This window comes from Lathyrus oleraceus, chromosome 4 (genome assembly GCF_024323335.1).
Source record: "Lathyrus oleraceus cultivar Zhongwan6 chromosome 4, CAAS_Psat_ZW6_1.0, whole genome shotgun sequence".
Taxonomy (NCBI): Eukaryota; Viridiplantae; Streptophyta; class Magnoliopsida; order Fabales; family Fabaceae; genus Lathyrus; species Lathyrus oleraceus.
Genome location: NC_066582.1, coordinates 97,172,677 through 97,244,765, shown reverse-complemented (window position 1 = coordinate 97,244,765; position 72,089 = coordinate 97,172,677). Strand labels below are relative to the sequence as shown.

General features: G+C 36.5%; 1 protein-coding gene across 1 annotated transcript; it reads left to right on the top strand.

Annotated features, from left to right (window-relative positions):
- Positions 1-26,931: 26,931 nt before the first annotated feature.
- Positions 26,932-44,812, top strand: LOC127073634 (dnaJ homolog subfamily C GRV2). The gene is made up of 22 exons (XM_051014807.1): positions 26,932-27,831; positions 28,188-28,424; positions 28,610-28,697; positions 28,799-29,007; positions 29,599-29,700; positions 29,777-29,839; positions 30,048-32,273; positions 32,609-32,971; positions 33,390-33,530; positions 34,058-34,450; positions 34,583-35,080; positions 35,594-35,817; positions 35,921-36,265; positions 38,118-38,412; positions 39,692-40,144; positions 40,227-40,572; positions 40,672-41,015; positions 41,122-41,586; positions 41,757-41,881; positions 43,605-43,728; positions 44,193-44,261; positions 44,367-44,812. The coding sequence occupies exons 1-22, from the start codon at positions 27,403-27,405 to the stop codon at positions 44,565-44,567; spliced, it is 7,740 nt and encodes a 2,579-aa protein (XP_050870764.1). The 5' UTR covers positions 26,932-27,402; the 3' UTR covers positions 44,568-44,812.
- Positions 44,813-72,089: the final 27,277 nt, after the last annotated feature.

The following is a 72,089-nucleotide window of genomic DNA, read 5'->3' as shown; positions in this document are numbered from 1 at the left end:
AAGACACTTTTCTCATTTGAAGCTCCTGCAAAAAGTTAAGCAAGGTGGAATATTGAGACATATGGCTTGACACTTAGAAATTTTTGATATGTCAAAATTTTCCAAACTTTCACCTCAAATTTATCCAAGTTCTAAGCTCCAAATGAAAATTTGTTCAACATCAAACTTTTTCCTCTCGATCTCACCTTTCCAAAGAGCTCAAACTTACTCATTTTGGACTTGAAATGCATAGGCTGCACATGGCTTAAACAGGCTGATATCATTTGGCATGGATCAATCTTCAAGCATCAATGTACATGTGCCTTGTAATCTAAGCTGACTTCAAACCATCTGATATGCAATTTTGGACCTCAAGCTATCATTTCATGGGCCTATGCGCGCCCGTGCACCATTGCATCATCATTTGCCACTTTTGGAAAGTGGAAGTAAGTGCAAATAACACTTGATTTATCTATAAATAGAGCTTCAATTGCTCAGAATTCACAACACCATTGCACTAACTTTGATTCCCCATTGAAAACCCTTCATTCTCAAAGGATAAACCTGATAAATTCATTTGAATTTGAGCTTGAATCTCCACTATTTTGGAATTCAATTCTCCAGGAATCCATTGCTTCTAAATCTTTCCATTCTCTTCCCGCAAGCAAGTAGAGTGAGTCCAAGCACAAGCCAGATCAAGATCCATCGTGTTCAGACCTCCATTGAAGGTAATTTGCAAAAAATTTAAACTCTTCGATTCTCTTAAATTCTTGCTCAATTCCATTGATTCTTTGGTTGTCTGAAGTCCTACCAATGTAAGCAAGAAGATTGAGTTGCTTTGAGGTCAAATCGAAGCAACTCAGTTCATGTACCTCAAATTTCAATTCCACACATCTCTCAATATATTTGGAATTGGAGTGAATGAAGGTCAGATTCGAGCTCAGTGCCATTTTTTCTTCAATATCATGTCCTTGTTTTTATTTTTGGTAATGGTTCATCTTGACCAGTCCAGTGAGGTCCATCGGAGAAGATGACCGGAGCTCTGGCTCTGGTGGTGACTTGGTAAGGCTGTGAACCATAGGATCCATGTATTACGTTTTAATCCCGAGCGTTTGTTTTAATTACCATTGGTACAACGCAGTTGACTAAGGTGCATGTGGAACGGGCATTTTGGATCATCAGATCTGCCACCTCAATTAATGAGGGAGATATGATGGTCCACGTAATTTAGAATTTCTGAATTTTTGTTTTATTTGCATTTTCTTCAATAATTCATATTAAATTCAATATTGGTCCAAAAAATATGAGACTTTCACCAAAAAAATTCAAATATTTTTCATTTTCATATTCTGAATTAAAATTATTTTGTGGATCATTATTAATATTTTTCATGAATTAATTGATTTTTCATTTGTTTTTAATTGTTTAAAAATATTTTTAAATGTCCAAAAATTATGAAATTTTTTCTCCAAGATCCTTTGACCTTGTTTGACCTATGATAAATCTCATGGCCATTTGTTTGGTGTTTTGATGAGATTTTAGGAATTGGACAAAACATATTTGAATTAAATGCACTATTTTATTATTTTTAATTGAATAAATGTCATTTAAATTTTGTTGACCATTTGTATTGACTTAATTGAGTTTGCTTGCTTGTTGTTGGGCCTTGGTCAAAGTTGATTTGACTTTGTCAAGTTAATATCATTGGATTTAGGGGATTGATGGAATGTACATTCCATCTTCCAAAATGAATGAATGATATTAATTTAATAAAAGTCCTCATTTGACCAATTTGTGATCTCACTCATCCCCTTCCCACTTCATCTCATTCCTCTTCTTAATTCATTCATTCCATTTGGCCTATGACATCTCAAAGTCCTAATGCTGGTTGATTGAAAAATTGACATGAGTATGGATGAGATTAGGCCATACCTTTTGCATATTCTTTTTTGTGTGTGGTATGTTTCTTGAGCATAGTCCATTATAATATCTCTCTAACATGCATTAACACCAAAATTCTATTGCCCGACCTCAAATAGTTGTGACTTCTACATAAGTCCAATTATGATTGCTTAACATAGCGCTAAATTTTTGACACAAAAGGCATAAGCATTCTAGTTAGTGAGATTGTAAGTCTCCCCTCTTTCATGGTATTGTGTGGAAACTTGGCCTTCTTTCCTTCCTTTGGAAGATGTTTTGGTTCAAGGATCCATGCTTGTGATAAGTGGGTTGAGTATTCTACAAAGAATGTCTTGAAAAGCAAAGCAAAACAAAACTAACCTCTAACTTACTAACTATTGACTTTTAATTTCAAGTTTTTATCTTAATGCAATTTATTTTTTAGCATTTTATTTCATTTGCCATTGTACATATCATTCTAATTATTTATGTTAATGCAACTTTCACTTTGTCCACTTGGACCATATTGTGTGATATATTTTGTTTGTATATACTTTGTTTGTTGTGTGGTCTTTGACAATTAATGTACATAATAATCATAAGAACCATAAAAAACTTTTGAGTGGACTGTTGGTTTGATCTTGAGCAAAGGACTTAGAATTTAGGCAACCTTCCTAAGCTAAAGGACTTGGCCAATGCCAATTTGTGAAGAACCAAATGCTAGCAATATGAAATTCATCTGATACATCAATCAAAATCTCTCTAAGTTCATCTACAACATGATCATTGTGAAGCTGTTATTTTGAACCTGTGACTTGTAGAATTCATCTGTTACATGGGCTATTTCTGAAGAAAATCATGGAATGGATAAGCTTGGATGAGGCCATCTTTATTTGATGTCTTTGCTCTTCAAGATAATATAATTATGCATTTGTGTGTTGCTTGATTCTAAAAGTCCAAGGGAATTCTGGGTTTCTATTGACATTTTTGTCTATTGGATTGCTACCCATTCGGTCAGATCTTTTCAACTCTAAACTTTTTAATTTTGTGCATAGGATAGTCTCTTTATCTTCTCCCTATTTCTTTAATTTCAAAATCTCTCCCTCCATTTTCAAAATCTTCTTCGTGTGAACTATTTTTGTTCTAAACTTTGACCACTTTTGCAAAAGATAGAAACTTTGGTCTTATGCCATTGCATTTTCAAACTTATTTTCTTAAATCAAACTTGTAAATAAAATTAACTATACTTGACTTAAACTTTTAAAAAAATCCAAAAAGAACTAACTCATTCAAACCATTTTAGGCCTTTGTGCCTTTCAAACTTAATTTTGTTAAAATCAACGCATCCATTTTGAAATTTGTATCATGAACTACGAGGTTTTGATCCCTCATTTTTATGTTGGTACGTAGGCACAAGTCTGAAGGTCTTGTCAAACACAAAAAATATAATTAACTAATTCTTTTCTCACCCACCCCCCATTCTATTTGTTTGTAAACATCACTTTGTACAAAATACATATGCACACAAAAAGGGCTCCATAGGAGTACCTATGACACTTTGGGTGCTAACACCTTCCCTCTGTGTAACCAACCCCCTTGCCTGTGATCTCTGACTTTTATTAGTTTTTATTTGAAAACTTCTTACCTTTTGGGTTTTGTTCGTACTTTTTCCCTTTTCCCTTGGAAACAATAAAAGCGCGGTAGCGACTCTTGTTATGTGATCTCTAGCTTGTCAATAGCTTGATGATCATGAATTTCCCGCTACAGAAATTAAGTGGCGACTCTGTTGGGGAGTAGTTTCCAGTGGGTTTAGCCTACTTTTTGTGTGAATATATTTGTATATATGTGATGTTTGTATATATGTATGTATGATATAATCTGCTTGTTATGTTTGGTGATCTCTGAGTGGTGAGATAAGTTCTAACCTGAACTTGAGTGCAATTAAGATAGGAGGATGGTATAGTCATGTTCAACTTGTGTGGAGTAGTCCTTAACAAGTTGCCTTGAGATCCATCTGCTCAGTGGAGACTCATTTGGATTTGGAAATGTCACACAACTATTTATGGTTAGGCATTACTATTTCTAATTGGGCCTGAGAAGTTGGGGACCTTAGAACATTTAACCCATCTTGTCCTATTTAGGGCGTAGTGCGGAAATTGTTCAAGTGTAGACTTGATAACAGTTGTTACGTGATACTACACTCAAACGAGTTTCTCTTGAGAATATTATGGATCGATAAGTCAATCGTCTTAACCTGTAATATCTGATAGATGGAATTAAGACTCTGGAAACTTTTTAGAACATGATCTACAGGTTTTTATCCTTAGTTCACTCCTTTGGGATGGTTCTTATCCAGACTCCATGCTCGTGACTTGCAACAAACCCTTGATTCTTGATTGATCCAATCGGGTCTTGTCAATATCAATGGAACTTGGGTGTTGATAAGGTGAAAACCATAGTTCACAAAAATGGATGATTGATCTTGACAAAGACTTTATTCATCCCTTGACCTTTGTTTGCCTTGTGTGTGATCCTTCATCTGTGATTGTTGCATTCATGCATTCATGCGCATCATAACATTCATCACACAAAAATTTCAAGGAACTAAGGTATCATTTGTAAATATTTTCAGACCATGGATTGTGGACGAAGGAACACTAAGAAGTACAGTTTTAGATGTCCCAACTTGAAAGAGTTAAGGAAGCTAACATCTTTTGTATTAGATCCCTTGGACTTCAAACAACGTCATGGGAAGCTTCTGTCCATCTTGTCTATTGATGTGGTTGAAGGACTTTTGAGTGTATTGGTGCAGTTATATGATCCTCTCTACCATTGTTTCACTTTCCCAGATTTTCAGCTTGTGCCTACCTTGGAGGAGTATTCTCATCTTTTGAGGATACCTGTTTCTAGTAGAGTGCCTTTTAGTGGATTGGAGGAGATTCCCTGATCTAGTATTATTGTTGAAGCTCTTCACTTGAAGAAGTCTGAGATAGAGGGTCATTAGGTGAAGAAAGGAGGGTTATTTGGATTGTCATCTGATTTCCTCATCAAGGAAGCTACTACTTTTGCTTAAGTTGGTAGTGTGGACGCTTTTGAAGCTATATTCGTGTTGCTCATCTATGGGTTAACTTTGTTCCCTAACATTGACGGTTTTGTTGATGTTAACACCATTAGACTTTTCTTGATTGGGAATCCTGTGCCTACTTTATTGGGTGACATGTATTTCTCTTTGCATCTAAGGAATTCTAAGGGTGGTGGAACGATTGTCTATTGCATTCCTCTTCTGTACAAGTGGTTTATTTCGCACTTGCTTCAGACACCTACTTTTGTGGAGAACAAATAATGTCTAAGGTGGTCTTATAGACTTATGTCTCTCACTAATGATGATATAGTTTGGTATGATCCATCCTTAAGCAGTTTGGAGATTATTGATGGTTGTGGTGAATTCTCTAATGTACCTCTCATTGGTACACAAGGAGGAATTAACTACAACCCTGCTTTGGCTCGTCGTCAACTTGGGTTCCCCTTGAGAGACAAACCTAATAACATGTTGTTAGAAGGTCTTTTCTATCAAGAGGGTAAAGATCCCCAACATTTGAAGCAGAAGATTGTGCATGCTTGGCACAATGTGCATAGGAAAGAAAGATCCGAGCTTGGTCCTTGCAATTGTGTAGCTTTGGGAGCCTACACTCTTTGGATGAAGAAGAGAGCTTTGGAGTTGAAGATGCCTTATCCTTGTGAAAGACCTATGTCTATGGTTGTGGTTTAGCCATTAACTCTCCCTAACCAAGATGTAGAGGAGTTCGAAGACGCGCTCGTCAAGATGAAGCAAGAAAGGGATATGTGGGAAGAGCGCTTCCATGCTTTGAGCAAGAAGCATGAAGAGTTGCAATTGGAGTCTAAGGACAAACATGCACTTATTGAGCTACTTGAAGACCGAGTGACGAAGAGACAGAGAGAGCCATAGGTTTCATCTTCTAGCATGTCTCAACCTTCCGTTGCTTGGAAGAAGATTGTTGACCAGCTTGTCCTTGAGAAGACTCAGATGAAAGCTTCTTTTGAGACCGAAATCTGTCGCATTCGAAGGAAGTACGCACCTTCAGCCCGATCTTATGACATTGTTGTTAGGGATCCTTAGGATGACTAGTATCCTTTTCTCCTGTATCATTTTATTTTTGGTTTCTGAAATTGTACTCAGTGTAATCCTTCCAATTTATATAAATAAAAAGAAAATTTTGTTTATATCAAATTATTGCCATTTGTAAATGATATAGTAAGTTCCTTGAAAATAAAAATAATCAAGCATTGCATTTCACGCATCATTTGCATAAGCAGGTTTTTGCCAGGTGTCTGATTGGTGTTTCTTCTATGCTTTAGCCAAGATGACTCACCAGTACAATACCAGAGCTAATCATCCAAGAATTATGGAGCATCTAGAGCAAGAGAACCGAGATTTGAAAGAGGAAATTACCCGGCTAACTTCCATGATTGAGTTAGTTCTTGCTGCTCAAAGCCAAGCTTCTCCAACGCCTGCAACTCCTTCCGCAAGGACAGTTACTTCAGAAGTGGTTACCTCTACCCTGCCTGCTGCTACCGCCCACTTTGCACCAAATCTGCCTGCCGGATTCCCGTGGGGAATGTCACCTAACTTTGTGCCAGAAAGCTTTGCGCCTACCTTTGCTTCCATGCCGGCATCTAGCCCGGTCATGTCTGTGCCACCTCCCGTTGTGCATACTTTGCCTCGCGTAGAGGATACCATCTATCATTCTGAGCCGTCTGAGGGTCCAGATGTCTATGAAAAGATGGACAAAATGAAAGATCAATTTCTTGAGATGCGTAAGGAATTGAAGACGCTGAGAGGTAAAGATCTGTTTGGGAAGAGTGCTACTGAATTGTGCTTGATACCCAATGTGAAAATCCTAATGAAATTCAAAGTGCCTGACTTTGAAAAATACAAGAGGAACTCTTGTCCGCTCAGTCATCTTGCGATGTATGCTCGCAAGATGTCAACTCAAACAGATAATGACCAATTGCTTATTCACTACTTCCAGGATAGCTTGACTGGTGTTGTACTCCGTTGGTATATGGGGTTGGACAGTGCAAACATCCGCACTTTCAATGACCTAGGTGAGGCTTTTGTGAAGCAATATAAATACAATATGGATATGGCTCCGGATAGAGACCAGTTGAGGTCTATGTCTCAAAAAGATAAGGAGACATTCAAAGAATATGCGCAGAGATGAAGGGAGTTGGCTACCCAGATCACTCATCCTTTGGAGGAGAAAGAGATGACAAAGATCTTTCTAAAAACCCTGAGTTCATTTTATTATGAACGCATGATCGCCAGTGCCCCCAGTGATTTTACCAAAATGGTAAGCATGGGGATGAGACTTGAAGAAGGGGTCCGTGAAGGACGTTTGTCAAGAGATGAGGCGTCGACGAGTAAGAAGTATGGCAGTAGTTTCAGCAAGAGGAAGGACAATAAAACCAATGCAATTTCTAGTGGGAGGCAGAGGAGGCCTCAAGCAAGAAGAAATCCACCACCCCGTCAACATCATCATCATCAAGTGTCTTTCGTTATTCCAATATTTTCTAATTAGCAAACAACACCAATTCAACAACAACCACAAAATCAACGTCAACAACAACAACCGCAACAAAGAGCGAACACCTACAACAATAACAATATCAATAACCAGCACCAGCAGAATTTTGAGAGGAAGAAGGTCTCTTTCGACCTGATTCCTATATCGTATGCAGAGTTGTATCCATCCTTGGTCCTTAAAAACTTGATTCAACCGAGAAACCAATCGCAGATCCCATAACCACTTCCCTGGTGGTATAAACCTAAGCTTCGTTGTGCTTTTCACCAAGGTGCACTTGGGCATGACATTGAAAACTGTTATCCATTGAAGTATGAGGTTCAAAAGCTCATGAAGAGTGGTATGGTGTCCTTTGAGGACCGCGCACCAAATGTAAAAGCTAACCCTTTGCCCGTTCATGGGAACTCTTAAGTGAATATGGTAGATGGCTGTCCCGGTGAATTCAAAGTTTTTGATGTGTGTTTCATCCGTGGAGCCTTGGTGCAGATACACAAGGACATTTGTATGGTGAGCGACTGTGAACACGACCATGATGGTTGTGTTGTTTGTAGTGTGAACCCAAAAAGGTGTGTTGTAGTGAAAAGGGACATCCAGCATTTGATGGTTGAATGCATGATCCAAATCTGTCAATCTCGTCATGTAGATGACGATGTCAATGTCATAGTACCCGTTTTCAACCAACCAGAGCGGTTGGTAATTCAGTATGATAGCAACAATAGTAAGAGTGGTAGTCAAAGATCAGTACCGCCGTTGGTAATACGGTTAGCGGGCCCAATCCCGTATGCATCTGATAAGGCTATACCGTACCAATATAATGTTATACTGTTGAAGAATGGTCAAGAGGTCTCGTTACCTACGACTAGTTCAGTGGTGAGCATTGCTGATGTTACGAAGGTGACCCGCAGTGGTCAAGTGTTCGGGTCGGTGGTCCCAGAGGAAACAGTTATTGGTAAGAAGATGGAGATACCTAATGTAGATCCATTTGGCTGTTCAAAGGATAAGTCTGGTGAATCCAACAACTTGAAAGCCAATGATGATGATGAGGTACTCCGACTGATCAAAAGAGTGAATTCAATGTGGTTGAGCAATTGCTCCAGACCCCCTCGAAGATTTTAGTGTTGTATTTGCTTTTGAATTCTGAAGCACATAGAGAAGCACTATAGAAAGTTCTTGAACAAGCGTTTGTAGAGCAAGATGTTACTGTGGATCAATTTGATCACATTGTGGCTAACATCACTTCATGCAATAATTTGAGCTTTTGTGACGAAGAACTCCCTGAAGAGGGAAGAAATTATAACCTGGCTTTACATATTTCAACGAACTGTAAGGAAGATGCTTTGTCAAATGTTCTAGTTGACATCAGTTCGTCACTCAATGTGCTCCCGAAGTCAACATTGTCAAAGTTATCTTACCAAGGAGCTCCCATGAGGTATAGTGGGGTAATTGTCAAAGCCTTCGATGGCTCGCACAAAACACTAATTGGTGAAGTGGACCTTTCAGTCAAGATAGGTCTGAGCAATTTTCAGATTACTTTTCAAGTAATGGATATCCACCCGGCCTACAGTTGCTTATTGGGAAGGCCATGGATCCATGAGGCAGGGGCTGTTACCTCCACTATGCACCAAAAGCTCAAATTTGTCAAGAATGGCAAGCTAGTGATTGTGGGAGGAGAGAAGGCGTTGTTGGTTAACCATCTGTCATCTTTCTCGTATGTGGAAGCTAAGGATGAGGTTGGAACTCTGTTCCAAGCCTTATCTATTGTTGTTGAGAAGAGAATTGGGGCACCTATGTCCTCATTGAAGGATGCTCAAAAGATTGTTGAAGAAGGTCTTGTTGATTAGTGGGGGCGCATGGTAGAGGTCTCCGACAACAAAGGCAGAACTGGTTTAGGGTTCAAGAAGGGCTCGTCAGTTGTTAGATTTGAAGAAATGAAACTTAGCTTCCATAGCGGAGGGTTCATTCATGGCAATGAACAACACTTAGTTGCTGTGCTAGAGGATAGTGAAGAGGAAGACTGCACCAACTTTGTAACGCATGGAGGGACATGCAACAATTGGACTGCCGTTGATATTCTTGTTATTTTGCATCGATCTAAGTAAATTGCTTTTATATTTTAAAATCCTTCTCCTATGCCTAAGGGAGGAGTGTACATTGTTTGGGCATTTTAAATTGATCATCAATAAAATTAATTCTATTCATCCACATCTTTGATGTTTATTTTTACTTTTTGCTTTATTCTGAAAATGTTAATCACAAAAAACATAAATAAACAATATAATTGTCCATCTGCATAATATTTGATCACGAATTCACTTCTCTAAAATCAAAATATCAAATCACTATGCAGGTTGGTTCCTAACCCCATTGAATACAATGATCCTTCTCCTTCTCCAAATTTTGAATTCCCTGTGTTTGAGGCCGATGAGGAAAGTGATGTAGAAGTAAGTGAGGAATTGTCCCGTCTTCTTGAGCAAGATGAAAAGATTATTCAGTCGTTTGAAGAACAGATTGAGCTAGTCAACCTGGGTTCCGAAGAGGATGTGAAGGAAGTCAAGATTGGGTCTCGACTGTGTCCAGATGCTAAGAAGGGGTTGATTGATCTTCTTAGAGAGTATTCATATGTGTTTGCTTGGTCCTATTAAGACATGCCTGGTTTAGATTATGAGATTGTGGAGCATAGATTGTCGTTGAAGCCAGAATGCCCGCCAGTCAAGCAGAAGTTGAGAATAACGCATCCTGATATGGCTGTAAAGATCAAAGAGGAAGTTCAGAAGCAGATTGATGCCGGTTTTCTTGAAACTGCTGAGTATCCGCAATGGGTGTCCAATATTGTGCTTGTGCCGAAGAAAGATGGAAAAGTCCGCATGTGTGTCGACTACAGAGATTTGAATAAAGCCAGTTGTTGGTTCTAAGTGTTGGCAGCTATTTTGGTAAAACAAAGAGTGTTCACAAGATGTTGCATGTGATGTCTTAACTTAAGATATCTATGTACCTGCTGGAGTTTAAAAACATAATGATGCAGGATTGTTTCAGAATGTCATACACCATGTCATGGCATCTGATATTGTGTACCTGCTGGAGCTTAAATGGAAAACATAATTATGCAGGATTGTTTCAGGATGTCATACACAATGTCATGGCATCTGATATGTTTGTACCTGCTGGAAATTATAAATGGAATTATGGAATTATGTAGGATTGTTCCAGGATCTCAGACCCGATGTCATGACATCCTGTACACAGAACATTCAGGGTGAATGTTATGTGTTATGTGATTGGGCATTTAATGGCAATCTATGTATGATTGAAGATCTGATTTGCAGGCGCATTCAATCATTGATTACAACCTGATTTACTTATTTTTCAAGGAGATCTAACCAGCTGTCATGAGAAGATTTAATTGGAAAATAGTTTAGGGTTTTCAAGATGTCCAAGCCCAGCTGAAAGCTTCTATAAAAAGGGACTTGGAAAACCTAATTTAACATACAACCAATACTGAGCGAAATACTAAGAGAGAGCAAGGGTTTGTGTCTTGTTTAGTCTTGAGACTTGTAAGCCATTCAATTCATCTATAGATGATTGAATTGGTCTGATTTATGGGTTGTAATTTGTCACTTAAAGCTTTTAAGCAAAAGCGTGTGTCTACTTGATCAAAGTTGTTAAGCAAGATCAAGTGTGTGTCTACTTGGTCAAAGCTATTAAGCAAGATCAAGTGTGTGTCTACTTGATTGAAACTGTGAAGTAAAATCAAGTGTGTGTTATTGAAAAATGTTTTCTTTTCACAAGGAATTGTTGTTTAAAATCACAGGTGTGATTAAAGGGAAGTGAGTGGGTTCTCATATCTAAGAGTGCTTAGGTAGAAATTGCACGGGTAGAGATTAGGTGAGAAAGATTGTAACTTGTTGAAGTGTACGGAGAGTCTTTGAACTGATTCTATTTTAGTGAATTTCCTTCATGGCTTGGTAGCCCCCAGATGTAGGTGAGTTGGACTGAACTGGGTTAACAATTGCTTGTGTCTCTTGCATTTCTATTCTTTATCTTTATCCTATTTGTTTCACTCAGATATTAGTGTCGTGACATTACCTTCGACATCTCATATCTGATACCAAAATTTCACCAGTCCGAAAGATGATTTCCCTCTGCCACACATCGATATGTTGGTAGACAATACTGCTAAATTCAAAGTCTTATCGTTTATGGATGGATTTTTCGGATATAATTAGATCAAGATGGCACCGGAAGATATGGAGAAAACCACATTCATTACACCCTGGGGAACATTCTGTTATAGAGTGATGCCTTTCGGTCTCAAGAATGCTGGTGCAACTTACCAGAGAGCAATGACTACTCTTTTTCATGATATGATGCATAAAGAGATTGAAGTATATGTCGATGACATGATCGTTAAATCGATTGATAAAGAGGAACATGTTGAGCATTTGTTGAAGTTATTCCAAAGTTTGAGGAAGTATAAACTCCGCTTGAATCCCAATAAGTGTACTTTTGGTGTTTGTTTTGGTAAGTTGTTGGGCTTTATTGTCAGTGAGAAGGGTATTGAAGTTGATCCCGCCAAGGTCAAAGCAATACAAGAAATGCCTGCGCCCAAAACTGAGAAGCAAGTCAGAGGTTTCCTCGGCCGCTTGAATTATATTTCCAGATTCATTTCCCACATGACTGCCACATGTGTGCCTATATTCAAGCTTCTTTGGAAAGATCAGTCTTGTGATTGGACCGAAGATTGCCAGAAAGCTTTTGATAGTATCAAGGAATATTTGCTTGAACCTCCAATTTTGTCTCCACCTGTTGAAGGAAGACCGTTGATCATATATTTGACTGTGCTAGAAGATAGTGTGAGTTGTGTTCTTGGTCAGCAAGATGAGGCCGGGAAGAAAGAATTTGCAATTTACTACCTCAGTAAGAAGTTCACCGACTGTGAGACTCGGTATTATATGCTTGAGAAGACTTGTTGCGCATTGGCTTGGGCTGCTAAGCGTATGCGTCCGTATATGTTGAATCATACCACTTGGTTAATATCCAAAATGGATCCAATCAAGTATATATTTGAGAAGCCTGCTTTAACTGGGAGAATAACCTGTTGGTATATGTTGTTATCAGAGTATGATATAGAATACCGATCTCAGAAAGTGATCAAAGGTAGTATCTTGGATGACCATTTGGCTCACCAACCAATTGAAGATTATCAGTCAGTGCAGTATGATTTTCCTGATGAAGAGATTTTGTACTTGAAAATGAAAGATTGTGATGAACCATTGCTTGAAAAAGGGCCAAAACCTGGTTCCCGTTGGGGCATGGTATTTGATGGAGCTGTTAATCAATATGGAAATGGCATTGGGGCAGTGATTATTACTCCTCAAGGCACGCATCTACCATTTACAGCTAGATTGACTTTCAAGTGTACAAACAACATGGCAGAATATGAAGCTTGCATTATGGGGCTTGAAGAGGCCATGAATCTCAGAATCAAGTATTTGGATGTCTTCGGTGATTCGACTTTGGTGGTGAATCAAATCAAAGGTGAATGGGAGACAAATCAACCCGGTTTGATACCATATAGGGATTATGCGAGGAGGATTTCAACTTTCTTTACAAAGGTTGAGTTTCATCATATCCCTTGAGATGAAAACCGGATGGCAGATGCTCTTGCAACATTGGCATCAATGATTGTAGTGAAATATTGGAATGAAGTTCCCAATTTATCTATGATGCATCTTGATAGGCCAGCTCATGTGTTTGCGGTTGAAGAGATCAAAGACGAGAAGCCATGGTATTACGACGTCAAATGTTTCCTCCAAAGTCAGATTTACCCGCCTGGGGCATCTTTGAAAGATAAGAAGACTTTGAGAAGATTAGCCGGTAATTTCTACTTGAATGGTGATATACTGTACAAGAGAAACTTCGACATGGTTTTGCTCAGATGCATGGATAGACACGAAGCAGACTTGTTGATGACCGAAGTGCACGAAGGCTCCTTTGCTACTCATTCCAATGGATATGCAATGGCGAAGAAGTTGTTGCGAGCAGGTTACTATTGGCTGACAATGGAATCTGACTGTTGCGAGTTTGTGAAGAAATGCCATAAGTGTCAAATTTATGTTGATAAGATTCATGTTCCTCCGACACTTTTGAATGTTATCTCTTCCACATGGCCCTTCTCCATGTGGGGAATTGATATGATTGGGATGATTGAGCCCAAAGCTTCGAATGGACATCGTTTCATTTTAGTGGCAATTGACTACTTCACGAAATGGGTTGAAGCGGCATCGTATGCGAATGTAACCAAGCAAGTTGTTGTAAGGTTTATCAAGAATCAAATTATATGTCGTTATGGTGTGCCAAGTAAGATCATTACTGACAATGGATCGAACTTGAATAACAATATGGTGGAAGCTCTTTGCAAAGACTTCAAGATTGCACATCATAATTCTTCTCCCTACAGACCCAATATGAATGGGGTTGTTGAAGCTGCGAATAAGAACATCAAGAAGATGGTTGTCACATATAAGGATTGGCATGAGATGGTCCCATTTGCTTTACATGGGTATCGTACATCCGTTCGCACTTCAACAAGGGCAACCTTTTTCTCTCTTGTATATGGTATGGAAACAGTGCTCCCCGTAGAGGTTGAGATTCCTTCATTACGTGTGCTCATGGAAGCCAAGTTGACTGAAGCTAAATGGTGCCAAACCAGGTTTGACCAGTTGAATTTGATCGAAGAGAAAAGATTGACCGCCATGTGTCATGGTCAGTTATATCAGCAGAGGATGAAGAAAGCTTTTGATAAGAAGGTCAAACCTCGAGTGTTCAGAGAAGGAGACCTTGTGCTCAAGAAGATTTTATCGTTCAATCCAGATTCCAGAGGAAAATGGACTCCCAATTATGAAGGCCCATATGTTGTCAAGAGAGCCTTTTCAGGTGGTGCATTGATTCTTACAACTATGGATGGTGAAGAGTTCACTCGTCCTGTGAACGCAGATGCAGTCAAGAAATACTTCGCCTAAAAAGAAAAGAACAACTCGCTAAGTTGAAAACCCAAAAGGGCGGCTTAGGCAAAAATGAGCATCTCGGTGGATTGAAAACCCGAAAGGGAGATCCAAGCACAAATTAGAGACATAAAACAGAAAGAATTTCCCGATAAGTTGAGTACCTCACTTTGGGGCAACTTATGCAAAAATTAGGGATTATGGCAAGTAACTGCATTCCACTGATCTTCAGATTTTGAAGACTTGTTTGAGCACAAGGGTTGACATCCGTTCATCATCCCAACAATGGTCAAGAGCACAATGGACATCAAAAGTTGGTGGAAGGATTAAGGACCATTTGTATTCAATGTAACCCTTTTCCATGTAAATTACCATTTTCAAATTTTGTAAAATTTATGGAGTCTTGTCATTTACAGACTACCATCCTATTAAATAAAGTTGAGCCTTTATCCAAAAATTTTCTGCTCTTATTTACTTCAGCCAATAGTTTTAAATTTTATTATGATCATTTTGAAATTAAAATTTTAAAATCAAAACCAAGTTTTCTTTAAAATACAAAAGCAAGGACTTTTCCAAAGCAAGTAACAGTAATATCAACAACATTTCAATGGATAACAAGTCCTTAAATGCGAAGCATCTGTGGTTCCCCAAGCAGTAACTCTTCGGGTATCCCTAAACGTCACTGTTGATTCATTTCCTCAATGGAATGTTGTTATCCTCAACTGATAGATTCAGTTCCCCGGTGGAGTGTTTAATCCCCAGTGAAACTTCTTTATCCCCAGCCAAGTTGGATGATACCTTATGGCTTCCTTGCCCCTAACAGAGTTTCGGCCTTCCCCAACGGAGTTTGTGCATCTCTAGCGAAGTTCGTATCTCCTCAGCAGGATTGATCTTCAGAGAATTGGTTGATCTTCCCTAGTAGATTGCATTTGCTCCCAGTCAGAGTTTCCTTCTGGTTTTTGAGAAACTTTTGTTGATTGTTTTCTATGTAGGGTTGTCTCCCATTCTTATGGTGTTGACCTAAAATTCCCACAGATTTGGATGCTCTATCCTCAACATATATCCTTCATCCTCAGCTAAGGTTGAGCTCTTGGGATGTTGATCTCTCTGTTCTCCGACAGTAGTCTCCATGTTTTGTGGATTGACCGAGGATTGTATCGGTGGTTCAATTTCTTTGTGACACCTTTGTATCCTTTGTGATTGTTTTGTCAGCATAATCATCATATATACATATACATATACATTTATGTAATGTAATGATTTTCATATCCTGCATCTTCATATTTGATTTGTTTGAGATTCTCATTCTCTGTTATGGCGGTACTTTATCCCTACACCAAATCTAGTGTCTGTCCTCCTTCAATTGTAGAGTGTTAGCCTCTTAAGCAAAAAGACTTTAACCTTTCTCCGTTTCCACACTGAGTTTGTTTCCTCGTGGATGATTGTTATTTCAGTTTCCTCCCCAATAAATTTGCTAGATGGAATTACTCCCCTTGAGTTATATCCTCATTATGTTGAGTCTTGATTGACCATTTTCTCTCTAGCTCTTACCTAGATAAATATTTTGGTCCCCTAAGAGTCTATTACCCAGTAACTGGTAATATTCTTCGTAGTTTGCAGTTTGTTACTTCTTGCCCAATACCCGACAAAAGTATCCTTTTTTTCTCCTCACTAGAGTCCCCTGGAAGTATATCCTTGATATGTTCATCCTAACCGATGACGGATATCTTTCCTTCCCCCGTAGGAGTCTATCCTTGATATATTCACTTTAACCAGTGACAAATATTCTCATCTTTGGTATTCTACCCAGTAAAAAGGTAGTTGTAATCCCTATTTTGTTCCTCAGAGAGTTAATCCTTGATATGTTCATCTTAACCGATGACGGATTTTCTTCTCCTTGTGATCTTCTACCCAGTACCCGGTAGTTGTAAATCCTACTTTTCCCCTGAGCGGAGTCTATCCTTGATATGTTCACTTTAACCAGTGACAGATTTTCTCTTCTTTGGTATTCTATCCAGTAACTGATAGATGTAATCCCTATTTTTACTCCCCTTTTCAGAGCCTATCCTTGATATGTTCATCTTAACCGATGACGGATTTTCTCTTTGTTTGGTCTTCTAGCCGGTAACAGGTAGTTGTAAATCCTACTTGGTCCCCTCGCATAAATAATCCTTGATATGTTCATCCTAACCGGTGATGGATTTTCTCTCCGACGGTTTTCTATCTAGTTTTCGATAGATGTAATTCCCCTCTTTTGTTCAGTTGGTATATCCTTGATATGTTCATCCTAACCAATGACAGGTATCCTCCTTAACATTTCCAGGTAAGTCTATCCTTGATATGTTCATCCTAACCGATGAAGGATTTTCTTCCCTGTTGAGTTTATCCTTGATATGTTCATCCTAACCGATGACGGATATTCTCACCTTTGGTCTTCTGCCCAGTAACTGGTAGTTGTAAATCCTATTTTCTGCATTTTCCCCCGGCAAGGTTATTCTTACCCAATAACCGCTAACGAATACTCCCTCTTGGTGGTTCTCAACGAGTCATCCTTGATATGTTCATCCTAACCGATGACGGATGTTCTCTCTGTCAGATCTTTATTATCTCCTTACCCAGTAACAGGTAGTAGATAATAAATTTCTGCTCCTCCTACGTTGAAGTTTATTTCTTCCCTAGTTGAGTTGAGTGCGCATTTCCTTAGCGAAATTATTGTTCCCCTACACTGGTCGAGTACCTCAATTTTATCCTGACGTATTTGTATTCCCTGTAGATGTTTTTGTTTCCCCGACTGAGTCTTTCCATTTTGTATGGAATTCCTCTAGTCCCTCAATAGTTTTGAGTCGTAGCTTGGCCTACGCATAAGTCTTTTTTATCCCCTCAAAGTATTTGTCCCCCCAACGAGTTTTCCTTATGGAATGCATTATGCTCATGTGGACTTTCGGTCTCTCTGATTTTCTTTTCCTTTATGGCAATATTTCCCCACAGAGCATCAACTTTTACATTCATGTCATATACATCATAAGGTCTCTTAGGGACCAAAGTTTGTTTCTATATGTTGTTATTTAAGCCCATTCTACTGAGTCGACATGAATATTTTAACCTTCGCCTCCTCAGTTAGAATGTCCTTAAATAGGGGCAGCTGTAAGACCCCAATTTTGACCCTAAGATCCCTCATGCAATTTCATCATAAGCATTAGCATTGGGATCATATCTTGCCATCCTCCTTACCCTTTTTTTCATTGGGTTTGTTTTGGGAGAGATCACCAAGCACTTTGTGATTATATCATACTTGTATATTATCATTTACTAACCAAAATACCAAAAATATGTCTTTGCATTTGCCTAACTCTTTTGTAGGAAGGGCATGATTTCATTGATTCATTGATCACATCTAGGGTTTGAGACCCTCATGAACAAATAGAACAACCAAGAATTGATTCAAGAATGGTTATAAGCATCATATATGAGTCCCAATGATCTTTACATGTTATATTGGTCAAGTTTTCTTCAAGAGTTTGAAGGTGATTTGCCTTGGAAACCCTAGTTTGACTGGGTATCTTGAGTAACTTCTCCAATAAGCTATCTCACCAATTGATCAAATTTATCAAGGGATACTTCAAATTCCATCATATTATGCATATATGATCTACCATGAGCCAAGAAAGTCAAGAGAATTGGAAATTAGCAAGTTGGTTGATGGTGGTTGGCCAGATGAATTCATCTGATCAAAACTGGGTCTCCATAGACCCTATCTCCTACAATTTTCACCATATGAAAATGATTCCAAGAGAAAACTTACTCTAAATTACATTATAAACAACTTTCATGTTGAGAACTAGAGCTAGTTTTGCTTGGAAAATCATTTTCTATGTTGAAACATTATAGGCCATTTCGTCTAAACCCTAATTTGAAAGTCAACTTCCCAAGGTCATAACTTGCTCAATTTTTATGATATGAAAGATTTCCAAGTTGCAAAATCAAATTCAATGTGTCTACTTCAACTTTTATGTTTGGAGTGGGAGCTAATTCAACTTTTTTGAGCATGTGATATGAGGCTACATTATAGGTCACTTTTAACCTATACCATTGATCAAGTGATTTTTCCAAACTTCAGAAATGCACAACTCTATCATTTCAAATCCAAATGACATGAAATTGGTTGCCATTTTGAAGTTCTTTGAGAGAGCTACAACTTTTATGAAGACACATTTCTTATTTGAAGCTCCTATAAAAAGTTAAGCAAGGTGGAATATTGAGACATATGGCTTGACACTTAGAAATGTTTTGATATGTCAACATTTTTCCAAACTTTCACCTCAAATTTCTCCAAGTTCTAAGCTCCAAATGAAAAAGTGTTCAACATAAAACGTGTTCCTCTTGATCTCACGTTTCCAAAGAGCTCAAACTCACTCATTTTGGACTTGAAATGCATAGGTTGCGCATGGCTTAAACAGGCTGATATCATTTGGCATGGATCAATCTTCAAGCATCAATGTACATGTGCCTTGCAATCTAAGCTGACTTCAAACCATCTGATATGCAATTTTGGACCTCAAGCTATCATTTCATGGGCCTATGCACGCCCATGCACCATTGCATCATCATTTGCCAATTTTGGAAAGTGGAAGTGAGTGTGTAAATATCACTTGATTTATCTATAAATAGAGCTTCAATTGCTCAGAATTCACAACACCATTGCGCCAACTTTGATTCCCCATTTAAAACCCTTCATTCTCAAAGGATAAACTTGATAAATTCATTTGAATTTGAGCTTGAATCTCCACTATTTTGGAATGTAATTCTCCAGGAATCCATTGCTTCTAAACCTTTCCATTCTCTTACTGCAAGCAAGTAGAGTGAGTCCAAGCACAAGCCAGATCAAGATCCATCGTGTTCAGACCTCCATTAAAGGTAATTTGTAGAAATTTTAAACTCATCGATTCTCTTAAATTCTTGCTCAATTTCATTGATTCTTTGGTTGTGTGAAGTCCTACCAATGTAGGCAAGAAGATTGAGTTACTTTGAGGTCAAATCGAAGCAACTCAGTTCATGTACCTCAAATTTCAATTCCATATATCTCTCAATATATTTGGAATTGGAGTGAATGGAGGTCAAATTCGAGCTCATTGCCATTTTTTCTTCAAGATCATATCCTTGTTTTTCTTTTTGGTGATGGTTCATCTTGACCAGTCCGGTGAGGTCCACCGGAGAAGATAACCGGAGCTCTGGCTCCGGTGGTGACTTGGCAAGGCTGTGAACCATAGGATCCATGTGTCACGTTTTAATCCCAAGCGTTTGTTTTAATTACCATTGGTACAACATAGCTGACTAAGGTGCATGTGGAACGTGCGTTTTGGATCATCAGATCTGCCACCTCAATTAATGAGGGGGATCTGATGGTCCCCGTAATTTTGAATTTCTGAATTTTTGTTTTATTTGCATTTTCTTCAATAATTCATATTAAATTTAATATTGATCCAAAAAATATGAGACTTTCACCAAAAAATTTCAAATATTTTTCTCTTTCATATTCTGAATTAAAAATATTTTTTGGATCATTATTAATATTTTTCATGAATTAATTGATTTTGCATTTGTTTTTAATTGTTTAAAAATATTTTTAAAAGTCCAAAAATTATGATTTTTTTCTCCAAGGTCCTTTGACCTTGTTTGACCTATGATAAATCTCATGGCCATTTCTTTGGTGTTTTGATGAGATTTTAGGAATTGGACAAAATATATTTGAATTAAATGCACTATTTTATTATTTTTAATTGAATAAATGTCATTTAAATTTTGTTGACCATTTGTATTGACTTAATTGAGTTTGCTTGTTTATTGTTGGGCCTTGGTCAAGGTTGATTTGACTTTGTCAAGTTAATATCATTGGAGTTAGGGGATTGATGAAATGTACATTCCATCTTCCAAAATGAATGAATGATATTAATTTAATAAAAGTCCTCCTTTGAACAATTTGTGATCTCATTCATCCCCTTCCCACTTCATCTCATTCCTCTTCTTAATTTATTCATTCCATTTGGCCTATGACATCTCAAAGTCCTAATGTTAGTTGATTGAAAAATTGACATGAGTATGGATGAGATTAGGCCATACCTTTTGCATATTCTTTTTTGTGTGTTGTATGTTTCTTGAGCATAGTCCATTATACTATGTCTCTAACATGCATTAATACCAAAATTTTATTGCCCGGCCTCAAATAGTTGTGACTTCTATATAAGTCCAATTACGATTGCTTAACATAGCGCTAAATTTTTGACACAAAAGGCATAAGCATTCTAGTTAGTGAGATTATAAGTCTCCCCTCTTTCATGGTATTGTGTGGAAACTGTGCCTTCTTTCCTTCCTTTGGAAGATGTTTTGGTTCAAGGATCCATGCTTGTGATAAGTGGGTTGAGTGTTCTCCAAAGAATGTCTTGAAAAGCAAAGCAAAACAAAACTAACCTCTAACTTACTAACTATTGACTTTTAATTTCAAGTTTTTATCTTAATGCAATTTATTTTTTAGCACTTTATTTCATTTGCCATTGTATATATATTATTCTAATTGTTTATGTTAATGCAACTTTCACTTTGTCCACTTGGACCATATTGTGTGATATATTTTGTTTGTATATACTTTGTTTGTTGTGTGGTCTTTGACCATTAATGTACATAATAATCATAAAAACCATAAAAACTTTTGAGTGGACTGTTGGTTTGATCTTGAGCAAAGGACTTAGAATTTAGGCAACCTTCTTAAGCTAAAGGACTTGGCGAATGCCAATTTATGAAGAACCAAATGCTAGCAATTTGAAATTCATCTGATACATCATTCAAAATCTCTCTAAGTTCATCTGCAACATGATCATTGTGAAGCTGTTATGTTGAACCTGTGACTTGTAGAATTCATCTGTTACATGGGCTATTTCTGAAGAAAATCATGGAATGGATAAGCTTGGATGATGCCATTTTTATTTGATGCCTTTGCTCTTCAAGATAATATAATTGTGCATTTGTATGTTGCTTGATTCTAAAAGTCCAAGGGAATTCTGGGTTTGTATTAACATTTTTGTCTATTGGATTGCTACCCATTCGGTCAGATCTTTTCAACTCTAAACTTTTAAATTTTGTGCATAGGGTAGTCTCTTCATCTTCTCCCCATTTCTTTAGTTTCAAAATCTCTCCCTCCATTTTCAAAATCTTCTTTGTGTGAACTATTTTTGTTCTAAACTTTGACCACTTTTGTAAAAGATAGAAACTTTGGCCTTATGCCATCGCATTTTCAAACTTATTTTCTTAAATCAAACTTGTAAATAAACTTAACTATACTTGACTTAAACTTTCAAAAAAATCCAAAAATAACTAACTCATTCAAACCATTTTAGGCCTTGGGCCTTTCAAACTTAATTTTGTTAAAATCAATGCATCCATTTTGAAATTTGTATCATGAACTACGAGGTTTTGATCCCTCATTTTTATGTTGGTACGTAGGCACAAGTTCAAAGGTCTTGTCAAACACAAAAAATATAATTAATGAATTCTTTTCTCACCCCCCATTCTATTTGTTTGTAAACATCACTTTGTACAAAATACACATGCACACAAAAAGGGCTCCCTAGGAGTACCTATGACACTTTGGATGCTAACACATTCCCTCTATGTAACCAACCCCCTTACATGTGATCTCTGACTTTTATTAGTTTTTATTTGAAAACTTCTTACCTTTTGGGTTTTGTTCGTACTTTTTCCCTTTTCCCTTGGAAACAATAAAAGCGCGGTGGCGACTCTTTTTATTTGATCTCTAGCTTGTCAATAGCTTAATGATCATGAATTTCCCGCTACAACAAGGTATAATGTTCTTGATTGAATTGCTTAGCCGTGCAGGAAACACAATTAGATGCATACGCCACAATAATGGGTGACATACAAATTTATGTTATTTTCTATAAAAATGGCTTAGAACTTCTTGTAATTCTAGCACGAATAATCTTAGGGGTAAATCTAGATGGACGATCATAATTTTTAGTTCTGCTTTTTATTAACTGTTAAAATCTATATTTTAATATGCAATCAAACAAACCCTTTTCGATCACTTTAGATAAACACATTTAAAGTAAGAATGGTAATCACATATCTCTATGTGGGATCAATATTTTTTACTACTTGACACAACCGTGTACTTGCAGTTCACACACATCACCCTACAAGATAATACATTGTTGGACTTCCACTAGAAGATCATTGTCGCCCTATATGGTAATACATTCATGGAAAAAGAAGACCCTTGTTGCCATACATGATAATATGTTGTTGGACTTCCATAGGATTATCCTTTATGCCATACGGGGTAATCCATTGCTTAACTTCCATAGGAAGATCCTTGTCGCCTTACGGAATAATACATTGTTAAACTTCCACTAGAAGATATTTGTCGCCCTACATGATAATACATTGTTGGACTTCCAATAGAAGATCATTACCTCTCTACGGAGTAATACATTGCTAGACTTTCACATGAAGATCCTTGTCATCTTATGAGGTAACTATATTCTCGGACTTCCATTAGAAGATTTCTGTCGCCCTACGGGGTAATACATCACTGGACTTCAACTAAAGATCCTTGCCATCCTACAAGGTAATTACATCATTGGACCTTTACTAAAAATATTCCGGACCTCAATAGGTTACCCAGTTAACACTAAACGAGGAAGCCACCATGGCAGGAGACCTCACCTAAGCCATAAATAACAAAAAAAGTCATATCACAAAGAATTTCGTAAACGAATTGCAAAAGGCATGCATATATTCATTAAATAGAAACCTCTATGGGTGTGGTTACAACCGACCTACAGAGGGAAAATATATGAATAAACGTACATAATACAAAAGACAAGATTAAACTTTCCCCAAGCAACGCTTGAGGAACTTTCCCTCTGAGGGAATCAACTTAAAGTCTCATTAGAGAGACTCAACAAAGTCTCGCCATAAGGACTTTTCAATCTTCTCGTCAGTGGGATGCAACAAAGTTTCTCTTGAGGGAATCAACAAAGTCTCATTAGAGAGACTATAAAAAGTCATGTTAGAGGGACAATACAAAGTCTCGTCAAATGGGCTCACCAAAGTCTCGCCTTAGGCACTCAACAAAGTCTATCTTGAGGGTCTCAACAAAGTCTCGCCTGAGGGACTAAAAAATGTCTCGCTCGAAAGACTCGATTAAAACTTGTTAGAGGAGTCGTGGCAATCCTTTCCTAAAAGCATGTGTAATCACCTCAACCAGGCTCCTCAATCAGGCTTGAAAGGGAAATGTAAAACACTTCATCCTCTATGAGCCCTCGTGCTCGAGGGACTGTGCAGTGGAATAATTTAGGGAAACCTTGAGGCGTAGGTGAGAGGCATACAATTTAGCCTTCTCGAGTCACCCATGTATTAGTTCGAGCATATTTCTTCTGGTTCGACCGCCCCTTGCTTGAATTTGTAGTTCGACTTCCTATTTCTCTATCCATAACGCACAATCGTGGGAGGAGCGTGTACTGGGTCAATAGTCGATCCATAGGAAGTCACGAAGAGTAATTGAATCTCATAAACTTTTGGGTATCAACCACCCACTCTCATGAAGGTTAATATAAATACATGGATGTTATCATACATATAGATCAGTCTCTGACGACGATAAATAAACCACCCATGACGTGGAACAATTTTTAAAGGACTTCTATGAAGAAGCCACACAAAAAAATAGAAATTGTTTTGTTAAATAGGTGGAAAAAAATCTTTTAAACTTTGAAGCACTAAAAATCCCAACTTAAAAAGCTGAAGAGAAAAATAAATAAATTACAATTTTGTTGTCTTCAAAGAAATGTAAAGAGCATAAATAACTCGAGAATCACCATTCTCAAGTAAAAATTTCATCTTGATCATATTCAAGTGCTGCATTCAAGATTTATTTCATATTTATGACAATATACAACATAAATTATTTGAAATTCAACTTCGAATTGTAAAATATTGGTCATATGGGCACTACAACCCAATTTACTAAGGGATAAAAACATTCCAATATTTATTAAGAAGTTGTTATCTTCGGGGGGGGGGGGGGGGGGGGTGGATATTGTAATATTGAATAAAGTACACCTTTCAATCCAAATGTAATTTTGTTACAATTGGAAAAATTCTACATAAAATTTAAAATACTAACAAAAAGTTATCATTGGACATGCCTATTGCACTACCTTATAGTTGGTTCTAAAATACTTGGGAGACTTACTATGATGGATTAAGACAAATTACATTTTAAAATTGTAAAATTGATTACAAAAATGACATAATTTTTTTTCTCACACTACTATAAAATACACATTTCACAATAGTTAGGAGAAGGATTCTACCATGGATGGTGGCTCGTGGTAATGAAGGGTGTGGTTGTATGTGTCATCTTTACCACAACAAGCTACTAACCGTGGTAAAAACACAATAACGCGTAACATACTATTAAAGTTGTATAAAATAAAGGTTGATGTTAGGTGTTCGATATCCAACTTCTGAATTTTTACAGATTTCAATATATTTCACCACAGTTCTAGATTCTAACTGTAGTGAAAGGTTTAACATAACATTTCACTACAGTCATATATTCTAACCATGGTGATATGCTTAATTGAATTTGTTATAATTTATGTGGAATACTTATTTTACCAATTGCTCGCTAAATATATAACCTTTTAATATGATTTAAAAATCAATTATATGACAAATTAAGTTATATTAGAAGAACAAGTTACACTGATAAATGTTGTACAAGATTTATACAACCTATTATCCATATTTTGCTCTTTAAGGATTAAAACTTATTTCAATGTTTCTAATTCTTCTCACAAACAATTCCTTCACCTCTAGTTCATTTTGAAAAATATTATTACTCTGTAGATAAATTTAGAGGTGAAGGAAGTGATATCAGAAGAACAAGAAGAATTGAATCAAGTTCTAACGGTTAAATAGCAAGATACGAAAACATAGTGCAAAAGCTCGTAAAACATTGGTAAGTGTAACTTATTTTCTAATATAACTTAATAACTTTTTTCTAATTAAATTTCAAAAGGTTATATATATTCAGTAAGGGGGTGAAAAAATACTTAAACCAGATATGATATAATAAACACATCTTCCATGACATATTGACTGAACGTAATGAAAGATGCAATGTACAAGGTATAACATTAAAAATAACAAAAACATCCATAATAACACAAACATTTACTAACATACCTCAACAAAAACATAGATAATAACACCAACATTTACAACACACCTCAACAAAAAACATCAACAATAACAAAAACATTTACAACATACATCAACAAAAACAAAAACATTTACAACATACCTTAACAAAAACATTAACAATAACACAAACATTTACAACATACCTCAATAATAAAGTAAACATTTACAACACACCTCAACAAAAACATCAATATAGCTAAACAACAACATTCACAATAACACAAACAACAACATATACGAACTAAACAAAAACATCAATATACCTAAACTATAACATTCACAATAACACAAACATCAATAAACGATTTATACAAAAACAACAACATACAACATACCTCAACAAAAAGATTAACATATCCCCAAAAAGCATAAAAATATCACAACTCATAACATAAAAGGTGGAAACATCTCACGTACCTGAAATATGAAAAATAAGTCAAAGAAACGAGTTTGGTGTTTTCGTTTTGCATGTTATGTAACACCTTTCCTTGATCCATTAGAGTTGGAGAAGATATGTTGAAGTTTTGTGAAGAAATTGTATGGAACCGCTAATGGATATTAAAATAAGGCGTGAGAGAGATGTTATGGTTTTGTTTTATGAGTGAGACAATTGTTCACCAATATATAGGTAATATTTTACACCATGATTAATAAATGATGTTTTGTCAAAGAAATAATGTAAATGTATACTTTGTTCACATGTGAAGGACATGTGATTGCATCATACTTATTCACCTTTAAAGAGCATATAAACTTATGACAACTAGACTGCTAGATCCAAAAATATGAGAGAAGGAGATAATGTAAGATGAACATCTCTCATGAAAGGAAAATATAACATACTTTATGTTAGAGAGGAGCTAAATGTGTATTTAAACACAATAAAGAAAAATATTTTAATATGAATATCTATTAAAATAAGATAACGTAATATATTTCACATAAGATAAGAGATAAGTGTATATTTTAATTTAAAATGAAAAGATAATATAATATAAATAACGTAATTTACTATATATACTTTAAAATTTACCAATTATTAAAAAAAAATTACATGAAATGAATACATCCTCAAAATAAAAATTAAGAGGTTCCCATTACATGTTATTGTTACTTAGGTTTGAAGTGTTACTTAAAAAGCAAATAAGAGGTAAGCGAATAAGAAAAAGCCACCTCATCCTCTCAATCAGTCAAGACGGTGCGTTTCAACATCTCCCACTCCTTCCTCTCTGTATCTCTTGCCATCATTTTTCTGCTGTACTACCCAACTCGATCGCTTGCTCCGATTCAATCCATACACATGCACACAATCAACACCAACACCACCCTCGATTCCATCACCCCAATCTCTCTTCTCCCAATCACAACTAGAATCGAGAACGCAACATTGGATGAACAAAATTCCCGAAACTAGGGTTCGAGTAAATCGAACAAAAATCTAATAAGTCACAGAACTGGGGGCGGATCAGTCTCGGGTTCACCGAAGCCCCGCGGCTTCATCGTCGCAGGGACTCTGGTTTTTCCTCCGTTTCTACAATGCACCACGTGTCCAAACACTCGCTCAGCTTCCTTCTGTTGAATCCGTAAGCCGCTACGCTTCCGATCTTAACCGTCCCGTACCTGTTCCTCCTCCGGTCATGGAAAACGCCGCTAGTATTTCCGCCGCTACTAATTCTGCTCCTCCTCCTCTCGAAGAGCCTGAATACTTGGCTCGATACCTTGTCGTCAAACACTCGTGGCGTGGACGCTACAAGCGGATTCTATGCATTTCTAGCGTCTCTGTTATCACTCTTGATCCTTCTACGCTTGCTGTTACGAACTTCTATGATGTTGCTACTGATTTTGAAAGCGCCGCTCCTGTCCTCGGTCGCGATGAGAATTCCATTGAGTTTAGCATCAACGTGCGGACTGATGGCCGTGGAAAATTCAAAGCTATGAAGTTCTCGTCTCGTTATAGGGCCAGTATTTTGACGGAGTTGCATCGGATAAGGTGGAATCGGTTGGCGCCGGTTGCTGAGTTTCCTGTGCTTCATCTTCGTAGGAGGGCTTCTCAGTGGGTTCCTTTTGTAAGTTTAAGTTATTCCTGTTTGATTTATTTCTATTTGCTCCTGTAGCTCGATTCTTTTATCTTCTCTGTAAGTAATAAAGATAGCATAAATGCATAATCGAATATTGCAACGTTTAAGAGAATTTGCTTAGTGCCGTTCTCTTGTCAGTGTTGACTAAAAAGAAAAAATGATCTGGATGTTTTGTTGTAATCGGAATTGAAATGTTGTTAGAATTATGGAGATTATTAGGATGATGGAGATACAAAATTGTTTTTTTAAAGTGAAAGTGATCAGGGGCAACTGTGTGTGAAATTCTTATGTCAAATTAATTGGGGCGAGTTTTAAAACTAATGTCTGACTGGTTGTGTTGACAGAAATTGAAAGTAACTTATGCTGGTGTAGAACTTATTGATGCTAAATCCGGTGAGCTTCGCTGGTGCTTGGATTTTAGAGACATGGATTCCCCTGCAATTGTTCTTCTTTCTGACGCCTTTGGAAAGAAAAATGTCGACCATGGTAGTGGATTTGTTCTTTGTCCCTTATATGGAAGGAAGTCAAAAGCTTTCCAGGCTACTTCTGGGTGCACAACATCAGCTATTATCTCAAATTTGGTATGTATGTCTTTGTTCAAGCTTGAAAAGTTATTCTGCTAAATATTGTTTTCTTAAAGTTGGTCTCCTTTCGCCACTTACATAAGTTAGTATTCGGAAGAATGGTTTAACTGTGCTCGTGAAAAATGTAGGAATATACCTGTTTTGATATCAGGAATAATAACAGTGCATAAATTTTATTGCAGACAAAAACTGCAAAATCCACTGTGGGGCTGTCCTTGTCTGTGGAAACATCGCAAACTCTTTCCGTTTCTGAGTATATAAAACAAAGGGGTAGCTGGTTATAACCTAGTTTATGTACCTTGCACATTCAAATTTGTTATTTTTCCGAAGTGAGTTTATATCATAACCTTAAATGATTACATTTGATGCAGCAAAAGAAGCAGTTGGAGCAGAAGATACCCCGTTGGGTGGTTGGTCTGTAACACGGCTGCGTTCTGCTGCCCATGGAACTCTAAATGTTCCGGGCTTGAGCTTAGGAGTTGGCCCAAAAGGTGGACTAGGTGATCATGGTGATGCGGTATCTCGTCAGCTCATACTCACAAAGGTTTCACTTGTGGAAAGGCGTCCTGAGAACTATGAAGTAAGTGATGAGTTTATTAAGTCAATTTGTAGACAACTTATAAATAATTTCGTACTTTCATCTTCCTCTAGGCTCTATCTCAAATTTTTGAAGTTTTTGAACATTTTTTATATTTATAATATTCCAAGGAATCACAAGGAGTTATCTAACGTCTGTTAAGGTAATAATATTCATGGTAACAGTATTCTTAGGAGTATTTTCCCAGGAAATAAATCTTATCCTATTAGGGGTGTACTTGGACTTCTGAAAAGTGCTTTTATGATATAACTTTTTTCTTCTAAGAAAAGCACTAAAATTTTAAAGATACATTAGCTTGTTACAGTAACAGCAAGCAATCAGGATCTTGTCATTTCTGCGACAAAACACACTTTAGAAAACACTTTCATCCTGAACCCTTTATACATCTATAGGAGAATGTGCTAATCAAATTATGTGTTCATAAATAGCTTATATCATGACCTAAAGGGATTATCAGATTTAATATGTTGTTGACACTGCCGTTTTCAGATTAATGCTTTCATATTGCGATGCAATTATTTTTTTTTAGAAGGGTCAATGCAAATGTTGAGAATTTTTACTAGATGTATGCAGGCTGTTAGTGTTCGTCCTTTATCTTCGGTGTGTGCTCTTGTTCGGTTTGCTGAAGAACCCCAGATGTTTGCAATTGAATTCAGTGACGGATGCCCCATCCATGTAAGTCTTTGTGATGCTACTCTAGTTGTACATTCTCATGGTATAAACTTTCTCATGTATTTGCCATGAATTGTAGGTTTACGCAAGCACATCTCGTGATAGTTTACTTGCAGCAGTTCGTGATGCGTTGCAAACTGAAGTAGGTATTCTTCTTGGTTAAGATTTGTTCTATGATCGCATTTTATGTGTACATTGAATCACAGTGACGCATGTCTTGCGATAGTTGCTTAATTTTGTAATATTCACTTTGAACCATTTTCTGAACCAAAAGAAATTTTGCTTAATAGTACTGATATTAAAAAGAAATCGTCCAGTGCATGTTTGACTTATGGTGGTGTTTTTTACAGGGTCAATGTGCCATACCTGTCTTGCCAAGACTAACAATGCCTGGTCACCGTATTGATCCTCCCTGTGGGAGAGTTTATTTGCAATATGGTCAACAAAAGCCTGTTGCTGATGCAGAAAGTGCATCCATGCATTTGAAACATTTAGCAGCTGCTGCCAAAGATGCTGTTGCAGAAGGTGGTTCCATTCCTGGATCTAGGGCTAAACTATGGCGTAGAATAAGGGAGTTCAATGCTTGTATACCATATAGCGGGGTACCTTCAAACATTGAAGTACCAGAGGTTACTTTGATGGCCTTAATTACCATGCTTCCTGCTGCTCCAAATCTTCCTCCCGAGTCTCCTCCACTGCCACCCCCTTCTCCTAAAGCTGCAGCTACTGTGATGGGTTTTATTGCATGTCTGCGAAGACTACTTTCTTCTAGAAGTGCAGCTTCACATGTAATGTCTTTTCCAGCAGCAGTTGGAAGGATGATGGGTTTACTCAGAAATGGTTCAGAAGGCGTAGCTTCTGAGGCTGCAGGGCTTGTTGCTGTACTCATTGGTGGTGGGCCTAGTGATGCAAGTGTAATAGATTCTAAAGGAGAGTGGCATGCTACGATTATGCATAACAAGTCAGTATTGTTTGCTAATCATAGTTACATCATAATCCTTGTCAACAGATTAAAGCCCATATCAGGATCACCATTACTGTCAATGGCTCTTGTTGAAGTGCTTGAGGCTATGATTTGTGATCCGCATGGAGAGACTACCCAATATACTGTTTTTGTTGAGTTGTTACGCCAAGTTGCTGGGTTGAAGCGTCGCTTGTTTGCACTGTTTGGCCACCCTGCTGAAAGTGTTAGGGAAACTGTAGCTGTGATAATGCGATCAATTGCAGAAGAAGATGCTATTGCTGCAGAGTCAATGCGGGATGCTTCTCTACGTGACGGTGCTTTGTTGAGGCACTTACTACATGCATTTTTTCTTCCTGCTGGTGAACGTCGTGAAGTTAGTAGACAACTTGTTGCTCTTTGGGCAGATTCCTATCAACCTGCTTTGGAGCTATTATCTCGAATTCTGCCTCCAGGCCTTGTTGCCTATTTGCACACACGTTCTGAAGGAGTTCTTGCCGATGACACTAATCAAGAGGAGTCATCATCTAGGAGAAGAAAACGACGTTTACTTCAGCAGAGGAAAGGTCGCATAGGGAGAGGATTAACCTCCCAAGAACAATCTTTCCCTTCAACTAATAACTTCGATGTTTCTGATTCAGGTAGGCAGACAGGGGATGCTGTTGGTAAAGGCTCAGATAACTATCCTAACACTTCTGTTGACCCAAGTTCTGTACAGGCTTCAAGTTTTCAATCTTCTATAGTGCATACTAGTGAAAGTTTAGCCAATGGATCTACTGGAGAAGCCCAAGTTGGGTTTTCAACTGTTGCTGCTTCATCTATTGTGGCATCAGAAAACTCAAACGAAGCTCCTGATTTTTCGAATTCAGTTGATCCCGACAGCAGTGGAGTTGATTCTCAGAATGCAGGCATTCCAGCTCCTGCTCAAGTTGTTGTAGAGAACACCCCTGTAGGATCTGGTCGGCTTTTATGTAATTGGCCTGAATTTTGGCGAGCTTTTGATTTAGATCACAATAGGGCTGACTTGATTTGGAATGAGCGCACCAGGCAAGAGTTGAGAGAATCGTTGCAAGCTGAAGTTCATAAACTAGATGTTGAGAAAGAGCGCACTGAAGATATTGTTCCAGGGGGTGCTACCCTTGAATTGATGACAGGGATTGAGAGTGTTCCACAAATATCTTGGAACTATTCTGAATATTCTGTTCGTTATCCAAGCTTGTCGAAAGAAGTTTGTGTAGGTCAGTATTATCTGCGTTTACTGCTTGAGAGTGGCAGTGGTGGCAGGGCACAAGACTTTCCATTGCGTGATCCAGTTGCTTTCTTTAGAGCCCTTTACCATCGTTTCTTGTGTGATGCGGACACAGGGCTTACCGTAGATGGTGCTGTTCCCGATGAATTAGGTGCATCTGATGATTGGTGTGACATGGGTAGGTTAGATGGTTTTGGCGGAGGTGGTGGATCATCAGTGAGGGAGCTTTGTGCAAGGGCAATGTCAATTGTATATGAGCAGCATAGCAAGACCATAGGCCCTTTTGAAGGTACAGCTCACATCACTGTTCTATTGGATAGGACAGATGACAGAGCTTTGAGGCACCGACTTCTTTTACTTCTGAAGGTTTGTGTTAATAGAATTTACTTGCTCTGTCCTGTTGTGTTGCTTCTTCCTTTAATTTTGCTTTCTCTGTGTAATGGGATGAAGAATTATTCTGGTTTTGAAATTCAGGCTAGTATTTGTGCCTTTTTCTCTAGGTACTAATGATATGGAAGGTTGTTGAGTCAAAAGAAAATAGCATTTTAAATTTAACCTTCAATGTTGCTAGTTGCAATAGGATCAGTTGTCATATTGTTTCAATAATTTTCTTAAATGGAACAGCGTTTAAAAAGTTATCGAGTAAACTACGAATTCGGCTGTTTGATAATTTTAAATAATTATGCCTTACTCAATTTCAGGCATTGATGAAGGTTTTATCTAATGTTGAGGCATGTGTTCTGGTCGGAGGTTGTGTTTTAGCAGTTGATCTGATTACAGTAGTACATGAAACCTCAGAGAGAACATCTATTCCCTTGCAATCTAATTTGATAGCAGCTAGTGCTTTTATGGAACCACTTAAGGAATGGATGTATATTGACAAAGATGGTTCTCAAGTTGGGCCTATGGAAAAAGATGCTATTAGAAGGTTATGGTCCAAGAAGGCTATTGATTGGACAACAAGGTTTTGGGCTTCTGGGATGCTAGATTGGAAGAAGTTGCGTGATATTCGCGAGCTTCGTTGGGCACTTGCAAGTAGAGTTCCTGTCATTACCCTACCTCAGGTAGATCATGTTCTAGCTGGATGATATGTTGTTATTCATATAATTTAACTTTTTCTGTTCTTGTTTTCTTTTGCCTGATTTTTTTTCTTCCTCGAAGTTTGATGGCCACTCTTAAATATCTCCATTCTTCTTTGTTAACTTAAAGGATGTACTTTTTTATATCTCAATGACATGCTTTCCTTGTACTATAATTCTGATGAGACGGGTTGCCTAAGGTGCTCTTATGTTGATAACTTGAAGTCTAGGCACAGTTGGGTATGTACCAACAATGAAAGAACATAGTTATGTTCTTAACATCAACGTCTGTCTGGATAGTGTTCATATGCGAAGTCTCTGTCTTGTAGAAAATATTATTTGACATTTCATTTTTACTTTCCTGGCACTCTTCTAATAGATAGAATATTAATTTTTTACTTAGGTTGGGGACACAGCTCTGTCCATATTGCATAGCATGGTCTCCGCGCATTCAGATTTAGATGATGCTGGAGAGATTGTTACTCCAACTCCTAGAGTAAAAAGAATATTGTCAAGTCCACGCTGCCTTCCACATATTGCACAGGTAATACAAATTGTTTCTTATTAATCAGCCATGCAGGAAAATAATATTCGTTTTGTCTTCCATCTTTCTAATAGTTCTAACTCAAAATCATTTTTATTAGATTCTTTGATTATTGATTGTCTTAGGGCCTGGTTGATAAACAACTTATTTGCAGGTTATAGCACAAGCGCTTATCAAAATAAGCGCTTATCAATAAGCTATTTTTTTTTTATAACAAAAGATAACTAAATTTAAATTAAATTGTTTTTATATTCGTGTTATTTTCTTAAGCTATCTCGAAGAACTTGTAAAAATAAGTTAAAAAGTTATGAAAAATGTCTAGCTGTTTTGATTAAGTCTCTCAAAACAGTGTCACAACTTATGCCAATAGATATGCTCAAATAAGCTGATCCAAACAAGCCCTTATTCTTCTTACCTATATCATTCTTAATCAAGCTGTTTGATATGTGATAGTATTATTTGGTTGATTGTTGTTTTTTCTACTTATCCAAATGACTTTTTTTTTTGGGTGGGGGTGGTGAACACAGGTAATTCTTTCTGGGGAGCCAAGTATTGTTGAAGCAGCTGCTGCTTTGCTGAAGGCTATTGTTACCCGCAACCCCAAAGCCATGATACGTCTATACAGTACTGGTGCATTTTACTTTGCGCTAGCTTATCCTGGGTCTAATCTACTTTCAATTGGGAAGCTCTTCGCTGTCACGCATGTCCATCAAGCATTTCATGGCGGCGAAGAGGCTGCAGTTTCTTCTTCACTGCCTTTGGCAAAACGCAGTGTTCTTGGTGGACTTCTACCTGAATCTTTACTGTATGTACTGGAGCGTAGTGGTCCAGCGGCTTTCGCGGCAGCAATGGTTTCTGATTCCGACACTCCCGAGATAATATGGACTCACAAAATGAGGGCAGAAAATCTAATTCGTCAGGTATTCTAGACTTTTTTATAGCCACTCTGCAGGGATTTTTTCCCTTCAATTTTTCTAAAGAATAAATTCACTCATTCTGTTATGATATTTCATATGATGGAATTAAATCCATGGTCTTTTGCTCATTATCAGGTTTTGCAGCATCTTGGTGATTATCCACAAAAATTGTCACAGCACTGCCATGTTTTATATGACTATGCCCCCATGCCTCCAGTGACATACCCTGAGCTGAGAGATGAAATGTGGTGTCACCGTTATTACCTTAGGAACCTATGTGATGAGATTCGTTTTCCAAATTGGCCTATTGTTGAACACGTTGAATTTCTGCAGTCATTACTTGTAATGTGGCGTGAAGAGTTGACAAGAAAGCCCATGGACCTTTCTGAAGAAGAAGAAGCTTGCAAGATCCTCGAGATATCCTTGGAGGATGTATCTAGTGATGATGTTAATAAGAAGAATTCTTTTGAGACTGTGGGCGAAGCATTTAGTTTATCGAAGCAGATTGAGAACATCGATGAAGAAAAATTAAAGCGTCAATACAGGAAACTTGCGATGAAATATCATCCTGACAAAAATCCAGAAGGAAGGGAGAGATTTCTTGCTATACAGAAGGCCTATGAGCGCCTCCAGGTAGACTAATATTTCCATGTTATCCCTTTTTGGAATCTTGTTTCAATAAATGTTATTAAGACAGCATGATTATAACATAAAATATAACATAAAGACCTAAGTACTCTTAAGTACTTCATTGATGAAATCAGATATCCCATGCATACAACTCCATATGCATGTTTTGCTTTTCCAACTACAGGTAGCAATGGAGAGGTTTTTTTTTTTACGCACATTTATTGACTCGGAATGTCAAATAGAGAGAAGAATTCCACATTCATACATGCTCCAGTTTTTGTATTACTATTATTAGCATATAATTTTTATTCTTCTATTGCTGAATGTTTGCATGCAAGCTTATAATGGTTATATATGAGCATGATAATGAGGTGTAAGAATCATAACAACCATTTTATTTCACTTTGATTTTTGTGCATGTTTATAGCCCAGAGGATTTTATTTTATTGTTCATTTGCAAGCAACAATACCTTTTTGTCTTTCATAATTTGTTTGCTTAACGTGACCAAAACTTAGGCCACCATGCAAGGTTTACAAGGTCCTCAGCCTTGGAGGTTACTGCTCTTATTAAAGGGACAGTGTATTTTATACAGAAGATATGGAAGCATATTAGAGCCATTCAAATATGCTGGCTATCCGATGTTGCTGAGTGCCGTTACTGTTGACAAGGATGATAACAATTTTCTTTCTTCGGATAGAGCACCTCTCCTTGTTGCTGCCTCAGAGCTTGTCTGGCTAACGTAAGATTTCCATGTCCTTTCTTGTTGGATTCTCCACTATGCCAATTGTTTTTAAACACTTCATGGTAACTTCTGCCGTTTTATTGAATATTCATGTTATCAGGTGTGCTGCTTCTTCATTGAATGGCGAGGAGCTGGTAAGAGATGGAGGTGTACATCTTCTTGGAACTCTTCTTTCCCGTTGCATGTGTGTTGTTCAGCCAACTACTCCTGGACATGAACCATCTGCCATTATTGTTACAAACATCATGGGAACATTTTCGGTTCTTAGTCAGTTTGAGGCTGCCAGAGCTGAGATGCTTGAGTTTTCTGGATTAATTGAGGACATTGTGCATTGCACTGAATTTGAGCACGTACCTACAGCAGTTGATGCTGCTTTACAGACTATTGCCAGTGTTTCTGTTTCCTCTGAATTGCAGAATGCTTTACTGAAGGCTGGTGTTTTATGGTATGTCTTCAATTATTGTTTAACTATATAATGTATGCTATCTATTTGAAGTTCTCGACCATAGGTTTGCTGTAGGAAGATGAATCTGTAGCTTACATAGGATATGTAGATTCAGTAAGCACATACTTGAACAGAGCTTGTAAAGTGTTGGATATAAAAAAATATCTTATAATATGTCTGGTATATCAGAGTATTTAAGTTATTTTGTTGGATCAGTTTATACTCTTAGATGATCCTATATCATCTCTTAGGATTATATTTTATATAACTATTATGATTTTTCTTGATTTAGGATTGTGCTATAAATAGATATTAGGATTTAGTTTTGTATTAAGTCAATGTCAAGCATAGTTCACTAAAAATAATATCTCTTATTATTGTCATCTAAAATCTCACAAAAACATTAAGTAAGCCTTTTTGTTGTTGTTGCAATTTACCCCATTTGTGTTGGATGAAAAACAAACAAACTTGAATAATCTTTGCTTCACAAACTTGACTAATCTTTGCTTCACAAACTGTGACCTTTCATTTCTGCCAAGAAACAGTGTTGTGTTGCCAGCAATTTTCCACCCAACTTTGGTGATTCCCAACAGACCATAAGACCAACTATATTCCGGCTTTAGACATTATATTACATCAAACCACATACTCTACTATTTGTGGCTAGTTTGGTTTGGTATCTGCTTTTGACATACTTTTCTTTTTCCTGCCTTCTTTCAGTTTATATCATAAATATTATTTATTTCTGTTCTTGGGTCTATTGTTTTTTAGAGTAAATTAAACTCTCATCCCTAGGAGAATCTTGAATCACGATGCTCCCCCCTCCTATGTTAAAATATACACTTATCTTCATTGAGAAGTAAATATGTAAAATAAATTATATTTCCCACTCCTGAGAGATGCTTGAATTACACTCCCCCCTCTCTTAAGAAGGAAATATGTATTACAATTTAGTCCATGCTAACATAAACAACTAGTGTAAGCAAGCAAATACCTTTAAATCATGATCTCATGATATATTTTTATCTTCACAATTTTCAACTTAAAAAGTAATTAATTTGAAAATTTTAGGTTTTAGAGAATAAAGTACACATTAAATTTTTTTTTTTGAGTTAGTAGTTTTATCAGTTTTTATATACAAGTGGTGCGGAGTGTATATTTTGACATTAGAGGAGAAGGTTGTGTAATTTAAGCTTCTCTCAGGGTAGAAATATAATCTTCTCATTTTTAAATTATTAAATATGTTACGAGTCTCACATCGGACAATAGATGGCCTAAATACATGTTTATAAGTCAATTTTGTAGAGTCAAGTTTGACACTACCCAAATCCTTATATGATATCAGAATCTATCCTTGATCTGTTGGGCCACCCGCTATCAGGCCACTCGGGTCATGCACTAAATGTCCCGTTCTGGGCGCGAGATATGACCTGAAAATGGTCTATAAATGAGAGGTACACTAAAAGTTTTTGGGGTTTACAGCTCCAAGATAGCTAACTATTTATTAAATGGACTTACTTTCAAAGACGCTCCAGGCACCGACCCTCTTCTAATGTGCATAGGAAGATTAATCTACCTAATAATGGTACTTTACCCTCTTCCACCTTGAACCCAAGATACGACCCTTCTCTTAGCATTGTTACATTTACCTGCATCTTGGTTATTATCTGTTAATCCTTTCCATCACAAAGTGACGAAGTAGTGATGTTTCAAACTGTTGGTTAGCTAATGAGCTTTAGCTTCTGTATGGTTGCAGTAGTTATTTGTGGTACATGAAAAAAATCTATCCTAGGTTATGTGGTTATGCCAAAATAATTTTTTGTACTTATCTATATAATATGGTCTTTGATAGGTACCTTTTGCCATTGCTGCTTCAGTATGACTCTACTGCAGAAGAATCTAATGCAACAGAATCACATGGTGTTGGTGCTAGTGTTCAAATTGCAAAAAATATGCATGCCGTAAGAGCATCTGAGGCTTTGTCAAGACTCAGTGGTTTGTATGGTGATGGGAGTTTAATACCTTACAATCAGGCAGCCGCTGATGCCCTTAAAGTTATGCTAACTCCTAAGCTTTCGAGTATGCTAAAAGATCAAATGCCCAAAGATTTACTTTCAAAGTTAAATGCAAACCTGGAGTCACCAGAGGTGAATTTTTTCCCCTTTACCCACTGTGAGGAAGTTTTTTCTTTGTTGTTGTGATGAGTTATGAGAACTTATTTTCTTACTAAATAGACTATTATTGATACAAAATGACATGGATGTTTTCCTTTCCTTGGCACGTTTTTAACTGACATTGCACAGGTTATCTGAACTTGCTACATGTGTTGAATCTGGTGGTATAGAAAATATATATCTAGTAAGTAGCTGCTAGGTTTTTAGTCTATTTCCGTTTTAATCAGTCAGAAGAGGTTACAGTTTAGGATGTTAAAATAAACAGGTGATACAAAGAATCAGCATGTCTAAACAAAAGATTATTGCTGATTTTAAGCTAATGTTGAGAAACTTGACATTTCAAAGAAAGAACTTCAGTTAAAATTTGTACAGCTGACAATTTTCTGGAGTAAAAATTTGATACATTCAACAGATACAGTAGAAAGATTGAAAGATAATAGGAACTGAATGAAATACAGGGCAAATACTCGGGATGTTAGTCTGTGAATCGTGGTCAATGTGACCAAAGGCTATATCTGAGAACATTCTAGCGCACCTCTGCTCTGCTATCCGTTTCTGAGTTACTTCTTAACTGCCTTACTATCTACCCCCCTCTCTTCTATTTACACTCTATTCAGTTACATTGCTATTTCCCTTTCTTTTTTCTCTCACATAGACTCTCCTGACGTGGGTCTCCTATTTAGCTGCAAAAATAGATATGTTTGCATAGAGAACTCTGGAGTAAATATGCAGAGCCAAAGAAGTTTTGAAAAGAAATCAATGGACTAATATTCAATGCAGTCAAATGGGGAGCAGCCTGGGAAATTATAAGTTCTTATGTTAAAATTTGATTGAACAACCCTATGTTTTACTTAGATACACAGATTTTGAAATTAAAAAATATATAAAATGAAATTGCTAAAATATTCCTATGACCCATGGTTAACTTAGTGTGAACAGTTCCCCTACCCAGTTGTTCCTCCATCTATTCTTCCCCACCCACTTCCTCTTCAAATGAATAAGAAATACAAGGAAGATGTACATGACATTTTTATGTATATATATGCACAAATTAGTTTATATGGTTATTTATTATTTCTTCTGTAATCTAGACATTAGTCTCCTCCAGTTCATTGAATATGTTTTGTTTACTAGCTAATTGAGGTGTTCAATGCTGTGAAGTCCCATATATGATTAGATAATAACGCAGGACAGTCTCTCTTCCCATTGAATTGTACTCACACGTTCATATTATGTTTTGAACTCTATGCAGATTATCTGGAACTCTTCAACTCGAGCAGAGCTTCTGAAATTTGTGGATCAGCAACGCGCAGCTCAAGGTCCTGATGGTTCGTATGATATTAAAGACTCACACGACTTTGTCTATGAAGCAATATCGAAAGAATTGTTCATTGGCAATGTTTACTTGAGAGTCTACAACGATCAGCCAGACTTCGAAATTAGTGAACCCGAAGCTTTTTGTGTCGCACTAATTGATTTTATATCCTGTCTTCTGCACAATCAATGCGTTGAAGAGCCTAATCATGATGTTGAAGAGACCTCCAGTTTCACCGAGAATTCCGAGCACCTAAATGAGGCTGTTGATGGATCTGTCAATGAACATCAGACCCCGAATAATTCTGGCACAATGTCGGACGAACAATCACTAGGGAAGGAAGAACCTGAGCTGATTAAAAATCTCCGTTCGGCAATGATCTCTCTTAAGGTTTATTCTTGAACCTACCTTATTTTATATTGAAATACTTCTTATTCAGCATGTCTCTGACTAATCTTGTTATTTACTGTAGAACCTTCTGACTAGCAATCCAAACTTAGCATCCATATTTTCTAATAAAAACAAGTTGCTGCCTCTTTTTGAATGCTTTTCGGTGGCCGAAGCATCAGACAGTAACATTCCTCAACTTTGCCTTGCAGTGCTGTCACTCTTGACAGCACATGCTCCCTGCTTGCAAGCCATGGTTGCAGATGGATCTAGTCTTCTGCTTTTATTGCAAATGCTTCACTCAGCTCCCAGTTGTCGTGAAGGGTCTCTCCATGTTCTCTATGCACTGGCAACCACACCAGAACTGGCCTGGGCAGCTGCTAAGCACGGCGGGGTTGTATACATTCTTGAATTGCTATTGCCTTTGACGGGTAGAAAACTTTTATTTCTTAGTTGGTCTTGTTTATGTCTCTCTTCAAGAATATATTTGCAGATTTATGAATATTATTAATAGACATGATTCCATGCAGAAGAAATTCCACTCCAACAAAGAGCTATGGCAGCCTCCTTGTTAGGGAAACTCGTTAGCCAACCAATGCATGGACCAAGAGTTTCAATAACACTTGCAAGGTTCCTTCCAGATGGCATTGTATCCATAATTAGGGATGGACCTGGTGAAGCTGTTGTAGTTGCCCTTGAGCAGACTACCGAGACACCAGAACTTGTATGGACGCCGGCTATGGCAGCTTCCCTATCTGCACAGATTTCTACTATGGCATCAGAGCTATACCGCGAGCAGATGAAAGGTCGTGTTGTTGATTGGGACGTGCTTGAGCAGGCATCTGGACAGCAGGAAATGAGAGACGAGCCACAGGTATCACCTAATAATATTTGTGAATGTATAGATTCATTTTCTGATGGAAAGCTGTAGAGAATTCTATATTATTTTGTGAATGGACTCATCTTTTGTGTGTATGCAGGTTGGAGGCATCTATGTCCGTCTTTTTCTGAAAGATCCTAAATTCCCTCTGAGAAACCCTAAAAGGTTTTTGGAAGGTTTACTAGATCAGTACTTGTCATCTATTGCCGCCACTCATTATGAGGCACAGACTGTTGACCCAGAGCTTCCTTTGCTTCTTTCGGCTGCCCTGGTCTCGTTACTGCGTGTGCACCCTGCACTTGCTGATCATGTTGGGTATCTTGGATATGTACCTAAACTAGTTGGTGCAGTTGCATTTGAAGGAAGACGAGAAACAATGTCAACAGATGAGATAAATGACGGGAAGCATGCAGACAAAACAAATGGCCCAGATAATGAAACAACAGAGAACACCCAAACTCCTCAGGAACGTGTGCGTCTGAGTTGTTTGCGTGTCTTGCATCAACTGGCAGCTAGTACCACATGCGCTGAAGCCATGGCAGCAACTAGTGTAGGAACACCTCAGGTATCCATCAAAACGTATTCTATATCAAGTGGCTAATTTACAATCCTTTTATCCAAAGCTGTTTTTTATTAACTGTAGCAGTGGCCCCTATATATCACATACATTGTTCCTGAACTGTCTTTCAATAAAAAGAGAATTTATGGGTTTTATTTTAAAATTTCTTCTTCCAGGTTGTTCCACTACTAATGAAAGCTATAGGGTGGCAAGGTGGAAGCATTTTAGCTCTTGAGACCCTTAAGCGTGTTGTGGTTGCTGGCAACCGAGCCAGGGATGCCCTTGTTGCACAAGGACTTAAGTAAGGACCTTGCATATTTAAAAGTTAATCCATTTTTAATTAATTTAATATTTTATGCCTTTGAAATTCATATTGAATTTCACATAAGCTCCAGGCTACTGCCAAAAGGTGCGAGTGAAATAGATAACTCATGGGCCATGAGTCATGGCATCAATTTTAACTCTATGTCTGTTTGGCCTCGCCTATAGTTTTGTAGATATGAAGTTTAGTCATTATGTTATTGGATGATAAATAATTTGAAATTTGAGTCAGCAATTAATTAAATACAATAAACATACTACTTTGATGTTCTCACACAAGGATTAGAAATGTCACTAAATACCCCTTAATTTTTTACACGCAGATAACTGCATCTGACTAAATTATCCTCTAACTCGTAATGTTCTCTCTCCTGCTTAGTGGAAACACCCAAGAGACTAGGATCAAATTGGAGAAAAATAATTAATACTTTTTGTGGTTCTCTAAAGCGACAAATAAATGAAACAAAGTGATTGATGTTTTGGAAGTTCATCTTTATATGGCCTTGAAATTTGTTACTGTTCAGGATAAGTGTATCTCACATGTCTGTCTGGTTTTCAACATTCTAACTATTCTTTATGGGAAACGCTAGCATGTGCCCTTAGGGCACTTGTTAGTATATACTCAAGTTAGAACCTTTGTATTGGGTTGTGCATTCTATTTTTCAGAAAGTTAAAAATTGATTTTTTTCAAAGCATAATGGGTCTGTTTGTTTTAGCTTTGAAAAATAGATTTTTTTTTCATATTTTCAAAAATGATTTTTATAAAAATGTATTTCAAAATGTTACAAGTTTTTTTAAATTAATTATTTCGAAATTAAATGATTAATTTTGATAGCATTTAAAATAAACATACAGTATTGAAGATCAAAACATAGTTGAAATTGCAATTTTTTCAAAAAGTTATATCTCAAAAATGATTTTTATGAAAAGTTATTTGAAATAGCTTCAAAATTAAGTGATTTTCTGAAGATATCCAATTTTTAGAGGTGCCCAATAATTACTGATTATGAATTCTATAACATGTGTCCTTAGGGAACAAGTTAGCATGACTCATTCTTTATAATGAAATTGTTCAAAGATGTTTTGGTTGTCTATGAGGGAAATGATAATCTAAAAATGATGAAAAACCAATGCACATATTAGGGAGGTCTTGAATGGAGTTTGAGCCTAATAATCACTTGATTAAGAATTCTTGAATATTATGGCACTGTCTACCGTGTGTTTTGGAATCATTGGATCTGTGGAACTGTTGGATCAGATCCGCCCAGTTTTTCTGCTGTATCCTACCATATTGCTATCGAGACAAATGGTTGGTTGACTGTTCCTTGGATAGCTTTTTCCTGCTCTGGCTATATTGTCTCTGGCAAGTGGCAACTATAAGATATCCACTTGGGATGCTGACATTTCTACTGCTTGAACAATTGATAAATGACCTGTCAAATGCTTTTTATTATTGTTTAATATATCTTAGAAACTTTATCCTATAATATCATAATCTGGAAGACCTGTTGTGATTGCTTTTGGAACACTGTCAATTGTCACAGCAGTGAGTAATGTTTCTGCCGTTAGATGAATTTGCTTTGAGCATAAGATATGAATATTCTTTATAATTCTTATAGAGATGCAATGATGAAGATTATCTTATGAGTTTATGGCAGCAGAATTACGAAAACTCTCGGTACTAAATTTTGCTAACAATGCAGAGTTGGTCTTGTTGATGTACTTCTTGGTCTTCTTGATTGGAGGGCTGGGGGGAGGAATGGGTTTTGTTCTCAAATGAAATGGAATGAATCTGAAGCATCTATTGGCCGGGTGCTTGCAATTGAGGTTAGAAACTCGGTCAATTCTATTCACCTGCTTGAGTTTGAGGCTCTATTACATATTTTCTTCTTTATCAGCATATGCTGCATCTTTTTTTTCTTTATAAAAAATTGTAGTTCTCTTTCTGGAAGTCCTTTGGTCTGCTTATCAGCTTATCAATCGGAAATGTATCTGGTGTTTTATTGGTTTTTAACCTGTTCTCATTTTGTTTGTATGTTAGTTTCCAAGGAATGGACTTTTTGTTTCAAATTTCCCATTTTCAATTTTCTAACATCTTGCAATTTAATATATTTTGTATTTCTTTCTGCAAGTGTTTTTTATTTGTTAATTTATGCAGGACTGGGGAAACATATAAGAAGTTATTGTAGTTGTGATTATTTTTAAAGAAAGTGATCTAGCTCAACTCATCTATACACATTTTATGGTGGATTCTATTACTGCTGACAAATTATACTTGCACGATGAATCAGGTTCTGCATGCGTTTGCTACTGAAGGAGCCCATTGTACTAGAGTGCGGGAAATATTGAATAACTCAGACGTGAGTTTCTCAGTACATCTTGGTCTTGGCTTTTGTGTTTTATATGTATAGCTGCTTAGGTTTTGGCTTTCGTGTTTTATCATCATCTTCCCTACTGCTTTCCAGGTTTGGAGTGCATACAAAGACCAAAAGCACGATCTATTTCTTCCTTCAAATGCTCAATCTGCAGCAGCTGGCATTGCCGGACTCATAGAAAATTCATCATCGTCGAGACTCACGTACGCCCTTACAGCTCCTCCACCACAATCTACTACTTCTAGGCCTCCCCCATCATCCACGTCTGACTTCAGTGGAAAACTGGACTAACCTTTGTAGCAAAAAAGGTTTGATGTTTTTATATAAAATGGAACATACATCCAAGTCTATACTTGTAATTCACCTGTATAGTTCACTGTACAGTTTTGTTGTCTTCTTTCTCCAAGGAGCATTTAGGAAGCATGTGCAATTTTCTCTAGAGTTATTTATTCCCTCCCTTTATTTCCTTGTAAATTGGATTATGTATTTACCGATTTGCTACAAAATAGTGAGGCCATTTTGTGCATTCCATGAAAGTTGACTTTTATTTTTTTGTTTTCTGAAGCTGATGAGGGGCAAAGTTGACCCTCAGCTCTTCGGTGTACAAACCTACGACGACTACAAGGCTATAATTTTAAAGCTTGTTTACTAAGATTTACATCATGGCGTGTTAAATTTTCCATTTATTTAAAGTGGATAAATATTTGTTTTAAATAACATTTCGTGAACTTGGAAACTTAGACAAACTCACTCTTTTTTCTTCATCAAATGCTAATTTCTTGTTTGTAATATCTAAATGTAACGTGTTTATATACCTTTTTATTTGAAAATAATAGCTTCTGTTTTAAGCCAAAAAAATTTCACTCTGTACTTTTTGGCCAATGATGTTATTATAAATTAATTCAAGCAAGTTGAATAAGCTACGCGTTCTTAAAACTTGACAAAAATTTATAGGAACTATTGTTGTCGGAAGGATCTTGGATTGATTTTGAAGTAACTTTTCTAAAACCACTCTTGAATCATGCAAAACTTTCGGTAGAACTCTTCAAATAACTCCTTGAAAAGACTTGTTATTCTTTGAAACATGCTCTCAAAGAAACTCCAGATCCTAATTGGAAATATAGTGAAAAGCTCGCAAATGTTTTTTAAACACTTCCCTAAAGCCAGGAACAGGATGGTTTGATATTTGGAATGAAAGACATCCAAATCAATTAAAAACAATTGATTTGGTTTAGGTATTATATAATGGGTAATGTTAACTTGTGTCCTTGGGGCACAAATTAAGAGATAACTATAGTAAAAAATTATTGGAAATTGTGTCTTAAATTTAATACAACTTAATAATTAATGCTTTTATTATTCTTTTTAATACAAATTTTCTATTTGTGGATTTTTTAACATGTGCTCTTGGGGCACAAGTTAGCATTACCCTTATATAATTTGTCATAAAATTTTAGAATGGAATCAAACGGACAAATAACAGTTTGGCTTCATTAATGATATTTTTAAAATTAAACATATTAAAAAATATATAAAAATCATTTTTTTAAGAATAATATATTATATATGAAATAAATACTTAAATTACAATAAAAACAATTATATATAAAGTTCATTGGCAGAACATTTTTGTATGATAAAATTAACTGTATATTAAGAAATAAAAATGATAATAAATTTAATAGAATATAAAATATATAAAATAATTTAATAAGATTAAATCCATATAATCTAGTGAACACAAATTTCTCTTTTTAATATTTCTGTTATAAAAAATGAGAAAAATATAAAATATTTTTACGTCAACCAATCACGGACGTTTTAATTTTAAAATACTGATATGACATGATAAAATATTATATTTTTATTAAATAATAGTGTATCTTTAATCTCAAAAAATATTACCACCACTTTATATACTTTTTGGCCAACGATCTTAAAAAGAGAGAAAATTGTATAGTTAAATTCATCGAATCATTATTGTGACACTTCTAAAAGTGTACCTTGATGATACCCCTAAATGAGTATTTTCGACTTTTTAAGTGACATTATACTCCTTTTGTTTTTGGAACTAGAATTTTAGGTGTTGAATGAAATTTAAAGGATAAATAATATTTTTATACACTTAAATTTGAACGTGTTCAATTGGACTGGATACTGGTAAAAAAAAATCATGTGTTTTTTAAAAATTAAATTGGAATGAAAAAAATTGTATTTAGTAATTAATATTTAAAAAAATTTAAATGTTTTAATTTCACATTGACTATTTTAATTAGATAATTAGCGTTGTACTAGTATCTTATTATTCGGAAAAAATTTTGTTGCTTTATTTCTCTTTTTGGTGCCACGTGATTTTTTTCATTAATTCAACCGTTTTTCATTAATGGTGTTAATGTTAGTTCAAACTGTATGTCATAATAATTATTTGGTTAGACTTGTACTACACGCTACCCTATTCTAAATCCAATGAGGGGGTAATTCGTCTTTCGAAGCAAATTTAATTAGTCAAGGTTACATACGATACAACTTTCATTAACACAAAATATAGCGTGTAAATATTTTTTTTGTCAATGAAGTAGGTTCCATAAAGAGTTTTTTTCTCTTATTTTAATTGAACAAAATTAGATATGACAGCAAATTGCGTCCCTATAAGTATTTGTTGTTGATGAAAACTATTTGTTTTGATTGAATTATATTCGTTTTGATTGAGTTCAAATTCAAATATGAGTTTATTTCAATTTTAAAAGAAGGAGACATGACGGATAATTAAGATACTAATATCTATCTCAAGCACGTCTTCAAATCTACTTCATTGACAATTTAAAATATTTTTGATAATTTAAAATATTTTTGAATCGACGAGTAGACGTAGACACAAATGACCACTTCTTTATTACTAAATGGACCGAAAGACCGCATTAAAGATAAAGTCATCTAAATGGAGCATTGTAAATACCCATATGGGAATGAGTTGGACACAATGGTAGAGGTGAATAACATGCAAGAATTACCGTGAAAACAAATACAATGTACTTCACACAAATTCGATCGAAGGACATGCAGTAATGGACATGTGGAAACTTTATATACATGGAGGAAACTAATTGGCGAAAATAATTAGTGACTGAGCAAAAATATAATACAATTCAATAAAAGAGACTTAGAGTTAAGAGCCCTAAGACGAGTCTAAGGAGATCAATCATGTGAATAAAAGAGTTTTGGTTAAGTAGATATAGAGCAAGTCCTATCGATGATATGGAAGCACTCCAATTGAAGGGACAAGATATACCATCCAAGAGAAGGTTTTATAAGTTTAAGGAGTCTTAGTGTGAAATTTCTACAAGTCTATCTTCTAAGTTAAGCCATAAAGAGCTGGATAAATATACTGCTTCATGGGAGAACGATGAAGAATGTTGAGTTTTCCACACTAAGATCGATGGATAAATTTTAATATTGGTGACAATTACAATAATGGTAACCATAAACCTTGTGAGCTAAGATAAGGGAGCTTGAATTTGGCAAAACATGTAAGTAAGGTTGACATCAAAGCAAGAAAGTTTTGTAAGAGACGTGGATGGATTGTGAATTTTAAGGACAAAATTCTTTTAAGGGAGGGGGATTGATTGTAATATCCTAACTTAAGCCATCGATTAAAACGATAAACCATTATATAAATTAATGGAATTTGGAGATTAAGGGTAAAATAATCATGTTATCATAAGGAGCATTTTTGTCATTCTCAAGGATGTCACATGATGTTTCCAATCAAGTTGAGATGCATATGGACTCGAGGACGCGGGTAAGTTGATAAGCTAAGGTTTGTGAGATTAAGGGTAGTTATGGAAATGTCTTAGAGCAATTGAGGGGTAACCGTCTTTTCAAAGCTTGACAAGGCTTATATATATTTGCTTCATTAGAAGGGAATTCACAAATCTCATTTTTCCTTATGGGTGTTGAGGAACACGATTAGGAGGGAGAGAGAAAGCAAGAAAAACTCTCAAATTCATTAAATTACTCTCATTTTCAAGTGCAACCTTTGAAGAAAAAGATTATGCTTGGAATTAATCTTCAACCTCTCTTTTTGCCTTGAAGATTCACATGCAAGTTTCTTATCTTTATCTTTCCCGAAAAATGTGTAAGATCCTCTAACATTATTTCCCTTCATATGTCTCAAAGGAGAGAAAAAAAGTGGAAGGAATGTGATCGTCAAGCCTTCAATTGAGAGAAATAACTATGGCTTCCAAGATTGACGATGATCATTATGAAGCTTGAGATCACATGTGTGTGGCTAGGAGTGAGGGAAAGATCATCATCATCATCTTAAATTTCTAAAGGTGAATTTTCTCTCCCTTAAGTTATGATATTGAGTAGAGTTGCATGTGGTAGTGTACAACTTTTACTAGTAATATGGTGAGTGCATGCTAGAGTTAAAATTTGATGAATTGATGGAAAATTGATGTTTTTCTAGATGTATTTTGGTATCATAATCATACCTAGATGATAGGTATTAATAGGAGAGATCAATGTATGTTAAGAGTTGGTTTTTCTGTTGTAAAGATTTAGATTTGGAATTCTGGTGCTTTGATTCGAATCAAGAAATTGCTTGATTCAAATCAGAGGGGAAATTGTGCATTTTTGACTTTGTGATTTTGATCAACAATTCAAATGAAATTACTAATTCTGATAAATGATTCAAATCAAATCCTCTATTTCGATTAATGATTCAAGTAAATAAATGGAATTGTGGGATGGTTTTCAACCGGCGCCTTATTCAAATAAAGGAAATTCTTGATTGGATTCAAAGAAATTCTTGATTCGAATCATGAGATCAGAATGGCCAACAACCATATTTTTTCATGTTCTGACCCCCATTGTTTTTTGAGTTGGTTAATGGTCATGAACTTTAATAAAGTGATCACAGGATTAAACTCATTAAGAATGGACTTATAATAAGGTGATGCACATATAAGAATGTATTGAATGATGAACGAGTACTTAGATGCAAGTATGACATGTATTACCATTGAATTTTAATAGTATAGAGGATACTAGGAAGCCTAATTGATTAATAGCCCTTATCCTCTATTCTATATTCCTAGAGTGAGTACCTTAGGGAGGTAGTGATGAGTGTGGTTGATGTAAGATTGATAACTATACTATGGTTGATGTAGTATACGGAGGAAGAAAATAATGGATATAATTTATAATATGATATCTGATATATCAAAGTGAATGCATGGAGACGTTTATGTTGGTGTAAGCCCTAGAGGCCAATACTTTTGGTACTTGTATCGAATTATTTATTAATAATAAAAGGCTTTTTCTTTATTATGTTTGTTTAATAAAGTCCCTAGAATAGCTAGTCCGTTTAATGTATCAAGTATGACTTAATCATGAGATCACATTAAACATAAGGACACTATTCTTAAAGTATCCGTAGTCGAGCTTTATTGTGAAGTGGGATAACATTAAAGCATGAAGACTATTATGTTTATAGACTGATGATCACATCTCATGGATCATGGATAAGGACTTATCAAGTCTTAAACATAGGTATGAATATTAAGAGTAATATTTATACTGGATTGACCCGCTATGAGAATACTATATAGAATGTTATGCAAAGTATCATAAGTTATTCTCATGGTGATAATGGTGTATACCACCCTTCGACCTGAAACCACTATGGACCATAGATATTGAGTCGAGTACCTTATTGCTGATCAAACATTGTCCGTAATTGGATGACCATAAAGACAGTTGATGGGTACTCCACGAAGCATGCTAAGGGACATGAGTGACCTAGATGGAATTTGCCCATCCTGCGTAACAGGATAAATGTCTATGGGCCCAATATTGAACTGGACAAGGATGACATGGTCTATGCCTTGTGTTCAATATAGACATAAGGGCAAAAGGGTAATTATGCACATTAGTATTATCACAGAAGGATTTGTCAGATCACATGACATTTTCGTGTCTTGGATAGCAGTGATGTGTTGCTAGATACCGCTCACTGTTTATTATGTTAAATACGTGATTTAATATAATTGCCAACGCCGCGAAAACCTACAGGGTCACACACAAAGGACAGATTGATGAGAGATAGAGTAACTAAGGAACACCGTAAGGTACAATGCACTTAAGTGAATTGTAGAACATCGTAAGGTACGATGTACTTAAGTAGAATACGAAATATGGTAAGGCACCACGCACTTAAGTAAATTTGGCATATTATAAGATATGGGCCACATACACTTAAGTGGGCTTTTTAGCTTGAAGCCCACACAAGTGGTTCTATAAATAGAACCCTTGTGTAGAAGCATTTAGCAGTTGCAATTTCGTTTCTCTCTCTCTCTCTCTCTCTCTCTCTCACTCAAAGCCTTCATTCGTAGCAGCTAGCACTGAGATTGAAGGAATCCGTTCGTGTGGACTGAGTAGAGGCGTTGTCATCGTTCAACGTTCGTGATCGCTCCGTAGATCTGCATCAAAGGTTACAATCGCCACAAGAGGTAACGATTCTATCACTGATCATGCCCATTCGTAAGGATCATTAAAGGAGAAATTTTAAATTCCGCTGCGTTTTGGATCGCCCTTCTCCTTCAGTTTCGTGCAACTATGGATTACAACCGCGAACATGTAATGTGTTATGTTGATCCAATTGGAAGATATTCGATGCATCTCAACGGTCTTGATAGTGGAATATGTGACTTATTATGATATTCTAAGTGGTGGATATGTGATTTATCCATGGTAGGGTATGTGGCTTACCCTGTTGATTCGGTTATAGGGATATATGACATATCCCAGTGATTTAACCGAAGGATATGCGCTTTATCCCGATACTTAACTCGAGGACATGTGATTTATTCCGGTACTTAACTGGAGAACGTGTGATTTATCCCGACCATCCCAATAAAGGAATATGTGATTTATTTTGATATTCCTAGTTATGAATATGTGATTTATCCATGGGAGGATATGCAATTTATCCTAGTGATCCGATCATGCAAATATGTGATTTATTCTATGATCTAGTAATATGGCATGTAATTTGAGTCTACATCTGTCATAATTGATATGTGATTTATCATAGTGAGTATATATAAGGTATGTGATTTGTGTTGATCAAGCCAGTAGAGGAATATGTAATTTATTTCGATATTCCAATTTATGGATATGTTTATTTATCTTGTAATCATGTCAAGTTCATCAGTACTGGATTGTCGATCTTAGAATGTGATTGGGAGGTAACCCTAAATGAATGTGAGTTATCATGGAGTATATTTTTATTGACGTTTGTATCTATAGATTCTATACAAGATAAGTGATTATCCTAGTAGTTGGGGTTGGGATATGTGAGTTACCCCGATGAATTATGCAATTGTACCTTGAACCCAGTAGAAGGGTAGTGAATGATTTCGTGGTTTATATTAGGAACCCACTGACATTAGTATCTTACCTCATGTAGTTATATTATTTTTTGACAAGCAAATGCTTGAATTGGAGTCATAGTTAAGGATTTGACACTTAATACCTGTTGGATCATATTTCAGATGTGCTGAAGACTTCTACATGATAAATCATGTATCAGTTAGACTTGTTGTATTTTTAAAATTTATTTGGTCCAAATTCAGACTCACATTTATAATGTATCCAATATCATAAGTTAATGGTGTAATTATCTATTCTAGATGTGTAATTATGGTGTTACATTTTTTGTATCAAAATTGATCGATTCATGAATTAGCCATGGGTAATTAATGTTAAGTAAAAGATGGAGTTATGGAAAAATCAGATAGGTTCTTGCTATTATTCCATAAGTATTACATATGATCAACTTCATATTCATGCGTGGTAGGAAGGATCATGTATTCGAGAACCAAAAAGGAAGTAGTGGGATTGAGAAGATATGGTAAAGTTCAAGAGTCTAGGATATGAAATCCTCGAGACTTGATAGGCGCGCCACTACACTAATAATCAAGAGGCAGTTGAATTCTCAAGTGGATAATTGAGAAAAATTTACAATCAAAAGGAAACATTGGGATTTTGGCGAGTGCCAGAACCCTAGGAATCAGTGCAGTCGAAAAGAAGAACTATCTTGATTTATCTACCAAGATTTTTCACCAGTGGAGAAGAAATTGTTATTAGCATGACATGAAAGTAAAAATGGAAGAACTCAAGGCATAATTTGTGGTATGCCCGCGATTGAAGATCAAACATCAAATACCAGATGGCATGTTACAACCATCGGGAATACGAGAGTGAAAGTGGCAATATATTCTCATGGATTTCATACTTAGTCCCTATCGTATAAAGGATGAGTACGATTCAATCGAGGTAGTAATAGACGAGTTGTATGATCCATCTTATTCCTACCAATTGGTACCACTTACAAGGCACTTCAAATAGTAAGATAATTATCGCAAACTAGTCTAAGGGCACGGTGACGACTTGAAGAATAAATCTCCCGTTGACTGGAGGTTGCATATATAGAGGATGAGCGGGTCACGCGCATAACATCACATGGTTTAGTTGGATAAGCACAAAGTTGGGAACTCACAGTCACTGTAGATCTTACCTATGATATGAGAGGTGAGGTGTGTGAGTGTTACAGGACTTATGCAGTACCACAACATCCTTGTAGGGCACGGGATATTAGTTAGTTAGGGATATGTTAAAGGTGTGAAAAACACAAGAAAGGGGAGGTTTGAATTGGGTTTTTGAAAACAAACGCTTTTTACCAACTCCAAAACACCACACACTACTAAGAACAAGGAGATAAAAGCACAAGTATTTTTATCCTGGTTCGCTTGAAACTCAAATCTACTCCAGTCTACCCGCCAAGGTGATTTCGCCTTATACACAAGGACTTTACAAGTTACTTCTACACAAGCAGATTTTACACAAATGAAATACAAACACCTAAAGAAAAATTGTGTACAAAATTTATAGCTTTTCACGTAGAAACATACCTGTCAAATATTGTAGTGTGTATCAACTTTTTATTCAAGTCTCTAAGTCCCACTTATATAGCATAAGAAAGGAGACCTTTGGAGGGAAAATGGGGATACCAATAGAGCGGTTGCTCACTGTTGGATTGGTGACATGAGTGATACACCGTACAATCCTTTGCCCATAATTTCATTGGCATGTGTGATGTATAGAACTGTCATTCGCCCATGAAATAAGGAGTCTAATGAATATTTGATTTGTACTATGTACTATTTGATCACGTATCCATTTGATCTTATCTTCAAATTCATTAGCTTATGAGAAATAGTTGATGAAGCATGAAAAGAAGAAATACATAACTGGATTCAGAAACTTCAGAATCTTCAGTCAGAACCTTGACAACGTCAACAGTCTGGCTTGGGATCTTCAGAATCTTCAGTCAGAACCTTGATAACCTCAATATCTCGCTTGAGATCCTCAGAAACTTTAGCTAAGTAACATAACCTCAAAAGCTTGCCATTCTTCAGAAGCTTGACAATCAGAGCCACATCTAGAAGCAAAAGTAGAGAGAACACTGAAGCAACAACATGGCGTCTTTCATGAACTTTTTAGGAGTGAATCATTATAGAAGCAGAAGGAGAATTACAACAACAACCTGGCGTCTTTCAAAACTTCTCATGATTAGCGCAGAAGCAGAATTCATAACACAATGTTCAGAAACTGATGACGTTGCACGTCATATACCCAGAATCAAAACTGCCTGTTAAAGCTACACAATAACAAACCGTTAGGGTACCAAAATTTCTCACACGAATACAACATTGTTATCATCAAAACTTCAGGTATAAATGCAGAGCCAAATCTTGTTCTAATAATCTCCCCCTTTTTTATGATGACAAAAACATGTATTTTGATGACAATTTTGTACAGGATAATCATAGAAAAATACATCTTATAGAAGCACAAAGCTCCCCCTGAGATGTATAATCCTAAAAAGATAAAATCAGAATGAAAAAGCACTTTCATGATTAACCTTTTTGAAGTACCAGAATGATCTTCCATCGGAATCTAGTTTGTCTTCAGAAGTTGCTTTAACTTATCCAAAACACTGGTTGTCAGAATCAACATTCAGATGATCTTCACTTCAAAAGCTTAGTTGACCTCTTTTGAAGAAGCTTCAGAGCCTGGTTCTCTTTGAAAGAGTTTCAGAGTCTGGTTACGAAATCTTCTTAAAGAGCTTCCGATCCTTGTTATAAACCTTAGGACCTAGTTGAATCAATTTTGATTAACATGGAATTCACAATTCCTCAGAACTTGATGCCTGGTTATGATTCCTGGTTGAAATCTTTCTCAAAAACAAAGTTAAAGCTCCAGACTCAGAGAGTAGACCATTTCTTCAGAAAATAGTAACTTAAGTTATGATATGAAAAACTTCAAGAGCTTTTGATGTTTTTTGAATTTTCCCTGAAAGATAATTAACAAACTATTCTTCAAAGTAGTTGTTATCAGAAACATTAAAAATATTTGGGTTCTGATGTTTTTTTACTTTTCCCTGAAAGACAATTAACAAGCTATTCTTCGAAGTAGTTGTTATAAAAAACATTAGAAAAATTTTCGATTCTGATTCACGAATATAGGTATACCAAAATCAATTTCGTTTCTCCCCTAAATACATTTCTCCCCCTTTGTCATCTATCAAAAATAAATATAAAAAGTAATGTAAATAGCCAAACATTATTTCATTGAATTGTGCCAGAAGGCAGAAATAGTACAATCATGTTAAAAAAAAGAAAACACAAAAAAACAAAAAACACTTAAACAAAATAAAAGCACAAAAGTGCATATACTATTTTGAAAAATTAAGGGTTTTATAGGGGAGGAGGAGGCAGAACATCTGGGTAGTCATCAGGTAGATTAAAGGGATCCACCAAAGGATCAATGTTATCCTTGAGGCAACTTTCCATGTAGTACGCCAAGATATGCAGAGGATCAATCTTGGTGAAGATAAGATAGTTTCCCGATGGGATTATACTATCATAAATTTCTTTCTTGGAGATATGAGTGTTCTTATCAGCAATGAATGAGTAGGATATTGAGGTTGTTGTTGTTGTTGATCATCCATTGAAGAATGTTGAAGATGAAGAAGAACAATTGCAGAGAAGGTGATGGAAGGTGTGAAAGAGAGAAAAGTGTGAGAGTAATTGTGAGCGTAGTGTGAAAATGTGAGTGAAGTGGGTTTATATAAACAATTGCAATGGTTAAAATCTAACAAATACACATAAATATGGGGAAGCGTAAGAGGTTTTAACCTAATTCCAAGAAATGCTAAACCCAATGTGTCACGCAAACATCATGCATGCTTAGAAAGTGCGACAACTATCACCACTAAGAACTAAATGATATCACACAAGATGACAATCATTTAATGCAAAAATTGTTCAAAATCAAGAAGACAAAACGGTAAGATTGCTTCTAATCAGAACCTTTATGATTCATGAAACTTCCTCACTTTATAAAGCTCATGTCTCAGAATCAACAAATAAATTCTCAGAATCTAATCTAGAGTTCTGAAAGCTTAACATTCTGATAACATATTTTCATTCTGGACAATAGTCCATAAATAGGTTTTTCAGAATGAAAACGAATCTATCTTCAGCAAGGGGTTTTGTAAATATATCAGCCCATTGATGGTCTGTATCAACAAACTTTAAGTGAAAAATACTCTTCTGAACATAGTCACGTAAAAAGTGATGTTTAATTTCAATATGTTTAGCCCTAGAATGCAAGATAAGATTCTTGGATAAACAAATAGCAGAAGTATTATCACAGAGAATAAGAATGTTACTCTCAAATATATGATAATCTTCCAGCTGACTCTTCATCTAGAGTATCTGAGTGTTGTATCCAGAAGCTGCAATATACCTAACTTTGGCAGTTGAAAGTGCAATTGTTGACTACCTTTTGCTAGACCATGATATCAGATTGTCTCCCAGAAATTGACAACTTCCAGAAGTACTTTTCTTTTCTATTCTATCTCCAGCATAATCAACGTCACAATAACCTACTAACTTGAAGTCACTTGATTTTATATAAAACAAGCCAAGGTTAGTAGTACCTTTTAGAGACTTACATATTCTCTTAACAATAGTTAAATGAGTCTCCCTAGGATCTGATTGTAAGCGAGCGCACAAACAGACACTGAATAAAATATTAGGTCTAGAAGCGGTTAGATAAAGGAGAAAGCCTATCATACCTCTGTAAAGCTTATGACTTACCTTACTGCTTACCTCTTCCTTCTCCAGAATGCATGTAGGATGCATTAAAATTTTTGCTGGCTTGCATTCTGACAAGTTAAACTTCTTTAGAAGTTCTCTTGTATACTTGCTCTAATGAATGTACGTTCCTTATGAATGTTGATCAATCTGAATCCCCATAAAGAACACGAGTTCTCCCATTAGACTTATTTCAAATTTTGCCCGCGTTGACTTAGCAAAATCCTTGCACAATGAAGCATTAGTAGAACAAAAAATAATATCATAAACATAAATTTGCACAATCAGAATATCATTCTTAAAGGTGTTGTAAAAGAGAGTTGTGTCCACTTTCCCTCTGGTAAAATCATTTTCCAAAAGGAAGTTACTTAGTCTATCATACCAAGCTCTGGGAGCTTGTTTCAGATTATATAACGACTTTTTCAGTTTGAAAACAAAATCAGGGTTTTAAGAACTTTCTAAATGAGGGGGTTGGTGCACATACACTTCTTCATAAATGTATCCATTTAAGAATGCACTCTTAACATCCATCTGATAAAGAATGATGTTGTGATTTACTACACATGAGATTAAAAGACGAATAGACTCTAACCTGGAAACTGGAGCAAAGGTTTATGTATATTTTATACCTTCTTGCTGACTATAACCTTGTGCTACCAGTCGAGCATTATTTCTAACGACTTCACACTTCTCATAGAGCTTATTTCTGAAAACCCGTATTGTTCCAATGACATGGAAACCCTTTGGTTTCTGAACAATATCTCAAACTCCATTTATGGTGAATTGATTTAGTTCCTCTTGTATAGCCATAACCTATTCATTATCCAGAAGAGCTTCATCAATAGATGTGGGCTATATCAAAGATTCCAAACCCATAAGAGTTTCTTCAGAAGGTTTGAATGAAGATCGAATTCTGACTGATGCATCTTTATCTCCCAGAATCAATTCTTTAGAATGAGAAGTTCTCGGTCTACTCTTCTTCTAATGAGTTGGACCAACGATAATTTCTAGTTGAGTCGTTTTTGAGTATTTTGCTTCAGATTCTTTAGCTTTTCCTTCTGAGTCTTTATCTTCAGATTCTGAGAAATTAATCTTCATATCTGCAAATTTCTCAACTATCTTTGACTTTTAGGGTCAAGCTTATCATTGAATCTAACATGAATTGATTCTTCGACAATTCGCGTCTCAGTGTTAAAGACCCTGTGGTCTTTTGAGCATTCAGAATATCCTAATAATAAACACTTTTGTGCCTTAGAAACTTGACAAGATTCTCTTTAGTGTTCAACATAAAACAATCACATCCAAAAGGATGGAAATAATAAATGTTGGGCTTTCTGTTCTTCCATAATTCATAGGGAGTTTAACCCAGAATAGGTCTAATAGAAATCCTGTTACGAATATAACATTTCGTGTTAACTTTTTATGCCCATAAATACTTAGCCATATCAGTTTCTTGGATCATGGTGCGGGCTATTCCTTGCAAAGTCCCATTCTTCCTTTCTACGACCCCATTTTGTTGTGGAGTTCTAGGACAAGAGAAATAATGGGAAATGTCATTTGCATCAAAAATATTTTCAAAATGTTTATTTTCAAATTCTCCACCATGATCACTTCTGACTCTGATTGTTTTGCAATTCATTTTTGTTTGCACTTGTGAGTATAAGATAGAGAACACAGAATGTGACTCATCCTTGTGTTTCAAGAATTTTACCCATGTCCAACTACTATAGTCATCAATGATGATCAATCCATACTTCTTAATATTGATAGAGGTAGTTTCCACTGGCCCAAACAAATCAATGTGCAAAAGTTCTAACAGTCTAAAGGTAGAAACAACAGTTTTTGCTTTGAAAGAAGTTTTTGAAAACTTGCCTTTGTAACATGCTTTTGAAAAAGCATATGAAACAAACTTCAGTTTAGGTAAGCCTCTAACTAATTTAATCTTATTTAGCTGAGAAATCATTCTCATGTTAACATGGTCCAAACGTCTATGCCATACCCATTGCTCCTCATTAACAAACATTAATCATTTTACATTTTGATCCTCAAGATCAAAAAGTCTGATTTTATAAATGTTATTCTTTCTCTTTCCGTTAACAAGGATTCTGCCATCTTTCTGACTAACAACCTTACAAGAATTTTGATTAAAGATGATATCATAACCACTGTCACTAAGTTGACTAATAGATAATAAGTTATGCATCAAACCATCGAATAAAAGGACATTAGTAATATAAGAAAGTTTACCATTACCAACAGCTCCAGAGCAAATGATTTTCCTTTCTGGTTTCCTCCGAAACCAATGAAGCCTCCAAGATTAAGTCATAAATATTGGAACATAGACCTTCTACCAGGTACCATGACTGGTGTTTCAACTGAGGTGCTAAGGATGTCTGTAACATAAATTATCTTATCCTTAGGTACTCAATTTATGGATCCTCTTTTGTTAGTTCTCCCAGAGTTTCTTACAACCTTGGGTATTTGTGCAGAAGGATAATCAAGTGAAATTTGTGCATGATACTTAGGTTTCAGAATTGAGTCTTTCTTCCATATCAGTGCATGTTTCTGTGTCTGCGCAGAACAGTCAAGCTCAGTGCCAACATGCACGAAATGCTCATAGAGAGGTTTTGGTTTTACCTTCTGGCTTTCATCAGTTTTTCCAATTTATGTACAACCTAAACCTTTCTTGCCATTTCTTCTAACTCCATAGATCAAGGAAGCCATTTTACTTTTATATATGCTTTTATCCAGAAAGTATTGAAATGATCTGTCGTATTTGATGACACAATCAGTACCAGAAGCTTCTGAGACTATTTCTTCCTCTAGTTTTGAAATTTTACTTTTGAAACCAGAGTTGTTACTTTCTAAAGAAAATATTTTTTCATTTAGGTAAGAAATATATTTCTCAAGCTCACTATGAGTTTCAGAAGAAACTACTTGGACTTGTTTGAGGTCCTTGTACTTACTCTGAAGACTTTGGTGCTTTTCTCGTATTTCAGAAAGACACGACTCTAAATAGGAACGAGATAGTTCAGAAAATACCTCTTCAGAATTGGAGTTTGATTCTGATTTTGACAACATCTTGTCCTTTGGTTCTTCAAAACCTTTTGGATCAGCTGTATTTTCCATAAATGCAATGTTGGGCTGTTCTTCATCATAATCTTCTTCTTCAAATTTCAAGTCATCCCATGTAGCCATCAACCCCTTCTTGCCTTTAGAGAACTTCTTCTTGGGCCTTCTATCCTTTTTCTGCTTATGACAGTCATTATTGTAGTGGCCCGACTCCTTGCACCTAAATCAGATAATCTCTTTACTAGAACCTTGCTTCTTCTGTCCAGACGAAGAATCAGAACAACCAATAATCCTTCTAGCTCCTCTGAACTTCCCTTTCCCATTTCGCCAGTGTCTCTAGAGCCTGTTGACCTTCTTGGATATCAAAGACAACTCATCATCATCTTTTGAGTCTTTATCAGAATCTTATGATTCTTCCCTAGCTTGGTAAACCCTTATCTTCTCAGGCTTAGACTTCAAAGCAACAAATTCACCTCGCTTATGAGGTTCATCTTCTTCGAGTTCTATCTCATGACTTCTTAAAGAACTAACAAGTTCTTGAAGTCTAATGATGTTCAAGTATTTTTCCAACTTCAAGGCAGTTACCATAGGTCTTCATTTTTTGGGGAGATTTATGATGATTTTCTTGATATCATCAACTGTAGAGTATCCTTTGTCCAGAACCTTGAGTCTTGCAACAAGCATCTGAAATCTTGAGACAATAGTCTCAACGGTTTCATCATCTTCCATTCTGAATGCTTCATACTTCTGGATTAAGGCCAAAACCTTTGCCTCCTTTACTTGAGCATTCCCCTCATGAGTCATCCTCAAAGAGTCAAATATAGACTTGGCAGAATCTCTGTTTGTTATCTTCTCATACTCAGTATAAGAGATAGCATTTAATAATATAATTTTAGCCTTATGATGATTTTTGAAACCCTTCTTTTGTTGATCTGTCATAACACTTCTTGCTATATTGTTTCCTTCAACATTAATTGGGTAAACGTAGCCATCAACAACAAGATCCCAAAGATCAACATCATAACCAAGAAAGAAACATTATATTCCATCTTTCCAATAGTCAAACTTCTCACCATCAAAGACTGTTGGTTTAACATTATAGTGATTTCTCTCACTGTTGTTAATAACGTTAGCAATGTTAGCGGCGACCATTGTTTCTCACACACAAACTGGATTGGTACTAAACACGGTGAAGTGTTGATAAAAACTTTATCACAATCAGAACCAGAGCTCTGATGCCAATTGAAGGTGTAAAAAATACAAGAAAGAGGGGGGGGGGGGGAGGGGGTTGAATTGGGGTTTCAAAAACAAACACTTTTTACCAACTCAAAAACACCACACACTACTAAGAACAAGGAGATAAAAACACAAGTATTTTTTATCCTGATTTACTTGAAACTCAAAGCTACTCCAGTCCATCCGCCAAGGTGATTTCTCTTTATACACAAGGACTTAATCCACTATAATAAACTAATTACAAAAATCACAAAGAATAACCTTCTTTGTCTTATCAAAGATCCGACTACACCCTAGTCTCCTTAAGGAAAATCACAAAAAACAACTTTCTTTATCTTCTTAAGGATCCGACTAAAACCTAGTTTCCTTAAGGAAAATACAAACAAACAATTTGAATAAGATTTTGTGTGTTACAAGTTGCTTCTACACAAGCAGATTTTACATAAATGAAATACAAACACTTACAAAAAGGTTGTGTATAAAATTGATAGCTTTTCTCGTATAAACAGACTTATTAAATATTGTAGTGTGTCTCAATTTTTTCTTCAAGTCTCTAAGTCCCACTTATATAGCATAAGAAAAGATACCGTTGGAGGGAAAAATGGGGATACCAATAAAGCGGCTGTTCACTGTTGGATTGGTGACAAGAGTGATACATTGTATAGTCCTTCGTCCATAATTTCAATGACATGTGTGATGTATAATACTGTCATTCGCCCACGAAATAAGGAGTGGAATGACTATTTGATTTGTACTATGTACTATTTGATCACGTATCCACTTGATCTTATCTTCAAATTCATTGACTTCTGAGAAACAATTGATGAAGCATGAAAAAAAGAAAGACGCAGCTGGATTCAGAAACTTCAGAATCTTCAGTCAGAACCTTGACAACGTCAGCAGTCTGACTTGAGATTTTAAGAATCTTCAATATCTTCAGTCAGAACCTTGATAACCTCAATATCTCGCTTGAGATCCTCAGAATCTTCAGAAACTTCAGCTAAGTAACAAAGCTTCAGAAGTTTGCCATTCTTTAGAACCTTAACAATCAGAGTAACATCCAGAAGCAGAAGCGGAAAGAACATTGCAACAACAACATAGCGTCTTTCCGGAACTTCTCAGGAGTGAATCAATATAGAAGCAGAAAGGGCATTATAGCAACAACCTGACGTCTTTCAGAACTTCTCATGATTAGCGCAAAAACGGAATTCATAATACAATGTTCAGAAACAGATGACGTTGCACATCATATACTCAGAATCAGAACGAGCTATTAAAGCTACATAATAACAAATCATTAGGGTACCAAAATTATTCTCACATAAATACAATTTTGTTATCATCAAAACTCAAGGTATAAATGCAGAACAAAATCTTGTTCTAACATATGTGACTATCCCGACCGCAACATATAATTTCAGATGTATGCACAAGTATAATGGGAGTAAAGTCTCACGAGTTAGAGTAGGATGATAAATGATCTAGACTCCACACTAGATATTCGAGTACTAATGTGTATAGTCCATGGCCTATGAGCTATATGTGATGGTTGAAATTCTACATATACACTGAATCATAAGGGATTATGCATGATTAAAATCCTACGAGTGGTAATAGGATATAGCAAATCCAAATGTTATATTCACGTGATGCTAGTAAGCATTGAGTTAATCAACGACTCAAAGTTCTCTTCAAGCTTTTGGGAAGTGGTTCACCTAGCCCTTATGGAATATGCAACTTATGTAGGGTTAGAAAGTTGGAAATAAAGGCGGGACTACCTAACAGTACTGAAACGAGCCACTAAGTCGTGCGAATAACTTGTATCCATGCAAAACTAAAAGAACTCTCAATGGAATATGCAGGATATGAAGTACATGTAAAATCCCAACGTGCGAAGCCAATGAGGGAGTTCTTGGAAGACGAACTCATTTGAAGAAGGACATTAATTAACCATGTTAAGGATGTTTGCATACAATCATAAAAGGTAAAAGGGTGAGTATAACCTAGATATCTAGAAATCGTGAAAGAGAAATGTTGTGTTATAAAGAACATCCTATAGCTAGTTCGATGTCTATTGATAAGGATCCAGAGACACTTTCCTTCAGCTATGAAGTGAATATCAATCGAAGAAGAAGACATGATTGGCCAAGTGGACAACCAAAGGTCTTTTCTCGGTTTTCATTAATTCGTACAAGTGGATGAATCAAAATTAGAAGAGTTTGATGCTTCACAAGTCAGGCTATGAAGAAGTAGCATATATTCGACGTGGATGATTTCACATAAGAAAACCACATAGCATGATGAGCTGAAAAATTGATATTTTAATTTGTACTTTATAATTTGAAATATATGTTGCAAAACTTTTAGGCTTATTTTTATTTATTTATTTTAATATATATATATATATATTATATATATATATATATTATATTATATATATATATATATATATTTGTTAGAATTCCGAATAAATTATAAGTTTGAAGAAATGAATTATTTCAACTTAAAAAATTGATTCTGATTCGAGGATGAGGACAATGCAGAATATCCAAACTCGTTTAAGACATGTAGAGATTTAGAAAATTTGATTAGTGGGGACAATATTATTCATTTTAAAAATTAATCGAACAATAAAAGGATGTTAAGAAAATTGTGTTTATACATTATATTGTAAGACTCATATTTACTATAAATATTAATATAAAAAATACATTAATGCATTCGCGATAAACTAATAGCATAATTCTAGACAAAAATAACAATAATAATAGTGTAATTATCCCTAAACAAAATATAAATATTACAAAATCAAATAATTTTATATATCATATTGTTAGCTGAGATTTTCGACCAATGAGAAAGACCCAACAAACAAGGAAAAATCTTGGAAAAGTTATAGTTCGACCACGCACTGGGACTTAGAAATTTTGGTTGTTGAAAGAAGCAATTCGACACCAATTCCTTCGACCAGGCACGCTTTGTGTCCCGAATAAGGTTGGTCGAAGAAGCGGTTGTTTGAGCGCGATTATATCACGTTCAAATCTTGATAATTGCTTGGTTCATATCTCAAGAGGACACGTGGAGGAAGTTGGAAGGAAAATTATATGCAGAACTGCATGTGGCAAACCAGAGAGAAAGGAACATTTAGGGGTAATTATTGTAGACTTGTATATATAGTAATTCATTATGTTGAATTATGGGTGTTCATTGTATTACAGAAATCTCATTGAAAACTCAAAGTATCAACGTCAAGAGAAACTAGCGAATGACTGAGAGAATGTAAGCGTAGATGAAACATCACGTTTATTCTTCAATGCAAAGTTTTCTAAATTATTCAATTTATATTTCTTTCTTCATCTTCGTCTCTTTTCCAGCCTTTACTTTCATTCAAGTACATTCAACATTGTCATTTTTTATTTATACTTTTTGCAAGAAGTCGAGATACTCACTATAGTATCATTTTCACACATTCCCTTCGACCTAGTCGAAACCAGTAATCTTAAGATATAAAGAAATCAACAATAACTAGGTTCTTAGGCACTATGTCCTAGGATTCATTGGTTAATCCTGCAAGTAACCCATATATTTGGAGACTAACGATTGTTTACCATTTTTCAGCATTAACAAATTGGAATGCCCAGTGGGACCTGTGCTAAATTTTCCTAGTTGTTTTTCTTTACATTTGAAAATAGTGTTCTATTCTTAAAGATTTTTCTGGGCATCTTGTATGCCATTAAGGAGTGGTAAGGCTTTGTCTAGTATGTCTCGTCCTCATGCAGATAACATTAATCCCCAGAATAACCCTCAAAGGGTAGTGCAATAGCTGGTCATAACGACAGTTGAAGAGCCAATTCTTTCTACGCCAGTTAGAACAACGACTCTAGAGGCATCAACGACACCAGTCGCAACGATGCCACCCCAAGGGATTACATCCCCTCCGCAGACAGGAAATACCCTTAACAATCATGTGCTTGCGAGACCTTTATTTGGATTCTCAATGCCACCACCTGGCAGAGATTATCCTTATGGTATGCCAATATCTATGATGGCTAACCTACAACCAAACATGTCAACCTTTAGTGGTAATGTGATGGCCACAATACCATTGTACAATCCCTATAATGCCTCAACGTCAACCATCAATAACATGGCACGGCCAGGAGAGATAAATTATATCCCCCTGAATACACCATCCTTAAATACGACTTATATGATGGCTATAAGGCAGCAAATGCATGTAAGCAATTTGGAAATGGTAAGTACTCTCACCCAACAAATGGGAACTATCTTTAATCCACTGATTTCCAATACAAACCAAACCTATGAAGTATTAGTAAACTAGGTGGGGCGTATGGCTGATTTTTTTGGCACGCCCCAAGCACAAATTGACCAACTCCCTAGATATCCAACGCTAGAATGGTCGGAGCGCCTGAGAATGCGACATCACATGCCACTATGGCCCAAAACTAGGGGTTGCAACAAGATTCTCCCTTGAGTGTAGAGCAGATAGAACAAAATAACCCCACTCCTCTGATAGTGCAGAGAAACTAAAACACTGATCCAATACTTAGGCAAGTCCAGGAGAACAATCTTGCAGAGCAAAAAAATATAACAAATATGGTCGAGCAAATATTGGCCCATAATGGCTTAAATATGGGACTCCACTGGCCAAATTTCATCTCCCAATTTCCTGAATACATTCGACAGTCGGAAGTACCCAAGGGATTAAAAATCCTAAAATTTACCAAGTTCGCTGGAGACACCATATAGTCGACAATAGAACATGTCGCCCGGTATCAAACTGAGGCTGGAGACCTAGCCAATAATGAGAATTTAAAATTGAAATAATTTCTGAGTTTTTAAACCAAAAGTGCCTTTACTTGGTTTATGACTCTCTCTCCTCAGTTTGTTCAAACATGGAGCCAGTTGGAAAGGTTATTCCATGAACAGTTCTATATGGGTTAGTCGAAGATTAGTTTGAAGGAATTAGCAAGTGTTGGCGAAAGGTTCCTGAGTCGATAAAGGATTACCTGAATAGGTTTAGACTTCTCAAAGCCAGGTGTTTCACACAAGTACCAGAGCATGAGTTAGTCGAGAGTGGCCTCGATTATTCAATTAGAAATAAGTTGGATACTCAATACATGAGGGACATGGCACAATTGACAGATAGGGTTCGTTAAGTCAAACGCCTAAAAGCAGAGAAATCCAGAATAAGTAAGTACCATAAAAGAGATAAAGTTGCTTACATAAATGCTAACGAGTACAACTCTGATGTGGGAGATGATTCTCTAGAAGAGAGCGAGGTCAACATGGCTGAGTTGAAGCCAATACCCCCTTACACTTGCAAGCTATTAAAACCATCAAATGGTAAAAATCCTGTTGAAACCAGCAAAAACGAGAAGTTCACGACTATAACTTACACTTTTGACATTACAAAATGTAATGACATTTTTGATTTGTTAGTTAAAGATTGTTAAATTTTAGTACCCCAAGGTTTAAAAACTCCTCCATTGGAACAAAGGAAGAAGAGTGGTTTTTGAAAATACCATAATTTCTTGGATCATAAGACTTCTCAATGTATTATTTTTAGGGACTTGGTTCAAAAAGCTTTGAATGATGGAAGATTGCAATTTGGCGAGAAGCCGAAATCAACAATGAAAGTGGTTATGGATCCCATGTAGATGGAGGAAGCCCACTATGTTGAACCTATTGAGATCTTGTTGGTGGATTCTACTGATGGCTCCAACATGGATGCCGACAAGGGATAGCAAATATTTTCTATTGTTGATCCTAACTTCCAAGAGGTTTATCCCCAGTCCGAGGAGGGGCTGATTGATTTCTTAGAGCGTTGTAAGCTCAACGACTCTAAGACTATGTTATGCCTAGACTGTAGCATTGTCTTCGACAAAGAGGCTGTGAAGAAAGTGGAGAACTCCCGAAGGACTAATCCTGGCCGTGGATACGATGGAGGTCGAACAACAAGGTTTGATTCTAAAAATGGGGGTAGGTCCTATCTCAATGAAGACTACATGAGGAAGTTCCAACAACCTCGATAGAAAACCTTCACGCCACCTGAGAGTGCGCCAAAAGACAAGTGAGTGAAGCCTACTAACAAAAAGGGGGAAAATCACCCAAAGTGGAAAGTGGTCAATCCCAAACCTGGGATGCCAAGCAACAAGGCCCAGAAGGAGGCGAAGGGCAAGACTCATGTGACTCCGACCTACAAAGGGAAGAACCTTATGACATGCACTCAGTGGAGGTGTTATTAAAGGAAGAAAAAAGCTGAAAGGGCGGCTCAGGGAAATGATTATGGTGCGCCAGCAGGAAAGAAAAATTCGACCACAGTGAAGCCTGATCAGAAACCTTACTCTAAGAAGGTTAACAAAGGAGAGAAATTACACTTAGTGCCAAAAATGACACAAGGTCCCCCCATCATAGGAGGACTCAGAGTGAGGGAGGAAACCCATGAGTACTCTCCCTAGTCAGAAGACAATACCGTAGACCCTCATTACCATGATTCTAAGTACCCCATTGAGGCAGAGGATGCTTATGTACCCTTTCACTCCCCTCAACCAAGGCATAAGGAGCCTGAATACACCATTGGATCAGACGATGAGATGGTCGAGGATAATTTCAGCGAAGAGTCAGAGGGCGACCTTCAGATTAACTGTGGAATTGTCTCAGTACTGTCGGAAGAATATGATCGAGTGTCGGAAGTTTCTAAGGTCGATGAGGACTTTATTCCAGACGAGGAAATTAATCAAAAGCCTCTATGCTACTACGTCATAAACAATGGCTTGGTTGAGGAGCAACATTCAGTCTTCGAGAGACCTGACCCCAATATTATGTATCACTTAAAACCGCTCTTTATTAGGGAGAAATTTTACTCTAAAGCAGTTAAAAAAGTGTTTGTAGATGGTGGCACAGTGGTCAATCTGATTCCATACTCGGTGTTCAAGAAATTGGGGAAGGTCGATGAGCACCTTAGGCCCCATAATAAGGTGTTATCCAACTATGAGGGTAAGACCAGCAATATACTGGGTGTGATCCAAGTCAATTTGTCCGTAGGGTCGACATCCAGGGCGAATTTGTTTACAGTTATCAGATGCAATTCAAAATACAACTTGTTGTTAGGACGCGAATGGACACATGGCATTGGAGTTGTGCCATCAACCTTGCATTAGAGGGTAGCCATCTAGAGATAGAATGGAATTATAGATAATATTGAAGCTGACCAAAGCTATTACAAGGCTGACATAGGCAAGGTTGGGAAAAAGGACTTTGACAGGAAGTTGGCAAAAATACCGCCATGTTATGCAGCAGAGGAGGTATACGCCTCTGAGAAGGACCAAACTTACTCTTTGAATCTTCACCCAAATTATGGATTCATCTAGAACAAAGAGCAAGTGGGAAGTGACCCTGTCGAAGAGGGAAGTCCATCTCCCACAGGGTGGACAATGGTAGACGAAGATGTCTGTTGAGTCACAAGTGTTGGCTTGAATTTCGGTCTCTATGGCTGAGCATAAGATAAAATTGGCTCTAGAGTCTCATGTTTATCAGAATATGGCTTGCGAGGCCAATTTAAAAAGCTATTAAAATTATGGAGATGGCCCTATGGGCCAGACAACTGCTTCAGAAATCCGCATGCTCGATTGCATCTATGACAAAGAGCATTTAGGGTTTGAAATAAACCCACTTGGAACTAATATAAAAATGCAGGCCCAAGATCCTCTAGAGGAGATAGATTTGGGTGAAGCAATAGAAAGGAGACCAACATACATCAGCGTAAATATTGATCCAAGTATGAAGCAAAACCTGGTCGAGCTGCTAAAGGAATACAAAGACTACTTCGCGTGGGACTACAACGAGATGCCAGGTTTAAGTCGAAATATGGTAGAGTTAAAGCTACCAATTAGGCTTGGGAAGAAGCCAGTGAAGTAGTTGTCAAGGAGATTTGCACAAGAAGTGATGTAGAATATCAAGGAAGTGATCGAGAGGTTACTCAAAAGCAAATTCATAAGGAAAACCAAGTACGTCCAACAGTTAGCAAACATCATCCCAGTAATAAAGAAAAATGGTACACTTAGAATATGCATAGAATTTAGAGATTTAAATAATGCTACACCTAAGGATGAGTACCCCATACCCGTGGCATAAATGCTGGTCGATTCAGCCGTAGGTCATGAGTATTTAAGCATGTTAGACAGGTACTCTGGATACAATCAAATATTTATAGTTGAAGAGGATGTGCCCAAAACAGTGTTTCGATGCTCAGGTGCGTTGGGTACGTATGAATGGATAGTAATGCCCTTTGGTTTGAAAAATGCAGGGGCAACTTACCAACGTGCCATAAATTCAATGTTCCATGATTTCATCGAGACCTTTATGCAGGTCTATATAAATGATATTGTCATAAAATCTTCCTCAGGCGATGGTCACTTAGACCATCTTCGACAGTCCTTTCAAAGGATGAGGAAATATGGATTGAAAATGAATCCGTTGAAATGCGCTTTTTGTGTTGGTGCAGTGGATTTCTTAGGATTCATGGTGCACAAAAAAGGCATAGAGATCAACAAAACAAGGCAAAATCAATTGTCGATCTCAAGCCTCCTTTGACAAAGAAACAACTCCAATCTTTGTTGGGAAAGATCAATTTCTTGAGGAGATTCATTTGAAACTTAAGTGGAAAAGTCCAATCATTTTCAGCACTACTTCGACTCAAGAAAGATAGCGAGTTTATTTGGGGGAGTGAATAGTAAGAGGCCTTCGACACCATCAAACAATACCCAATGAAGCCTCAAATATTGTCACCTTTAAGTAGGAATAGGAGCATGAAATTGTATATAGCCACGTCAGGTTCGATCATAAGCAATATGTTAGCATAAGAGGATGATAATAACATCGAAAGGTCCATATATTACCTCAGTCAAATCCTGATAGATGCAAAAACTAGGTATAACTTAATTGAAAAGTTATGATTATGTTTGTACTTATCTTGTACTAAATTAAAGCATTATATAAAGCCAATTCAAGTTTATGTTTATTCATATTTTGACGTTATTAAACATATGCTTTCCAAACCTATTTTGCATAGTCAAATAGGGAAGTGGGCGCTAGTGCTCATAGCATATTCTTTGAGTTATCGTCCTTTGAAAGAAGTAAAAAGGCATATTATCATAGACTTCATTGTTGATCACTCAGTGGTCGAAAAAGTGGAAGCATATGTTGGAACGGGACGTTGGAAGTTATATTTCGGTGGATCAAACATAAAGATGACTCTGGAGTAGGTATTTTCATACTCTCACCATAGAACATACCCACCAAGTTTAGATACAAGATCAAGGGGGCATGTTTAAGCAACGAGGTTGAATATGAGGCTTTGATAACATGCCTCCAGATTCTACTAGACTTGAGGGCAAGGGAAGTCGAAATAAAAGGAGACTCAGAACTGGTAATTTTACAGCTAAGGAAAGAATATAAGTGCATCAAAGAGAATTTGATGTTATACTTCGTGCAAGCCAATAATTTATTGAAGTAGTTCGACTATGTGTGGATCGACCATATCCCTCGAGTGGAAAACCCAGAGGCTAACGACCTGGCTCAAATAGCCTCAGGGTATAGAATTTAAAGGGAATAGTTAGAAGACTTAGTGGAGGAAAAGGAAAAGTTGGTATAAGGGGATAACACCCAAGACATCTCACCAATTCCCAAACTTCAGGGGGCACATGAGCATGAAGTTTTACAAAGTACAGAAGGCTTGGAAATCGACAGAGAGTTGAGCTTCAAAGTTTTAACCATTGACTTGATGGCAGACAAGGACTGACTAAAACTTATAATCGATTATTTGCAGAGCCCAACAAGGACGACTGATAGAAAGATAAGATACAAAGCTTTGAGCTATGTGGTGATGGGAAACGAACTGTTGAAGAAGACTCCTGAAGGAATCCTCATAAAATGCCTAGGAGAAAGTGGAGCCTATTTAGAAATTTCTGAGGTTCATAAGAGGTCGTGTGGTTCACACCAAGCTGGTCATAAAATGAAATGGTTGCTTTGTTGATTAGGACTATACTGGCCATCCATGTTGAAAGATTGTATAGGCTTCTCCAAGGGTTTCCAGGAGTGCTAAAAACATTAAGGTATTCAACACATGCCTATTATTAAGCTCCATTAAATAATAAAACTATGGCATTTTAGGGGATGGGCGTTATACATGATTGGTGAGATCAAACCCTCTTCGTCAAAAGGATATAGGAACATCATGGTGGGAATAAACTATTTCACTAAATGGATAAAGGGTATCTCTTTACCAAATGTCGACCAAGAGGAAGTGAAAAGTTTGATCAAAAACCATATTATATATAGGTTTGGGATCCCTGAAACCATCACGATTGATCAAGGCTCAATTTTTATAGGGCGTAAAATGGTGGAATTTGCTTCGATAGTATGGTTCAAACTCTTAACATCGACATCATATTATGCTCAGGCCAATGGTCAAGTCGAAGCGGGCAACAATATATTAATTTGAATGATTAAGATACATGTAGGGAAAAAGCAAAAAAATGGCATAAGACCCTAAAGCAAGTCTTATGGGCATGTCGTAACTTCCAAAAGGAATTGACTAATTATACGCCGTTTCGCTTGGTGTATGAACATGTTGTTTGATGAGTTGGCTCAGTTGGACGAAGATATATTAGTTGCGCTTGATTCTTTGATGTAACAAAAACAAAGGGCCGCTAAGGCTTACAATAAAAAGGTGAAGCCTAAAGCATTTAATGAAGGAGATCTAGTTTGGAAGGTTATATTGCCTATGGATTGGAAGGATAGACTGCTGGGTAAATGGTCCCCAAATTGGGAAGGACCTTTTAAAACATTATAAACATTTTCAAACAATGCATATGAAATTGAAGAGTTGACCTCGGGAGGTCGAACCATGCGAAGAAATGGAAAGTATATAAAGTTATATTGGCGTACTTTGCAGGAAATACACATAAACACAGAAGAATAAATAAAAAATCAGAAATTAAGAAGGCTCTAAGAAATGGTGGCCTTTAGCATAGTTAAAAGTGCCTTGAAAGGCATTGTCAAAAGTATTACATCAAAAGCCGAAACGTCGCCACATGCGGCGGAAGATAAATAAACAGGAAGAGTAGAACCAATATCCTAAAATGGAAAATATGGTTTGAGTCACTCATATTGGACTCTGGATGAGCATATTCGGTGTTCAATTTGCGAGATGGTTGAGTTGTAACTTACAAGCTCAAAATCAAGGGCATCAATT

What these genes read in the sequence shown, in the direction of transcription:
- LOC127073634 (XM_051014807.1), top strand. Translation starts at nt 27,403, where the DNA reads ATGGAAAACGCCGCTAGTATTTCCGCCGCTACTAATTCTGCTCCTCCT. An exon ending in CTGTCATTACCCTACCTCAG is followed by an intron (nt 32,972 to 33,389) that starts GTAGATCATGTT and finishes TTTTTTACTTAG; the next exon opens with GTTGGGGACACAGCTCTGTC. An exon ending in CAAACCTGGAGTCACCAGAG is followed by an intron (nt 38,413 to 39,691) that starts GTGAATTTTTTC and finishes AACTCTATGCAG; the next exon opens with ATTATCTGGAACTCTTCAAC.